The sequence below is a fragment of the Hordeum vulgare genome, chromosome 2H (genome assembly GCF_904849725.1).
Source record: "Hordeum vulgare subsp. vulgare chromosome 2H, MorexV3_pseudomolecules_assembly, whole genome shotgun sequence".
Classification (NCBI taxonomy): Eukaryota; Viridiplantae; Streptophyta; class Magnoliopsida; order Poales; family Poaceae; genus Hordeum; species Hordeum vulgare.
In genome coordinates, this window is record NC_058519.1 from 620,671,931 (window position 1) to 620,743,758 (window position 71,828).

The 71,828-nt window shown below is 48.0% G+C and overlaps 4 protein-coding genes across 5 annotated transcripts; 3 read left to right on the plus strand and 1 right to left on the minus strand.

Moving 5' to 3' along the window:
* The first annotated feature begins 18,744 nt into the window (after positions 1-18,744).
* Positions 18,745-22,289, plus strand: LOC123427930 (putative receptor-like protein kinase At3g47110). Its single transcript, XM_045112069.1, has 2 exons — positions 18,745-18,815; positions 19,037-22,289. The coding sequence occupies exon 2, from the start codon at positions 19,067-19,069 to the stop codon at positions 20,702-20,704; it is 1,638 nt and encodes a 545-aa protein (XP_044968004.1). The 5' UTR covers positions 18,745-18,815; positions 19,037-19,066; the 3' UTR covers positions 20,705-22,289.
* Positions 22,290-28,936: 6,647 nt separating this feature from the next.
* On the plus strand, positions 28,937-32,480 carry LOC123427931 (putative receptor-like protein kinase At3g47110). Of its 2 annotated transcripts, XM_045112071.1 has the most exons (3): positions 28,937-28,991; positions 29,213-31,814; positions 31,911-32,480. In XM_045112071.1, the coding sequence occupies exons 2-3, from the start codon at positions 29,228-29,230 to the stop codon at positions 32,336-32,338; spliced, it is 3,015 nt and encodes a 1,004-aa protein (XP_044968006.1). In that variant the 5' UTR covers positions 28,937-28,991; positions 29,213-29,227; the 3' UTR covers positions 32,339-32,480. The 2 variants fall into 2 exon arrangements, with proteins under 2 accessions (XP_044968006.1, XP_044968005.1); XM_045112070.1 differs by lacking the exon at positions 28,937-28,991 and having other exon boundaries at positions 29,002-31,814.
* A 6,713-nt stretch (positions 32,481-39,193) lies between these two features.
* On the plus strand, positions 39,194-41,727 carry LOC123430895 (U-box domain-containing protein 19-like). The gene has a single exon (XM_045114727.1). It carries the CDS (start codon positions 39,279-39,281, stop codon positions 41,526-41,528), a length of 2,250 nt encoding a protein of 749 aa, XP_044970662.1. The 5' UTR covers positions 39,194-39,278; the 3' UTR covers positions 41,529-41,727.
* Positions 41,728-63,955: 22,228 nt separating this feature from the next.
* On the minus strand, positions 63,956-64,721 carry LOC123430896 (RING-H2 finger protein ATL39-like). Its single transcript, XM_045114728.1, has one exon. It carries the CDS (start codon positions 64,484-64,486, stop codon positions 63,956-63,958), a length of 531 nt encoding a protein of 176 aa, XP_044970663.1. The 5' UTR covers positions 64,487-64,721.
* Between the last annotated feature and the right edge of the window lie 7,107 nt (positions 64,722-71,828).

Sequence of the window (71,828 nt, forward strand, 5' to 3'; positions counted from 1 at the left end):
CCCGGTTTATCCCAGCCCATTAGTGCTAACAGCTGGTTTGGGGCGTTGGGATTGCTGGCGTTGCTAGGATTAGAAGTTAACTGCACAAATTACGGACGGACTGTGGGCCTCTTCAGGTATTCAGGTACTGTAAGTTGCAGCGGTGGAAAAAACAAAGCTTAATAACCCCCACTACGAACCTGCTCCCTCCCCTGTTTCTTTACCTGAACGCCTCCCCTCGTAGCGCCAATGGTGATTGGCGGTGATTGATCGCAGAGGAAGCAAGACATCACGGCGGCCGGAAAAATCTTCGGTAATCCCCTTCCTTCTTGTATTCGTCTTCTTGTCCTTACTTTTTTCACCAAAGATTGTCTTTGGTTAGGGTTTCTAGGCATGGAAAAAATCTGGTTATTAGGGCGTTTACTTTATGCAGAAAAATAGATTATTTTGTACACCTAATTCGTAATAGTTGTATCAGTCGTTGGTTTGATCAAAAAATCTGTGGCAATGCAGTTTTGTGTTGTCATCATGGATCCTTGGGACAAACTGAATGTGCGGTTTCATTTCGGCAGACAGTTTGTTCGCATTGGGCCTATTTTAGACTATGTTGGTGGAGATGAGGCAATTTCAGAGATTGAAAGGGATAAATTGTCTTTGCCAGAGATAAAAGGCTTTCTTGGTGATCACATACCAGTGAAAGAAAACATGAAGATTCACTTCCTGATGCCTGGTAAAGAACTAGTGGATGGCTTATTATTTTTGTGTAATGATGTTGGTTGTATGAAGATGTCTCAATACATAACTGGTGGAGGAGTGGCTGAGGTCTATGTGGAGTATTTTGGGGAGCAAGATGATGAAAGTGCAAGTGACAGTGGTAGTGATTTTGAGAATGAGATGGGTAATGAGTCAGAAGGAGAGACTGATGTAGAACCAGATGCAATCATAACTGCAGAGGATGATGTGCACATAATTAGTGTGAATCCATCATCATTGACTGTAACAGAAAATGTGGTTGTACCAACCGAGAGTGGTCTTATTACCCAGGTGATTAGCAGCCCTACAGAGCACAATTTCTATAGGAAACAGAGGACTGGAAGTTCACAAGTTCGGGTACGGAGTTCTCAGTTTCAGACACAAAGTTCTCAGGTTCATATATATAGCTCTCAGGTCGTTAATCCAGGAACACATAGTGGTAATGCAGCAGTTCAACAAACACATGAACATGAGGGTGATGACAATGGCTCTGTAGTTTCAGACAGTGAGGAGGATGATAGTGATTATGTGGCAGGAAGTGATGACAGTGGACTAGAAGAGGAATATGTGGAACTAAGGGAACAAGCTAAGGCTTTTAAGAAGAGAATTAGAGATTCAAAGAGATGGGCTCAGAGAAATCCATCTGGTGTTGTTCCAATAGATCTAGTGGCAAATGTCGAAGAAGTGGTAGGAGAAGACCACTTTGACTCAGATGATGAATATTACTCATATGATGAGGACAGTGATCACGAAGGAGTGTTTGTTAGGAGAAAGACTAAGTTCCCAAGGTATAACCCTAAGGTAGATATTCCATTATTCTGCTTAGGAATGGTTTTCAGGAGTAAGGAGCATATGAGAAAGACACTAATAAAATATGGACTTCTGACATTTAGAAATATAAACTTCATGAAGTCAGAAGAAGGAAGGATCAGGGCTAAGTGTGGATGGCCTGGATGTCCCTGGACTATATATGGTGCTTATAGTAGTAGGTGTTCTCGATTTCAGGTGATCACATATGAAGATCAACATGAGTGTGCACCTAACAGAGACAATCACCTTGTCACGGCAAAAGTTATTGCTAGGAGATATGAGCACATCTTAAGAGCCAATCCCACATGGAAAATTGATAGCATTAAAGCCACTGTTCTGAAATATTTCTTTGCTGATGTTTCAACATCAAAGTGCAAGGCTGCTAAAAAGATAGTGTCAGAGAAGCTACTTGCTGGACTGAAAGATGAGTACACCAAGGTGTTTGATTACCAGCTTGAACTACTTAGGAGCAATCCTGGGAGCACAATCCTTGTTGGCTTGAACCCTGAGTACATGGATCAAAATATTTTCCAAAGCTTCTATGTATGCTTCAGTGCTATGAAAAAGGGTTTTAAAGCTTGCAGAAGAGTTATTGGGCTTGATGGATGCTTTTTCAAAGGAGCATGTCAAGGTGAGCTTCTATGTGCTATTGGTAGAGATGCTAATAATCAAATGTATCCGGTAGCTTGGGCAGTAGTGGAGAAAGAAACTAGTGAATCTTGGGCGTGGTTTGTTGGCCTTTTGATAAAGGACTTGGATATTAATGACCAAGGTGAAGGATGGGTGTTCATATCAGATCAACAAAAGGTATGTTGTTCATATGGGTGTTCATTTTGGCATTTTGTTAATTATTTACTTATTAGTGATACCTTGTTAATTACTGGGTTGGTTAGGTTCACCCGCCTTGCCGTCGCGTGTCCTATCTACATTTGTCTTATGTACCTATTGTAATTAATATTTTGCAACTTCTATGTAGGGCCTTATCAGTGCAATGCAAGACTATCTACCGAAGGCACAACATAGAATGTGTGCTAGACACATCTATGCTAAATGGAAAAAAAGTTTAGAGAGCATTCTCTACAAAAGAAATTTTGGACAATTGCCAAGGCTGCAAACAGAGAAGATTTCATGTATAGGAAGGCCAAGTTAGCTCAAGATACACCTGAAGGTGCAAGGGACATAATGAGGATAGAGCCTAAGTGATGGGGTCATAGTCCTAGGGTAGGGTCATAGGCCTGTCCTACAGGTCCTACCCAAGGACTACCCCACACAAGGGACAGGACCTTAAGTATGCCCGACTATATTGAGGTGCCCCCATCATCCAGTCGGTAACGGGCCGAGAATCATCCAGTCGGAGACTAAGACTCGGAGGACACCGGACCTACCGACTGGATACACCCGGTGCGTCGTAACCTCCCTGGAGGGAAACTACCGTACGTTTCCGGGTGCATTAACTAGCATTTATAGCATACGTTACCTGTAACGCATGCATTCAATCGCCACTACTCCACCCTTGAATCAGAACCGATGTGGAGGGCAACGCACTCTATATAAGCCGCCCTCCCCCACTGGTAAAAGGGTTAGAAAAACATTGTACTCCATATTACACTCGGTAACAAGCTCCAAGAGCACTGAGACGTAGGGCTATTACCTCCACCGTAGAGGGGCCTGAACTCATACAACCTCGCCGTAGCTAGGACTCTGCCCATCTCATTCGTACCCTACACATCTACTGTCAGGCTTATACCCACGACAGTTGGCGCCCACCGTGGGGCAGGCGTCTAAGCGACTTCCGGCGAGTTTGCGACTACTTCCTTTCGTCATGTCGTCCGGTGGAGTTTCGAGCATGGGTCACAAGATCCTCTTCGGTGCTCTCTCCTTCGTCGTCGACGATTCGGCGTGGCTTCGGGAGGCACCCCTTGACATCGAGGCGCTTCCCCGTCGCGGGGCCACGCACTTCCGTGCCGGCGCTCGCGGCGTTCTTCTTCTCCAACAATCGGCTCCATTTCCAGATTACACCCTCGTCACTCGCTGCAGTAAGCGGTCCCGCAGTCCGCGTCTCCAACGTTGGGTGCAGCATGCCCGAGCGCGCCAGATCGCATCCTCTCAGGTGGCAGTTCTGGAGTCTGTTGTAGTGGCCCCACGCTCCCAGTGCTCGGACTCGGTTCCGACTGAGCTTCATACCGAGTACGTGGGTCGTGGGCCTGCAGCAGAAGTACACATGGCCAACTCCCATGAAGATCCTCGTCAGGCCGACCGAGGTGAAGTTGGCGAAGCATCCGGTGTGCGTCGTCCCCCTCGTCGTTCCGCCAGCCGACACACTCGGCGGAGCAACGTGGAGGTGTTCCGCACACCTCTCCTCAACCTGGCCGCGGCTGCCCAGATTGCCGATTCCCTCCAGCCGACTGATTCAGAGGCAGGAAGGGGAATCGAACAAATCCGAGCCCTGTTGCGCACGGCGCAGCAGCAGAATTCGGCAGTCTCCCAGTCACACAATCGGATCCACAATAGTTCCGTCCATGCAAACACGCATAGATCGGTCCACAGCCCTGGATCTCATCAGTATCGCCGTCGCTCACGCACCCCTCCGCGGGGTGGGCCCTGCGGGTCCCGGCATCATGATGATCGGCATTCAGTCGGCGACACTTACGACCCAAGACCCGACGCAAGAGGCCGAATCGCTCAGCGAAGAGTCGACAGGGGTCGAGCCCACCGCGATGGCCGCGATATGGACCGTCCTAGTGGAAGCAGGGCCATCGTATCTGGCCCCGAGTGTTTTAGTCGAGCCATCCGCTCGGCTGATATCCCACCCAACTTCCGATTGGCTGCGGGAATCGGTAAATTCTCAGGAGAGTCCAAGCCCGAAACATGGCTAGACGACTACCGAGTGGCGGTCCAGATCGGAGGAGGAGACGACCATGTCGCTATGAAGCACCTCCCTCTGATGCTCGACGGCTCGGCCCGAGCTTGGCTGAACCAGTTGGCCCCCTCAAGCATTTACAGTTGGGCAGATCTAGCCCGAGTGTTCATCAGAACCTTCGAAGGAACGTGCAAGCGCCCTGCAGGTCTTGTGGAGCTTCAGCACTGTGTCCAGAAGCCGAATGAGCCCTTGCGCGACTTCATCCAGCGATGGACGACTCTTTACCACACGGTGGAGAACGTCACCGAGCATCAAGCAGTCTGCGCCTTCAAGGCAGGCGTGCGGTACAGGGAGCTATACTTGAAGTTTGGTCGAACCGGCGACATCTCCATGAGCAAGATGATGGAGATAGCAACTCGCTATGCAAATGGCGAAGAAGAGGACCGCATCCGGAGCGGCAAACACAAGACAGTCCGCGATGCCGACGGAGGTAATACTCGGAAGCAGAAACCGAAGGTTCCGCCCACACCGCAAGCAGAAGCTGCAGCTGTAACCAGCGCCAAATTCAAGGGCAAAGGGAAAGCGCAGTTCACCCCCAAGAAAAAGCCTTTCAACAATCCCATCATGGACCAGCCTTGTCCAATCCATACGAAGATGGATGAGGAAGGTAACCCCATATACGCAAAGCACACCACTCGGCAGTGCCGTCTCCTGATCCAGGGGTTCAGCGAAGGGCAGCCGAGTGAGAAGAATCCTGAACAGGATGAGGAGGACAAGGAGGATCCGTTCCCCCAAGTCCATGCAACCCTCATGATCTTTGCTGACGTCGAAAGCAAGAGTCGACTGAAGCTAGTGAAGAGAGAAGTCAACATCGCCGTTCCGACTGCCCCCAAGTTTCTCAAATGGTCTCAGACTGCGATTACCTTCGATCAGTCGGATCATCCAACACATGTCCCCACCCCAGGAAGGCAGGCTCTGGTCGTCGACCCGGTGGTGGAAGGAGTCCGACTGCGCAAAGTCCTAATGGACGGCGGCAGCGGGTTGAATATTATGTACGCCGACACTCTCAAGGGGATGGGCATTCCGATGTCCAGACTCAGCGAGAGCAATATGCAGTTCCACGGAGTCGTCCCAGGACGGAAGGCCAAATCACTCGGCCAGATCGCATTGGAGGTCATCTTCGGCTCCGACAAGAACTTTCGCAAGGAGAAGCTCACGTTTGAGGTGGTGGAAACCCTGCAATTCTGGGCCGCCCGGCATATGTGAGTTTCATGGCACGACCGTGTTATGTGTACTTGAAGTTGAAAATGCCCGGTCCAAAAGGCGTTATCACCATCACCGGCAACCGCCAGCGAGCCGGGGAGTGTCTGCAAGAGGGGTCGAGGATCGCCGACCAGCAGATGGCTGTACTCGAGCTCGAAGAGTACAAGAAGACAGTCGACCCCGCCGACTTAATGCGCTCAAAGAAGCCAGCTTCTGAGTCCGCGTTCCAGTCAGCGGGAGAGACTAAGAAGGTCAGCATCCACCCGACGGACGAGTCTGCCTCCCCGACGAACATCTCCACCACCCTGGATCCCAAATAGGAAGCCGAGCTCACCCAATTCCTCCGTGAGAACTGGGACATCTTCGCATGGAAGCCATCTGACATGCCGGGTGTACCTAGGGAGTTGGCTGAGCACCGACTGCATGTGGATCCCGCTGCTCGGCCCGTCCGAGAGCGCCTGCGCCGGTCCGCCGCGCACAAGAGGAAGGCAATCGGAGAAGAGGTGGCTAAGCTGCTAGCTGCCAGATTCATTTGCGAGGTTCACCACTCCGAGTGGCTCGCCAATGTAGTCATGGTGCCCAAGAAGGACAAGTCACTCCGAATGTGCATTGACTTCAAGCACCTCAATAAGGTCTGCCCGAAAGACCATTTTCCGCTCCCCCGCATAGATCAAATTGTCGATTCGACTGCGGGGTGCGAGCGTTTATCATTACTTGATGCCTACTCGGGTTATCATCAGATCCGTCTGTATGGTCTCGATGAGTTGAAAACAGCTTTCATCACCCCGTTTGGGTGCTTCTGCTACATCACCATGCCTTTCGGTCTGAAGAATACAGGAGCTACCTTTATGCGCATGATCCAAAAATGTCTCCTCGACCAGATCGGTCGCAATGTGGAGGCATACATGGATGATATCGTAGTCAAGTCCCGCAAAGGTTCCGACCTGCTGACTGACTTGGCAGAAACATTCGCCAACCTTCGTAGGTACGATATCAAGCTAAATCCTGCCAAGTGTTCATTCGGTGTTCCCAGCGGAAAGTTACTCGGTTTCTTCGTTTCCGAACGAGGGATCGATGTTAACCCCGAAAAGATCGGGACCATCGTCTGAATGGAGAGGCCGGTCAGAATACACGATGTTCAACGACTCATAGGTTGCTTAGCAGCTTTGAGCAGGTTCATCAGTCGACTCGGCGAAAAAGCACTTCCTCTGTACCGACTCATGAAGAAATCAGATACCTTCGAGTGGACAGACGAAGCCCAAGTCGCGTTCGATGACCTCAAAGTCCTACTTTCCACCCAGCCGGTTCTTACTGCTCCGCTCAGTAAAGAGCCCCTTCTTCTGTATATCGCGGCTACAAATCAAGTCGTCAGTACTGTTCTTACAGTCGAGCGAGAAGAAGAAGGCAAAGCATACAAAGTTCAGCGGCCAGTGTACTACGTTTCCGAAGTCCTGACACCTTCCAAGCAGAGGTATCCCCATTATCAAAAGCTTATTTATGGGATCTATATGACTGCAAAGAAGGTGGCTCATTATTTCCAAGACCACTCGGTATCTGTCGTTTGTGATGCTCCGTTGTCGGAAATTCTCCACAATCGGGACGCATCAGGCCGAGTGGCGAAGTGGGCGATGGAGATGCTGTACTGCGACATCAAGTTCGAGGCCAAGAAAGCTATTAAGTCTCAAGCCCTGGCTGACTTTATAGCAGAATGGGTAGAACAACAGCAACCGACTCACATCTACTCGGCTCATTGGACAATGTTCTTCGATGGGTCTAAGATGTTGAATGGATCCGGCGCTGGTGTTGTGATCGTATCACCAAAGGGTGACAAGTTCAAGTATGTGCTTCAGATACACTTTGATTCCTTTAACAATGAGGCAGAGTATGAAGCTCTCCTCTACGGACTGCGCATGGCCATCTCACTCGGCGTTCGTCGCCTGATGGTCTACGGCGATTCAGACTTGGTGGTCAACCAAGTGATGAAAGAGTGGGACGTAAGGAACCCCACTATGACAACCTACTACAATGCAGTCAGGAAGCTGGAGAAGAAGTTTGAAGGTCTAGAACTTCATCATGTTCCAAGACTGAAGAACCAAGCGGCGGACGAGTTGGCGAAGCTCGGATCCACTCGGAGACCCGTCCCGAGTGATGTCTGCCTCGAGCACCTCCATCTTCCTTCAGTCAAAGAAGATCCCTTCACGGAAGAGCCAGTACAACCCAAGAGCGCAACAGACCCGACTGAAGTCGATGTGCCTGCTATGGTTGATCTGGTCACAGAGATTCTGGTAATCATTCCCGATTGGACTGTGCCGATTATGGCATATATCCTAACGCAAGAACTTCCAGAAGATGAAGTTCAAGCCCGACAAATAGTTTGCAGGTCGAAGGCGTTCACTGTCATTGACGGTCAATTGTATAAGGAGAGTGTTTCAGGCGTTCTCCAATGTTGCATTTCCCCAGAGGAAGGGCAGTTGATCCTAGAGGATATCCACTCGGGAACCTGCAGCCATCATGCTTCTTCAAGAGCAATCGTCGCCAAGGCGTTCAGGGCTGGATTCTTCTGGCTGCAGGCTAACGAAATGGCCAAAGCTATGGTCGATCGATGCGAAGGCTGTCAGTTCTACTCCAACAAGTCCCACAAGCCAACATCTGCACTAAAGACAATCCCACTTGTGTGGCCGTTTGCAGTTTGGGGATTAGACACAGTCGGACCATTCAAGACAGGCCAAGGAGGCTACACACATCTGTTGGTGACAGTCGACAAGTTTACAAAGTGGATAGAAGCCAAGCCCATCAAGAAACTCGACGCCTCCACAGCCGTGAAGTTTGTCAGAGACATCATCTCCAGATTCTGAGTGCCTCACAGCATAATCACGGACAATGGGACAAACTTCGACTCGGACAGATTCAAAGGTTTCTGCGCGAGTCAAGGTATCCGTGTGGATTTTGCTTCCGTAGCACATCTGCAATCCAATGGACAAGCTGAGCGTGCAAATGGACTTATCCTTCAAGGTTTGAAGCCTCGACTCTTGCGAGAGATAGGACATGCTGCTGGTGCATGGGTAACAGAGTTACCTTCAGTACTTTGGGGCCTCCGCACCACTCCGAACAGATCAACAGGGCGATCACCGTTCTTCCTCGTCTATGGAGCAGAAGCGGTCCTTCCGAGTGACCTGCTTCACAATGCCCCGCGAGTCGAACTCTTCTCCGAAGCCGAAGCAGAACAAGCAAGGCAAGATGGAGTCGATCTTCTAGAGGAGGAGCGCGAGATGGCACTTACTCGCTCAACAATTTATCAGCAAGATCTGCGACGTTTTCATGCACGACATGTCAGAAGCCGCACGTTCCAGGCTGGCGATTTGGTGCTCCGAGTGGATCAGCAAAGACCACACAAGTTGGCTCCGGCCTGGGAAGGTCCTTTCATCATTTCAAAGGTGCTGAACAATGGGGCATACAGACTCTACAACATTCAGAAGGAGACCGATGAACCCCGCGCTTGGAATGGAGACCCCCTCAAGCGTTTTTATACGTGATCGCCGACTGAAGCAGTGTAACGAACAAGTTTTGGAGAAATAATATACAGCAGATTCAATTTCTTTTGCAGATTCAGAGTTCTTCCGTGGTTGCAGACTACGGTCACACAAAAAAAAAACTTAGTTGCGATCCCGAATCGCCTAAGTAACACCTTCCTTCGAGTGTGCACTTCACGTCGCACTCGGGGACTTAGCTGCATCCTGCATCGCCTAAGTATTAACTTCTCCGAGTGTGCACTTTACGTCGCACTCGGGGACTTAGCTGCGATCCTGCATCGCCTAAGTATTAACTTCTCCGAGCATGCACTTTACGTCGCACTCGGGGACTTAGCTACGATCACGCATCGCCTAAGTATTAACTTCCTCCGAGTGTGCACTTCACGTCGCACTCGGGGACTTAGCTTCGATCCTGCATCGCCTAAGTATTAACTTCTCCGAGTGTGCACTTTATGTCGCACTCGGTGACTTAGCTGCGATCCTGCATCGCCTAAGTATTAACTTCTCCGAGTGTGCGCTTTACGTCGCACTCGGGAACTTAGCTGCGATCCTGCATCGCCTAAGTATTAACTTCTCCGAGTGTGCACTTTACGTCGCACTCGGGGACTTAGCTGCGATCACGCATCGCCTAAGTATTAACTTCCTCCGAGTGTGCACTTCACGTCGCACTCGGGGACTTAGCTGCGATCCTGCATCGCCTAAGTATTAACTTCTCCGAGTGTGCACTTTACGTCGCACTCGGGGACTTAGCTGCGATCCTGCATCGCCTAAGTATTAACTTCTCCGAGTGTGCGCTTTACGTCGCACTCGGGGACTTAGCTGCGATCCTGCATCGCCTAAGTATTAACTTCTCCGAGTGTGCACTTTACGTCGCACTCGGGGACTTAGTTGCGATCACGCATCGCCTAAGTATTAACTTCCTCCGAGTGTGCACTTCACGTCGCACTCGAGGACTTAGCTGCGATCCTGCATTGCCTAAGTATTAACTTCTCCGAGTGTGCACTTTACGTCGCACTCGGGGACTTAGCTGCGATCCTGCATCGCCTAAGTATTAACTTCTCCGAGTGTGCGCTTTACGTCGCACTCGGGGACTTAGCTGCGATCATGCATCGCCTAAGTATTAACTTCTCCGAGTGTGCACTTTACGTCGCACTCGGGGACTTAGCTGCGATCACGCATCGCCTAAGTATTAACTTCCTCCGAGTGTGCACTTTACGTCGCACTCGGGGACTTAGCTGCGATCCTGCATTGCCTAAGTATTAACTTCTCCGAGTATGCACTTTACGTCGCACTCGGGGACTTAGCTGCGATCCTGCATCGCCTAAGTATTAACTTCTCCGAGTGTGCACTTTACGTCGCACTCGGGGACTTAGCTGCGATCCTGCATCGCCTAAGTATTAACTTCTCCGAGTGTGCACTTTACGTCGCACTCGGGGACTTAGCTGCGATCACGCATCGCCTAAGTATTAACTTTCTCCGAGTGTGCAATTTACGTCACACTCGGGGACTTAGCTGCGATCACGCATCGCCTAAGTACTAATCTTCCTTCGAGTGTGCACTTCACGTCACACTCGAGGACTTCGCTGCGATCCTGCATCGCCTAAGTATTAACTTCCTCCGAGTGTGCACTTTACGTCACACTCGGCGACTTAGCTGCGATCACGCATCGCCTAAGTATTAACTTCCTCCGAGTGTGCACTTTACGTCACACTCGGGGACTTAGCTGCGATCACGCATCGCCTAAGTATTAACTTCCTCCGAGTGTGCACTTTACGTCACACTCGGGGACTTAGCTGCGATCACGCATCGCCTAAGTATTAACTTCCTCCGAGTGTGCAATTTACGTCACACTCGGGGACTTAGCTGCGATCACGCATCGCCTAAGTACTAATCTTCCTTCGAGTGTGCACTTCACGTCACACTCGAGGACTTAGCTGCGATCCTGCATCGCCTAAGTACTAATCGCTCCTCCGAGTGTGCTCTATACGTTACACTCGGGAACTTAGCACTGATCATGAATCACCTAAGCCCTAATATTCTACGAGTACACATTAAGTGTTCAACTCCAAACAGCATTCAAGCAAAAGAATAAGTGTTTTCGTTGTGACTCCAACAGTCTAGAAACGATAACAGACTCGGTGCGGATCAAGCTTACCCGCACCGATCTAAAAGTATGACGGCCAACAGAAGTGGCCAGAATATCTTACAGGCAAACACTCGGCATACCGAGCATAACATCTGATTACGCGTCAGCTGGGCCGGCGTCAAGACTAGAGGACTCCACAAAAGTGTCCAAGTCAATTCCCTCAGCAATGCGGGTGGCAGTCTCGAGGAACGTCTCCATGAAGTCTTCGAATTGAAGTTTCTTCGTGTTGGCGACCTTCAACGCTTTCAGCTTATCTTCCCGCACCTCCTTGCAATGGACTCGGACCAAAGACAGCGCAACATCAGCACCGCACCGCGCTGCCAATTTCTTCCAAGATTGCACTTGGCTCGGCACCTCCTCCAGTCGGCTCGTTAGGGTCTCCATCTCCTCCCGCGACTCGTCTTCCGGCCAAAGTTCCTTGTTAATTCGGCCAACGACTTCTCTCAGTCGACCGACGAAAGGACCTACTTTGCTAGCGCGGATTTGTGCTCGAAGCAGATCCCGATTGGCGTCCTCACCGAGTGGAACTTTGTCCTTAACACACCGTTCCACAGCCGCCGTTTCAGCTTCAGGGTCTCCGCAAAACTCTGCCACCAACAAGCAAGCAGGCAATGAAAACCGAATGTATGGCACACGATAAAGCCACTCGACAAAGCATAAGACTTACCAGCCAGACAAGTCATCATTTGCTCAGCCCAGTCGGTGATATACTTCTCTTGAGCTATGCACCTTCTGTTCAGGACGCCCATCTGATTATGCAGATCGGTCCTATTTTCCTCATCATCTGCGTCTCCGCCGTCAATACCCTGTTTGCCTCCCGAGCTTCTTCCAAGGACTTTTCTCGCGCTTCCAGAGCGTCCTTCATACCAGCCATGGCAAGCATTGCAGCTTCCAGTTCACCAGCATATTGATTCCTCTCCGCTCTGAGGGCTTCATAAGAAGTTCCCGTATCACAAGTTTTCTACAACACGAAACAAAAGGTTATCAGCAACTTTCTCAATACACACTACGTTCTTCAGACCCCTGCCGACGCAAGCAGTCGACAGCGGTCTCGGGGACTACACCCAGTGGGTTCACTAAGAGTGACCCCACTGGCATGCACCTCAAGCAGGTCTACCCTATTGAGGTGCACGTTTTCACCTACGCCTCCGAGGCTAAAGCTACTCCACCTGTGTGCAGTTTACTCTAGAGACTCTTACCGCAAGAGTGCTCCGACTGCAGTAAATACTCGCACTCGGAAATCTTGTCTACGGACACGATAAACATAAAGGCCAAACGTATAAAGACAACTGTCGGTGCAAGCACTCGACAGAAGTCTCGGGGACTACACCCACTGGGTTCACTCGGAGTGAACCCATTGCAAACAACAGACAACACCCACTGGGTTACAGAAGAAAAGTAAGTACTTACTAGGTTACTTACTCGGATGTCATCGCGCAGCTCCAAGCTCTGCTGATATAAAGCTGCAGCGGAGTCATAAACCCTCTTGGCCTCTCCGGCCATCAGCTTCGCTTGAACCATGGTCCCCTTGACCGCTCCCACCTGCTCCTCCGGGACACACCGAATGTTGAATTCGGCGTTCGACGAACCGGGAATCAGGGGGAGATCCTAGTTCATCCCAAGGTTCGCCCCAGTAGGTTCCTCACCCGTCGGCGCCGGTGCAGTCGGCGGAGGCACTTCGTTTGGTATAGCGTCGGCGGCAGGGGCGGCGGCAGGAGGAGCAGCCTCAGGGACAGGCTCTTCGACGGGCTCCGCGGTCGGGTCAGCCTGAGGGACAGGCTCTCCCCCCTGACAAGCCGAATAACGCAGTGCTTCAGAAGAAGAAAGAGGTGGCGCAGTCTGCAGGAATAAAATACCCGACTCTCCCACAACGTACCTGGCTGTGATGAAACGACATTGTTCGCGTCCATGGGGTCGTCCCCTTGGCGAGCCGGCGAGGTCGCAGAAGTGGCAACCCTGTCGAGTGAAGACCATTCTACTTGTAAAACAAGAGTTCACTCGGTCAACAGAAAGGACCGAAAACTAGATTCGCTTACGTGGAGGTGACGGGGATGGCCACCCTCATCCGCGGCAGAGCCTTCCGAGGTTTGGACCCGCTCGATTTGGGCGCCTTGGAGGACTGGCCCGCAGGTTCAGCGGCTGCGTCCCTGGCTCTTTTGGTACCTCGAACACTCGGTGCAGCCGGGGAAGCAGGCGGGGCACTTGGCGACACGGGGGGAACTGAAGGGACGGCAAACTCTTGCCGACGCCTATTTCGATGCTCTGGCCGCGGAGGCGGCGAGTCTGCCTCTTCATCCTTTTCCTCTTCCTCGCTGTTTTCCTCCTCCGACTCTCCGCTGTCGAAGATGTATTCGTTGCTCTCCACGCTTCCCTCCTGGCTGCCTTCTTCATCTTCCTCCTCTAGTTTCCCGCTCGAGACGGGGGAGAACCAGTTAGTCCACGCCTGCATGAATTTCAGTCGGAAACGTTAAGCATCACGCGGAGATATAAATGAGTTGCTGAAATCAAGGCAGTTCAACGCACTCGGCTAATGCTACTCACCTGATTCGGTGGAGGGTTGTCCGCACCGTAAGGCGTCACTCGGCGGGCCCCCTTGGGATTCTCACAGGGACCCGTGATTTGGAGCACCCTTGAGGTCACCTTCTCCTCGAGAATGCCCTCCACGTTGGTCCGAGTGGAGTCCTCGGGTCCTGCATAGTGCCACATAGCGTGGTGGCAGGCTTGCACGGGCTGGATTCGCCGACCGATGAAGACTTCCAGCAAGTCCATCCCAGTGATCCCCCTCCTAACAACATCCGCAAGTGCCTCAACCAAAGGCTGGATGTCTTTCTTCTCCGCTTTCGAGAGAGCGAGTTGCTTGGGCGGAGCAGGGCGGTCTAGACTGAATGGAGGCAGCCCAGTCGACGCGTTCGGACAGGCTATGTCCTGGCAGTAGAACCACGTCGACTGCCAGTTCCTAACCGACTCACTCAACTGCAGAGCAAGGTAAATACTCCGATTCTTCTTTTGAAACCCTAAACCCCCACAGAGCTGGAGGAGATGCGTCTTGTCATCCGATTGACTAAGACGTTTTATGGTTTGGGAGCGGACGGAAAAGATGTGTTTGAATAAACCTCAATGGGGAGGACAACCAATAAAGCATTCGCACAAGACAATGAATGCTGAAAGGTGGGCGATGACGTTCAGAGGAAAATGATGGAGTTGTGCACCAAAATGATTCATGATACCCTTGAAGAAAGGGTGGGGGGCAGAGAGAAACCTCGGTGAACGTGGCTGAGGAGCAAGACGCGCTCCCCCTCCCGTGGCGCCGGCTCAACCTCGTCGTCCGCCGGCAACCTCCAAGACTTATGCACGAGCTGGCCGTGCTCTACCAGCTCCAGCAGGTCCCCCTCCGTCACTGTGGAAGGGAGAAAGTCTCCCTGGATCCATCCCGCTGGCAATGGCCGCTGCCGTCGCTGAGCAATCGTCACCTTGCCCTTCTTCTTCCTTGCCTCCATCTTGCTGGTTTGGCCCTTGGTCATGGCGGCGATGGCGAGCTTTCGAGAAGGATGGTAAGGGAAAGGTGTATGAGCGCAAGAGGTGGCGAGGAAGACGGAGCAAGCAAGAGCAGAGGATTCGGCGAGCGTAACCGAAGGGTCTCGTCGGCCAGAGTTAAATAGAACACCGACTGGGTCGCTGGCGAGCGGGCCCGAAATCTTATCCGCCCAACCAGCCGCGGCGATATCGGCGGAAGAGTTGAAGGCGCGAGGATCGAGGAGTCAGGCGCTACTCGAGCGCGCTGACGTCGCCCCCGCTAAGCGCGCGGAACCCGAAATTTGAGATCCCGGAAAATCCGCCGTTGTCAGTTGACCGGTCGTGTCAAAAGATGCCGCGAAGGCACTCGGTTCCCGACAGTCCGTTCCGCAAAACACATTCACTCGGATCATTGGCCAGGAGAGATAGAATGGATAGAGGCAAGCAACGCCCAAGCCGAACCTAGTCCAGTCGGATCTGAGCATCGAGCACTGCTTTGACGTTTCAACCCCAATCCATTCGGGGACTAATGATGGGGTCATAGTCCTAGGGTAGGGTCATAGGCCTGTCCTACAGGTCCTACCCAAGGACTACCCCACGCAAGGGACAGGACCTTAAGTATGCCCGACTATATTGAGGTGCCCCCATCATCCAGTCGGTAACGGGCCCAGAATCATCCAGTCGGAGACTAAGACTCGGAGGACACCGGACCTACCGACTGGATACACTCGGTGCGTCGTAACCTCCCTGGAGGGAAACTGCCGTACGTTTCCGGGTGCATTAACTAGCATTTATAGCATACGTTACCTGTAACGCATGCATTCAATCGCCACTACTCCACCCTTGAATCAGAACCGTTGTGGAGGGCAACGCACTCTATATAAGCCGCCCTCCCCCACTGGTAAAAGGGTTAGAAAAACATTGTACTCCATATTACACTCGGTAACAAGCTCCAAGAGCACTGAGACGTAGGGCTATTACCTCCACCGTAGAGGGGCCTGAACTCATACAACCTCGCCGTAGCTAGGACTCTGCCCATCTCATTCGTACCCTACACATCTACTGTCAGGCTTATACCCACGACACTAAGCATTGGGCAAGAGCATTTTTCCTATCGGGTCCCTTTGTGCCTCGGTGGATAACAATCTATGTGAGTCCTTCAACAATGCTATAGTTGAGGCTAGATTCTATCCTATCATCTCTATGCTAGAGAAGATTAGACACAAGATGACACTTAGAGTCCAAGAAAATAGGAGCAAAAGTGAAAAGTGGACATCTAGTGATATATGCCCAAACATTTTCAAGAAGCTTAAAGTGGCCATCAAAATGACTCAGTTTTGTGATGTGCTCTGGAATGGCAAGGAAGCTTTTGAGGTGAAACACGTTAGTGGCAGAGGGAGGAGCTATACAGTGAACTTGGACAAATGGACTTGCTCTTGTGGTTACTTTTAGCTCGCAGGGATGCCTTGTTGCCATGCCATCAGTGCCATATACAAGAGTGGAAGAAGCATAGCTGACTTCATTCACAAATGCTATTCGGTTGAGCAATTTAAGAACATATATGAACACTGCTTGGAGCCAGTAGAAGGACAAGAGAGATGGCCTATCTCTGAAAAACCTAGACCACAAGCACCTGGGTATGTGAGTATGCCAGGTAGGCCTCGAAAGAATGACAGGAAGAGGGAAGAGGGAGAAGTACCAAAAGGAAAGAAAATGTCAAAGCATGGCACTAAAATTACTTGTAGCATGTGTGGCCACAAGGGGCACAACAAGGCGGGTTGCAACAATAATCCTGAAAAGGGGAGGAAGAAGAATGCATTCCTGAAGAAAACAGAGAGGAAAATGAAGTCATTTGAGGTAAATACAAGTTCACTCTCTTGTTTCAAATGGTTTTGCCTTTTTTTAATTACTTGTGCATTCACATGCTTATGTACTGTCATATTTTTTAACAGCAAGCAAACATTGATGCTCAAATCAGAGCAAGCCAGCAAGCTAAGAGCATAGGAGAAGTTCAAGCACAAGCAGGAACAAATGGTCGGAAGAGAAAGGCTACAAAAAAACAGAACTGATATGATGGAGTAGTGATTTTCTGTTAGCATATTATTGAACTGCTATGTACTTTTGTTTTTGTCACTCTCGACTAGTGATTTTACAAGTTATGTCACTCTGGTTATGTTCTTTTGCAGGTTATGTCACTCTGTTAGCATATTAATCAATTGCTTGTTAATTTGGCTTATTCATACTGTGTTTTTGTAAGCTGAAATGTCATATATGCTGTTGAGAACATGTTCATATATTTTCACAAATTTACTAACTGTTTATGTGATATCTTATGAGTAACATATCACATAAATAGCACTTCATGTTGCTTTCTCAAGTTGGACACTGCTTTTCTCTCCAAACTATCACATCTTCCATAATTGCTTTAATCTCTACATTCTTCTCCAGAACTAGTTGTCTCAGTGCATCCTCTGTTCCAATTGTCTGCCCTGTTCCATCCATGGTTGCCAGCCATCATCACCTGCAACTTCAAACCTCCTGATTGCATCCTTGAGATAGAGCAGTAGTTGTACCATTAGAAATAGAAAGAAGGAGAAGGAGGAATTTGTACAAATGATTTGAAGCTTGCAATTTCATGGATGCTTCCACATCTCCAGCACCTTCACCTGACTACGACGCACGCGCGGAAGGGGGTGGGGGAGGAAGACATCGCGGCCGCCGTCGGCCGGCGATCAGTCCTAATATGGTTCCCCTACTGAAGCTCTCTTCTTTCCACCGTTGCAACTTACAGTACGTAAATACCCAAAAAGGCCCACAGTCCGCCACAATCCGTGCAATTAACTCCTAATCCTAGCAACGTCAGCAATCCCAACGCCCAAACCAGCTGTTAGCACTAATGGACTAGGATAAATCGGGATTAAGAAAGACAAGGTGACGATTTCAGGGATTCTCAATTCAGGGTTTGATTCAGACTTGGGGTACGAATTCAAGGTTTTTTTCAGACTTCTTTCTTTCTTTTTGGGCGTGGATGTGTTGTTTTGACCCAGCAGTGGTTTTATGTTGTATCATGTGGTTGCTATTTATATATATAACGGGGCGAAAGCCTATTTCGAGAACCATAACTCTTTAGGAGTATGTCAAGTTTTTCCAAGGTAGTGTTCTCACGATTATTAGACCAGGTGAAAGTACCCCAGACATAACAATCTTGCTTAAATCATAAGCATTGACGATTGAGTTGAAAGTGTCCTAGTTTCTACTATTACGAAAAGTCATATTTTTTTCATCAGCAAATTGGAGCAAATTAAACTCACATACCTGTAATTAACATTGACTAATTGTCTACATACCTGTAACTTTTCGTGAAAAAAAAACATTCTTGTGGGCAAAAAACACAAAATCAATGCCAGGTAGATAATTCATCCATCCAAGAAAAGCAAGGTTCCCAAAGCATGCATGTGGCGCACAAGAGATCTAGATCGATTAGATAGATACTCCCTCCGTACATAAATATAAGTCTTTTAACATATTTCACTAGATGTCTACATGCGAAGCAAAAAGAGTAAATCTATATTTTAAAGCATGTCTATATACATCCGTATATAGTTTATTAGTGAAATCTTTAGAAAGACTTATATTTAACAACGGGGGGATTAGATCCGTGAGGATTCGATTCGATGGCAGCTGGACATACAGAATGCAAGAATACTGTCCAGCTCAAGCACGAGCGACAGAAAAGAAAGGTAGCAGTGGAAAGTTCCGTTGATCCGGACGTCCAGGTCAAACTCAGATAAGGCCGGACTGCTGACAGTACGGTGTGTGTGGCGCAAACCTGCTGTACAAACTGCATTTAAACCGATGGGGCCTGAGCCAGCCCAGCATTCAGATGCAAGTACAAACTACCTACCGGCAAAGCCAAGCTGCGGGGAGCTGCCGTTTTGTGCGCTCCTGTCGACCAGCAGAGGTACGCCACTGTCTCTCTTATTGATTGCTTTTTTGCTGTGAAAAGTTACATAATAATATACTCCGTACGTACGTATTCACAGAGCTTGTACTAGAGCATTAAGTAACTGTAGTTGTGAGCACACGTAGCACTTAAGTTCTGTAAGTGGTTTGTGTCACGGACGCCCTTGTAATTAGATCCGCCGGCCGCCGGTGAACATTGCTCTGTATGTATTTATGCAGGTAACTCAGCAATCCTTGAGGACAGACAACATGGTTATTCTGCTGGCGTTTCTGCTGCTGATGTTCTATGGAGCTGCCAACATCCATTGCGCAGCGGTCAGTCACGGAAACAGAACAGACATGCTCGCGTTGCTCGATTTCAAAGCGGCTACCAACGACCCAACAGGTGCCCTAAGATCTTGGGACAGACGCGTCCACTACTGCAACTGGACGGGCGTCGCATGTAGCCAAGAGAATCCAGGGCGCGTCGGTGGGCTGCACCTCGGGGGCGAAAGCTTGTCAGGCGAGATCACCCCCTCACTTGGGAACTTAACGTACCTTCAGGACCTCAACTTGTCCTCCAATGGCTTCTCCGGCCAGTTACCATCTCTGAACCAGCTCCATGAGCTCCTCATCCTCGACCTCAGCTCCAATTCATTCCACGGGATAATTCCCGACTCAATCACAAATTGTTCAAACCTAAAGGCGATGGATCTTTCAAGAAACATGCTAGAAGGCCCAATCCCCACAAAAATTGGTTCGCTCTACAATCTAATTGGTATAGATCTTTCTATGAATAATCTCACCGGTGTCATCCCGCCAAGCATCAGCAACGCCACCCACCTTCAAATGATCATTCTTCAAGAAAATGAACTACAGGGGGGCATTCCTGATGTGTTTGGGCAATGGTCCAACATGATCGGCTTTGTCGTAGGTAAAAATAGGCTCTCAGGTCGAATACCACCATCAATATTTAATTTGACTTCTCTCCAATATCTAGGCCTGTATGTTAATAAGCTGCAAGGGGAATTGCCGCATGACATTGGCAATACCCTCCCTGAAATTATACTTTTTTCGCTGGGCGAGAACATGCTTCATGGTCACATCCCAGCTTCGCTAGGCAACGCTTCACGGCTACAACTCATGGATTTATCAGATAACAGCTTCGTTGGAGAAATTCCTATTTTCGGAAAGCTACCAAACCTTGAGAACTTAAACCTTGGATATAATATGCTTGAATCAAGTGAAAGCCAAAGATGGGAATCCTTGTATGGACTAACAAACTGTAGTAATCTATATGCGCTCACATTAGATAATAATCAGCTGCAAGGAGCCATACCGGATTTGGTCGGTAAGTTGTCCACTAAACTCACACGTCTACACATGAATGGAAACAATCTATCAGGAATAGTTCCTTTAAGCCTAGCAAACCGTAGTAGCATAATCGATTTGGATCTTAGCAACAACAGCTTAACTGGTAAAATTGAAGGATGGTTAGGGAGTCTAATAAACTTACAATATTTAGATCTTCATGGAAACAATTTCGCCGGGTCCATTCCACCATCTTTTGGCAACCTTTCAGAACTGACAATACTTTCTCTAGCACAAAATGAATTTGAAGGTCCCATACCTCCCACATTGGGAAAACTTTCACAACTCTCAAGGCTGGACCTTAGCTATAATAATCTGCAAGGTGAGATACCTCCAGAAATTAGTGAGCTTAAACAACTCATTTCACTATATCTATCTTCTAGCAGACTTTCGGGAAAAATTCCCGATGATCTGGGCAAGTGTCAGGGCCTCATAACCATCCAAATGGACCACAATAATCTCACCGGTGTCATTCCAACCTCTTTAGGCAACCTTTTGAGCTTGGACATGCTCAACCTGTCCTATAATGATTTGTGAGGTGTCATCCCAACAGTACTGAGTGATCTTCAACTTCTTAGTAAGTTAGACCTATCTTATAATCGTCTCCGAGGAGCAATCCCAAGAAATGGAGTGTTTGAGCACCCCGCAAACGTTTCCCTTGATGGCAACTCGGGACTTTGCGGACAAGCAACCGGTTTCCATGTCCCCTCATGCCCAGATGCCTCGCCGAGAACAGGAAGACACTATCGTTTGATTACGGTGTTGATCACAATAATTGGTTTCCTGTCATTGGCACTGTTGACTTGCTTTATAATCCATGAGAAGATACCACAGGCAACATTTTCGTTGCTGCCTTCTGTCGGGGAGAAATTCCCTAGAGTTTCTTACTGGGATCTAGCTCGAGCGACAAGCAACTTCTCTGAGATTAACTTGATTGGCGAAGGAAGTTACAGCTCAGTGTACAAAGGAAAGTTGAAACAAGTTAAAACAGAAATAGCAATCAAGATACTTGACCTTGAGATTCCGGGTGCCGAAGGAAGTTTTGCATTAGAATGCAAAGCATTGAGAGGCATTCGTCATAGAAACATTGTTCCCCTCATAACTGAATGCTCCGCAATCGACAACAAAGGCAATGCTTTCAGAGCTATCATCTATGCTTTCATGCCCAATGGAAACTTGGACACTTGGTTGCATCATCAAGGGAATCAGGCAACTGGAAGGCATTTAGGCTTGGCTCAAAGAATAAGCATCGTTACTAACATAGCCGACGCATTGGACTATTTGCACCATTATAGTGGGAGGCCCATCATCCATTGTGATTTGAAGCCGAGTAACATACTCCTAGACATTCATATGAATGCTTGTCTAGGAGATTTTGGCATCGCGAGGTTCTACATTGATTCTAAACTGAGAACAGTCGGTGATTCAAGTTCAATTACTGTGAACGGAACTCTCGGATACATGGCTCCAGGTATAGTTGTTTGACAAATGATTAGTTTTTCTAAGTGTTTTGCATATAATTATTTACCGCTTCCATGATTACTGATTTGGTCTCTGTTTTTAGAGTATGCTGAAAACGGTCACGCATCTACTTGTGGGGACGTATATAGTTTTGGAATAGTACTTTTGGAGATGCTGACAGGAAAAAGACCAACGGATGATATGTTCAGGAATGAACTCACCATTGTCAGATTTGTGGAAATGAATTTTCCTGATCACACATTAAATTTTCTGGATTGTCGTCTGGTAAATGATTGCAATGGTACCATCGACCAAATAGCAGCAGGAACGGAAAACCTGCCAATTTTTCAGTCCTTGTTATCTTTGCTACGAGTAGCACTTCTTTGTACACGCCAATCCCCAACTGAACGGCTTAACATGAGAGAAGTAGCTACCCAAATGCGCAAAATCAATATGGTGAACACGGGAGGGAGAGTTGAGAGCTCAACTTCTTTTAGGAGACTTGTCAGCTGGGCTTCTCAAAGGAGCTAAAGAAGAAATGGAGGTGCAATTTAGAGTCTGTTGATAAAATGATCCCTGCTAAGAATGTAATGTAATACACTTTATACTCCAGCTTGCATGTCCTTTTTGGATTAATATCATATTCTGGTTCCAGCAATCATCTTCTATTTTTCCTTCTTCTACCATTGGCAATTTTATGGAAGTACCCAAGATTGTTGTCTACTTTATGGAGTCAATTATCACTGGATCTTCTATGTCATTATTCCTCCTATTCCAGTCGTTCACATATATTACTCTAAATGAAACTTCTTTTTTTGGCGATGATTAAATGAAACTTCATCTAGCCATCTGTTCATTTGCCGGTTGTTGTATCTCTTCCAAGTCCTCTGGATCCTTCAATTCATCCATTAGTTCAGCTATGTTTTTAACACTCGCCTTCTTATGTTTCTACCACAGCCTTTCAAGTATCTACTAGCCTTCAAGCTTTTCTTTTTGCATAACTGTCCTTGGCAACCTTCTCAAAGAAATACTCCCTGAGTAGCCAAAATAGCTCTCTAAAGGATTTGTGATTTGGCTCCTTCTGTGCCATGATATCAAGGATCAAAGGATCATGACCATATATTAGTCTAGAGACCTTGCGTACAACAACTAAATAAAAAGGTTCTGCCAACCATTACTCATTAGGAGTCTTTCAACTTTTTTTCCAAGGAAGGGTTCTCGTGATTATTAGACTAGGTGAAAGTACCCCGAGACATAACGGCCTATGGAGACGAAAGAGTGGAAGAGTGCAGGAGTGGCCTCCTGACTGCTAATGATCTGTTTGTATCAATAGTTGAGTTTATTCTCAAGCTTTTAATCATTGTTGAGGAGAGCTAAACTACACACCAAAGTTGAAGCTGAAGATGAAGTGTGTTTCGCCTTTCATTGGATGGGGTGGGTCGTTCATCAAGGAATTTAAACAGCGTCTCCGTGTGAAAAACTAGATGCAAGCGTGTGCTCCTCGGCAGGGACGTGTTCGTGTTATATAGGGCACAAGCCAGGATTTACATGCGGTTACAAGTTAGGTTTATCTTAGGATTGATCTCCAAGTAAACTATAATCTATCTCTAAGATAAACCACATCAATAGGAGTTAGGTACGGTTTATATCAATACCGCACCTAACTATATACATCGTTTAACACTCCCCCTCAATCACAACTTATTACAGCTATCTAAGTTGAGATTGCGACGAAATCCTTCTAACTGCCTGAGAGTAAGCGGTTTAGTGAAGCCATCAGCAACTTGATCACTTGTAGGCACAAATCTAATATTCAACAGTTTATCCGCCACTCGTTCACGAACGAAGTGATAATCAATCTCTATATGTTTTGTCCTGGCATGGAATATTGGGTTAGCAGACAAGTATGTGGCACCCAAATTATCACACCAAAGAGATGCAGCTCTGGGATGGCGTATTCCCAACTCAGTCAACATGTTCTGAACCCAGATAATCTCAGCAGTAGCATTAGCTAAAGCTTTGTATTCTGCTTCCGTGCTTGACCTAGACACAGTAGGTTGCTTTCGAGCACTCCAGGAGACTAAGTTTCCTCCTAAAAACACTGCAAAACCTCCTGTAGACCTCCTGTCATCAGGGCATCCAGCCCAATCTGCATCAGAAAAGGCACTAACAAGCATAGAGTCTGACTTATTAATCCTGAGACCATGACTTCTTGATCCCTGTAGATACCTGAGTATTCTCTTGACAGCTGTCCAATGTGTACTAGTAGGAGCATGCAAAAACTGACATACCTTATTTACTGAATAAGAAATATCTGGTCGAGTCAGTGTTAAATACTGTAGTGCTCCTACAACACTTCTATACCTGGTGGAGTCTTCTGCTCCAAGTACCTCGCCATCATGGAGAGACAGCTTCTCAGATGTAGATATGGGTGTAGGGGAGGGTTTGCATCCTTTCATACCTACTCTCTGAAGTATTTCGTGAACATATTTTTCTTGTGATAGCATGATCCCAGTGGGTATCTTTTTAACTTCAATGCCAAGGAAAAAATGTAAATCACCTAAATCCTTGAGAGCAAAATCTTTGCTTAAGTCTTTGAGGAGTGCCTCAACTGCCTTAGTTGAAGAGCTAGTAACCACTATATCATCAACATAAATAAGCATGAACATAGTGATCCCATTTTTATGATAAAAGAAGAGCGATGTATCCCCCTTGGATGGAACAAACCCTAGAGACTGTAGCTGAGAAGATAAGCGAGAGTACCAGGCTCGGGGGGCTTGTTTGAGTCCATATAGAGCTTTGTCCAATTTGCATACATGACGTGGTAAGTGAGCATTCTCATACCCGGGAGGTTGACGCATAAAGACTTCCTCTTCCAGAATGCCATGTAAGAACGCATTCTTCACGTCTAGCTGTCGCATGCACCAGTTACAAGAGACTGCAACTGAGAGAATTAATCGAATAGTAGCAGCTTTAACAACAGGGCTAAAAGTGTCCTCATAATCCAACCCATATCGTTGCTTAAATCCCTTAGCAACAAGACGTGCTTTATACCTATCAATGGAACCATCGGATTTCCGTTTGACTTTGTAGACCCACTTACAGTCAATAATATTTCTGCCAGGAGCAGGGGGAACAAGACGCCACGTCTGATTTTTCATGAGTGCAGAAAACTCCTCATCCATGGCTGATTTCCATCTACGATCACCAAGTGCTTTGCCAAGGTTTTGTGGTTCACCTGTAGAGCAAAAAGAGCCCCAGCGCACACAACCGTCAGTAAAAACCTTAGGTTTGATAATACCGCCCTGGGAACGGGTGTGCGCCCGAGCAGGTGGAGGTAAAGGCGGTTGAGCAAGTTGCTGCTGGAGCCGATTTGTCGTGGGAGATGTCGAGACCGATTCGCTGAGTGGGGCCAGGCCGAGAATCGAGGGCGATCCGGAGGGCGCCCAAACATCGTCTGCAGGCGACGACGGGAGCGCGCCAGACGACGAAGGAACTGGCTCACATCCCGGGGCGGTTGGTGAAGAAGGAGCAGCGCCCGCATCGAGACCCGACAGCGGCGTGGCCCGCGGATGGTGCAGACGGTCACGGGGCGTGGCGGGACTGGCCAGCGGACCCGCAGGGGATGAAGGAGCAGCGCCCGCATCGAGGCCCGACAGCGGCGTGGCCCGCGGATGGTGCAGACGGTCACGTGGCGTGGCGGGACTGGCCAGCGGACCCGCAGGGGATCTCCTATCGCCATCAGCCCCCGCAGGAACAGCATCTGCCGCGGTTCCCGATCCCGAGAGATTCTGGGCAGAATCTGCGCCAGACTCCGAGGCGGGATTTTCTGTGGCCATCCCCGGTGCACCAGGAGACATGAAATCATGACTGTTTGCACTGGTTTCTTCATCTGTTGCCTGCACATTATTAGTAGAAAGATCATCGAGCAAGGTATTATTGGACATAGTCATGCGATCATCAGCAGTATCAAGCCCCCTAGAGAGAAAAAGTGGCGATGGAAGTAGGTGTGAGGGAAGGAGGACAAGTTCTTTTCTAAGCTGGGCACCGGCATTGGGGTGAAGGGTGGAGAAAGGAAAAACTTGTTCATCAAACACAACATCGCGGGAAATATATACCCGGCCAGAAGTAACATCAAGACATTTATAGCCTTTGTGCATAGTGCTATAGCCGAGGAAGACACACTGTTTGGATCGGAATTCAAGCTTGTGTTTGTTAAAAGGGCGTAGATTGGGCCACACCGCACACCCAAAAATACGGAGGAAAGTATAGTTGGGTTTTGTTTTGAAGAGACGCTCAAGAGGGGTTTGGTTGTGGATGACTTTGCTAGGAACACGATTAATGAGATATACAGCAGTAAGGAACGCCTCATCCCAGAATTTGAGTGGCATACACGCATGTGCAAGGAGAGAGAGACCAACTTCGACAATGTGTCGATGTTTCCTTTCAGCTGATCCATTTTGCTGGTGAGCATGGGGGCAGGAGACATGGTGGGTGATGCCTATGCGTTCAAAGAACACATTAAGCTTGTGATATTCACCGCCCCTGTCAGTTTGCATGGTTAAAATTTTGCGGTCAAACAGACGCTCAACATGTTGTTGAAAAATGTGAAACTTGGCAAACACATCAGATTTATGCTGAAGCAAATAGATCCAACTAAACTTGCTGAAATCATCAATAAAGCTAACATAGTATTTTTGTTTGCCTACAGAGAGAGGCCCAGGCCCCCACACATCGGAAAAAATAAGCTCTAAAGGAGCCTTTGACACACTAGTGGAACGAGAATAAGGGAGTTGATGGCTTTTAGCCATTTGACATGAATCACACACTAGTAGGTGATCCTTCTTATTTGATACTGGAAGGGAGAAATCACGAAGAATTTTCTGAACCACCGGTAGTGCTGGATGACCTAGGCGCTTGTGCCATCTGGAGGAAGATGGTTTAATGACACCAAGGACTTGACGTTGGGGAGCATCATGGCGACCAGAAACTGGGAATAGGCGACCCTTACTCTTGCTTTGAAGAATGGTTCTCCGAGTGTCCCGATCCTTAACAAAAACAATTTCAGGGTAAACCTCAAGGAAAGCATGATTATCTTGAATAAGTTGCCAACCAGAAAGGAGACTTTTATCAGCTTTAGGTGCATGAAGGATGTTGTTTAGTTTCAATGAGCCATAGGGGGTAGATAAAACAGAGTGACCAACATGAGCAATATCCATACCTTGACCACTCGCAGTGTGGATTTGTTCCGGGCCGGTGTAGCGGTCATGAACAGCCAGCTTCTCTAGCTCACCAGTCACATGATCTGTTGCACCGGTGTCAAGATACCAGTTGGTATCAACTCCATAGGAGTGGGCAGCATTGGCGGTTCTGTTCCCACCGCCACTACCCGCAGGGTTGCGGACATTGTTGTTGTAGTTGCGATCAAAACGCCTGGTGCAACGCCAGGCGCCATGCCCACTTTCCTTGCAGATCTGGCAGTTTTCTCTGTTGGTGTTGCGGTCACCGCGAGCACCGCGATCACCACGACCACCTCCAGAGCCACCAGCACCATTGGTGTTGTCGTTGAAGCGAGGGCCCCCCGTGTTGTTGTTGGGGAAGCCACGGGAGCCGTTGTTGCCGTTCCCAGAACAGCCGAAGGTACCCCGACCGCCTCCTTTGGCGGCGAGGTTGGCGGAGTAGGCAGGAGCCTGAGCGGTGATGCGTCCTTCTGCGGCAAGAAGGAGGGAGTACAACTCCCCAAGGCCGATCGGCTGATCGGTGATAGTGCGAGTGGAGATTGCAGAGACGAACCCGTTGTACTCGGATTCGTGCATCAGCCCCTGAAGGATGTGTGACACAACATCATCCTCATCCAGGGGTTTTCCGGCGGCTGCAAGCTCGTCGGCGAGTCCCTTCATCTTGGTGAAGTAGGCGGCGGCGGACAGATCGCCCTTGCGGGTGGAGGAGATCTGGGAGCGGAGTTGGATGATGCGTGCCCGGGACTGCGAGGAGAAGCTTTGGAGAAGCTCCTTCCATGCCTGAGCCGCCGTCTCGCAGTTGCTGACCTGCATGAGAACATCGCGCGAGAGGGAGGCCAATAGGAAAGTAAGCACCTGTTGGTCCTGCGTGACCCAAGCCGCATGCTCGGGGTTGGGGATGGCAGAGATTTCTTTCTTGCCAGCGACTTCTTTTTCCAGGAGGATCTCAGCAACGGGTTCTTTGTGAGACCCATCGAGAAACCCTAGCAGTCCGGCGGCACGGACGTGCGGCAGCACCTGCGCCCGCCAGACGAGGAAGTTATCCCTCGTGAGCTTCTCAGCGATTGTGTGACCCAGGGAAGCAATGGAGGGAACGGCCATGGTGACAGCGGAGGATGAGGATGACATGGCAAGGGGTGCGATGCGATGAGGGACAGCGAGGGCAAGGTGCGGTGGTGCGAGCTAGACGCGGTGGAAGGGCCTAGCTATCTGATACCATGTTAAAAACTAGATGCAAGCGTGTGCTCCTCGGCAGGGACGCGTTCGTGTTATATAGGACACAAGCCAGGATTTACATGCGGTTACAAGTTAGGTTTATCTTAGGATTGATCTCCAAGTAAACTATAATCTATCTCTAAGATAAACCACATCAATAGGAGTTAGGTACGGTTTATATCAATACCGCACCTAACTATATACATCGTTTAACACTCCGTGGGTACATGTAGCCGTGGAAGACACAAAAGTGTGTTTCTGGTCGCGAGTTCAAACGCATCTGCAATAAAGTTTCTCAAAACAAATTAACAAAAACGAGAAAACTAATTTGTTTTTTTCAATAAACATTGACCTTTTTTTTTGCAATAAACTGGTTTTCATTTTTTATTTTTCATTTTTCTATTCATTAGGTAGCGTAGCGGCATTTGACATTAAGTGTTATCGATATTTACCTCAAAGACGCGTCATCCATATCGATCGAGTGGATACAAGTTCACTTGGCCGGATAGATAATTCATCCATCCAAGAAAAGGAAGGTTCCCAAAGTATGCATGTGGCGCAGAAAAGATCTACTCCTAGATTAGAACAGATAGATCCGGGAGGATTCGATTTGATGGATGCTGGACGTGCTGCAACAATACTGTCCAGCTCAAGCAGGAGCGACAGATCAGCTGCAGTAGGGGGCAACACTCCGAAGAGAAAAGTAGCAGCGGAAAGTTCCGATGACCCAGTAAAGAAAAGTAGCAGCGGAAAGCTCCGCTGAGAGAACGGTGTGTGGCCCAAAAACTGCTGTAGAAACTGGGTTTAAACCGCTGGCCAGCTGAGCATTTTAAACGGAAGTACAGACTACAGACCACCTACCGGCAAACCCAAGCTGCTGTTTTGTGCGCTCCTGTCGACGAGCAGAGGTACGCTAAGCTACTGTCTCTCTTCTTGATTGCTTCTTGCTGTGAGAAGTTACATAATCTTAGTATTTCAGAGCTTGTATTAGAGCCTTACTAAGTAACTCTGGTTGTCTGGTGAGCACACGTAGCACTACTTAAGTTTTGTAAGTGGTTTGTGTCACGGACGCCCTTGTAATTAGCTCTGCTGGGCGCCAGTGAACGTTGCTCTGTATGTATTTATGCAGGTAACGGAGCAATCCATGAGGACACTCAGCATGGTTATTCTACTGGCGTTTCTGCTAACGCTGTGTTATGAAGCTGGCAACATCCATTGCTCAGCAGTCAGTCACGGAAACAGAACAGACATGCTCGCGTTGCTCGAGTTCAAAGGGGCTACCAACGACCCAACAGGTGCCCTAAGATCTTGGGACAGACGCGTCCACTACTGCAACTGGACGGGCGTCGCATGTAGCCAAGAGAATCCATGGCGCGTCGGTGGGCTGTTCCTCGGGGGCGAAAGCTTGTCAGGCGAGATCACCCCCTCACTTGGGAACTTAACGTACCTTCAGGTCCTCAACTTGTCCTCTAATGGCTTCTCCGGCCAGTTACCATCTCTGAACCAGCTCCATGAGCTCCTCATCCTCGACCTCAGCTCCAATTCATTCCACGGGATAATTCCCGACTCAATCACAAATTGTTCAAACCTAAAGGCGATGGATCTTTCTAGAAACATGCTAGAAGGCCCGATCCCCACAAAAATTGGTTCGCTCTACAATTTACTTGATATAGATCTTTCTAGGAATAATCTCACTGGGGTCATCCCACCAACCATCAGCAACGCCACCCAGCTACTAGTAATTAACCTTCGAGATAATCAACTAGGAGGAATCATACCTGCTGAACTTGGGCGACTGTCCAACATTCGCTACTTGATCTTTGGTGGCAACAGGCTGTCAGGCCCTATACCGCCGTCAATCTTTAATCTGACATCCCTTACGGTGTTAGACGGGTACCTTAATATGCTAGAAATGGCGTTGCCACTTGACATTGGTGATACCCTCCCTAATCTCAAAAGTCTTACCTTGGGCGGTAGCATGCTTAATGGCCATATCCCGGCTTCACTAGGCAATGCTACAAAGCTACGAGTTATGGATTTGTCACAGAACAGCCTTGTTGGAGAAATCCCTACTTTTGGAAAGCTACAAAGCCTAAACAAACTAAACCTTGAGTATAATAAGCTTGAATCAGGGGACGCCCAAAGCTGGGAATCCCTGTATGGACTAACAAACTGTAGTTCTCTGTCCTTGCTCTCATTAGATAATAATCAGCTACAAGGAGACATACCGGTTTCTGTCGGTAAGTTGTCCGCTGAACTTACTAGTCTACAACTGAATGGAAACAATCTATCAGGAACAGTTCCGTTGAGCCTACGAAACCTGAGTAGCTTAATTAATTTGAATCTTAGTGAAAACAGTTTAACTGGTACAATTGAAGGATGGTTAGGAAGTCTAACAAAACTACAATCTTTAGATCTTCATGGAAATAATTTCGTCGGGTCCATTCCACCCTCTTTTGGCAACCTTACGGGACTAACGTTCCTTTTTTTGGCAAAAAATGAATTTGAAGGTCCCATCCCTCCCATATTAGGAAAACTTTCACAACTCTCAAGGCTGGACCTTAGCTATAACAATCTTCAAGGTGACATACCTCCAGAAATTAGTGAGCTTAAACAACTCATTGAACTATATCTTTCATCTAGCAGACTTTCTGGAACGATTCCGGATAATCTGGGCCAGTGTCAGGGCCTCATAACCATCCAAATGGACCACAACAATCTCACGGGTGGCATTCCAACCTCATTCGGCAACCTTCTGAGCTTGAACACGCTCAACCTCTCCAATAATAATTTATCAGGTACCATCCCAGTAGTTCTAAGCGACCTTCAACTTCTGAGCAAGTTAGACCTATCTTCTAATCGTCTCCAAGGAGCAATCCCAAGAAATGGAGTGTTTGAACATACCGCCGCCGTTTCACTTGATGGCAACTGGGAGCTTTGTGGAGGAGCAACCGATTTTCATGTTCCCTCATGCCCAGATGCTTCTCTGAGAACAGGAAGACACTATACTTTTATTCGGGTGTTGATCCCAATAATTGGTTTCCTGTCACTGGCATTGTTGACTTGGTTTATAATCCATGAGAAGATACCACAAGCACCATTTCCATTGTTGCCTTCTCTTGGGGAGAAATTCCCTAGAGTTTCTTACTGGGATCTAGCTAGAGCGACCGGCAACTTCTCTGAGATTAACTTGATTGGCGAAGGAAGTTACAGTTCAGTGTACAAAGGAAAGTTGAAACAAGTTAAAAGGGAAGTGGCAGTCAAGGTACTTGACCTTGAGATTCCAGGCGCCGAGGGAAGTTTTGCATTGGAATGCAAAGCGTTGAGAGGCCTTCGCCACAGAAACATTGTTCCTCTCATAACTGAATGCTCTGCAATCGACAACAAAGGCAATGCTTTCAGAGCTCTAATCTATGCTTTTATGCCCAATGGGAACTTGGACACTTGGTTGCATCATCCAGGGAATCAGGCAGCTGGAAGGCATTTAGGCTTAGCTCAAAGAATAAGCATCGCTACTAACATAGCCAATGCATTGGACTATTTGCACAATGATAGTGGGAAGCCCATCGCCCATTGTGATTTGAAGCCGAGTAACATACTCCTAGACATTCATATGAATGCTTGTCTGGGAGACTTTGGCATCGCAAGGTTCTATGTTGATTCTAAACTTAGAACGGTTGGAGATTCAAATTCAATAACTGCAAATGGAACTCTGGGATATATGGCTCCAGGTATAGTTGTTTGGCATATAATTGTTTTTTCAAAGTGCTTTGCATATAATTATTTACCGCTTCCATGATTATTGATTATTTGCTCTCTGTTTTTAGAGTATGCTGAAAGTGGTCATGCATCTACTTGTGGGGACGTATATAGTTTCGGAATAGTACTTTTGGAGATGCTGACAGGAAAAAGACCAACGGATGATATGTTCAGGAATGAACTCACCATTGTCAGATTTGTGGAAACGAATTTTCCTGATCACACATTAAATTTTCTGGATTCTCGTCTGATAAATGAATGCAATGGTGCCGTCGACCAAGTAGCAGCAGGAACGGAAAATCAGCTGATCTTTCAGTCCTTGTTCTCTTTGCTACGAGTAGCACTTCTTTGTACATGCCGATCCCCAACTGAACGGCTTAACATGAGAGAAGTAGCTACCCAAATGCGCAAAATCAACAAGGTGAACACGGGAGGGAGAGTTCCGAGCTCAACTTCTTTTAAGAGACTTGTCAGCTGGGCTTCTCAAAGGAGCTAAAGAAGAAAAGGAGATGCAATTAGAGTCTGCTGATAAAATGATCCCTTCTAAGAATGTAATGTAATGAACTTTATACCCCAGCTTGCATTGCCTTTCTGTATCAATATCTTATTCTGGTTATAACAATTGCTGTCTTTTATTATGCACAAGCCGAATTCTGTGAAAAAAACAAACTGCCCTGGCGTCGGTGTGGTGACCGTGGCCTGGATGCTATAATCATGCAATACTAGGGATGCCGGCTGCAAGGTTGAGCGGCATCTAAGATTGTAATGTAATACTCTTTATACCCCAGCTTGCATTGCCTTTCTGGATCAATATCCTATTCTGTCTTTTATTATGCACAAGCCAAAATCTGTGTGAAAAAACCAAACGGCCCTGGCGTCGGTGTGGCGACCATAGCCTGGATGCTATAATCATGCATTCATGCAATACTAGGGATGCCGGCTGCACGATTGAGCGGCATCGGAACCTACTAGAAGGCAAGCAGTGTGCGTGCACTGCAGCAGTCCTGCGCCCCACGATGGGCAGACCACATCCGGTGTGACCTCTCTAAACATGGGCAATGAAAGCCATGCACTGTTTACATAATTTTTTGACACATTTGAACTTGGATTTGAAATTTTATATGAAATCAAGAGAGCATATGCTCATCAGGAAACAAACTCCACTCATCTATTTTTCCATATATATAATGAAAAAGAATATAGGTCGAGGTGACACTCATCGAAGGCGACATTTGACGTCTGTGATATCATTGTGCCAATAGAATATGCCTTTGGTGCATGTACATCCCTTTATTTATATGATCTTCAAACTCTCTCGGACATATATACACTTCTAAAACAAAAGGTAAATATTTAATACCAAGCTGACAAAAGGTTACACATTATCGATTAGAAACAGAGAAGAAGCGCCAGTTTGGGACTTGTACGGTTCATCTCTAAAACGACACATCAGTGGATGAATCTAAAGACTAGGTCTCTTGCCAACCAGTCATACTGAATGCTGATGATGGTTAGTCATCAATGTTTCAACTAACATACATAAAACTTAGCACATACCGACATCGCAGAATCTGAAAACTAAAGTACCAAGGCATTTCAACAAAAGCTCACTTACCTGTTTGGTCGCTACCCTGAGCGTTGTGCCTGACAAACAGTATCGCCTGAATGTAGAGTGATACTCATACGAATTTTGCCCGAGAAAACAAAAGGTTTTAAGACCTGCGATGGCATCGGCAGCCATCTTGCTAACTCAAACTGCCTGAACCAAGATAACAACATGGTGTGTTAGCTCAAGCCAAGCACTCAGGACACTAACCAAACCCCACACAAGCACTCGTCAGGCCAGGCAAGTTCCATCAAGTCTCCAACAGAACATGCCCTTACTCCTGCTAAGCTTATTCAGCTAGCGAAGAAGGCTCTCCATAACTTCCCTTGCACATTTGCCACCAGCTCTCTGCTCCTGTCTTTTGTCTGTAGAATTCAGATTCCGCACCTGCTCTCGAGACACGATCTCTCACGATTATTAAGAACAGTCAACATTTTCAACTCTGTTCCTTTTTCTCTGTGCTCTCAAGACATGATCCTTGGTCTGGCCAATCTTAAATTTTGGGTAATACCTCTCTCAAAAGCGGTAGCAGATCTATTCAAGAGAACTGAAAGGCATCTCTGTTGAGCACTAAAATGTACGTACTCGCTGAGAGATGCGCCGCTCGTGGACTCGCATTGCCAACAGATAAACCCATCCACCACCGTGCGGGTTGCGATGAGAAGACGGCGACGCGTGCCCACGGCTGGGAGTAGTCATGACGGACACAGACCACATGGAGTGGCCTCTGATTCTCCCCGGTGGAGTGTGTGTGGAACTAATAAGGGAGGTGCCGTCGGGCATGTCATGGTGCTCCTTGGGGTAGAGAATCAGAGCCGCCGTTTGGTGCTCAGGTTCTCGAAGCAATTGAAGCCTGTCATCGGAATTATAGGAGCAGAATGCTCGCCACTCGGAATCGGAAGCAGCGTCGTCGTCTCGGAGGGGCTCGAATTCGGCGGAGGGGCGCCGTGTGGCGGGGAAGGTGGGTACCGTGCGGATGCAGGGTCTGAGGAAGAGAGCGAGGAGCGGGGGTGCGTGGAGCGCTCAGAAGCGGCAGCGGAAGGCGCGGGACGAGCGGACGGCGCCGAGGAAGGCGCGGCAGGTGAAGGCGGCAGCGGCGAGGCTGGGGAGGTCCGGAGGGGGAGGAAGATCTCTCGGAGCTGGTCGTCGCCGAAGGCGCTTATGGTGTCAGCAGCGGGTGGACTAGGGTATTCCGGCGGCGCCGCCGGCGACGCAATGGCTGCTTGGCTGCCGAGCTCGAGCTGAAATGGAGACCTAGCCGCTGGGCGCAGCTATGGATCGCTCCTAGCGACCAATACGTGTACGCGCGCCCACATGGGCGTCCTCCGAAATCTTTCCTTTGTTTTTTATTTCGATCCGTTTTGTTTTATTTATTTTTAAGTTCACAAATATGAAAAAAAACATGCATTAAGAATATATTTCTTAATATGGACACGGTTAACTTGTTTAAAAGACATTCACAAATTTAGAAAGTGCTCGTGAATATGAAAAAATGATCGCAAACTCAAAACATGTTTGAAATTTTGAAAAACTGTTCATGAAATTTGAAAATATTGATGAGTCCAAAAATATCTCATGAATTGGAAAAACGTGTCAATAAATTAAAAAAATCATGAGTTTAAAAAATATTTGAGAAATCAAAAAATATTCACAAATTTTTCAAAAAATGAATTTGAAAATTTTCATGAGTTTGAAAAAATCACAACTTTGAAAAATGTCAAAAATATAAAAGGTGCTAGTTAATTTGATAAATAAATAAAATTCAAAATATATTCTAGATTCTGGGGAAATGTTTGTGTATTTGAAAAAAATCACATTCAATATTTGTTTATGAATTTGACAAATCTTCACTAACTAAAAATGAAAAACAACCAAATAAGGGGAAAATAGAAGAAAAAAGGGTGATAAACCTTTTGGAATCATCCCAAAATTAGGCAGAATGTTACATAACTTTCCTAAAATTGGTCAAAATATCACCATTGCCTCCCCCAAATAGTTGGCCCAAAAAATAGCGCTGGTGGGTCAGCTCTCTGATGCGTATTGCTATAAGTGATACAATGGTACAAATGCGTGTGCGTTGCAACGGGATATATAATTGATGTGTATTTACATTTAGATAGAATTATATGGTCAAAACAAAATGATAGTTCATGTAAAACTTAATGCTCACCAAAATCTATAGACCCAAACAATAACAAGTTATATATTGATTTCAAATGGACTTCAAATTTGCTGGAGCTATAATTCAACATCATATTCTAAGTTAAAATAGAAGTGGTTATCTTCAATGCTGACGACGCTTGGAGAGGTGGTATTGGCGTGTGTGTTGGGTTGCTAATGAGCATGAGTTGTCATCTGTCACACAATATTAAACAATTCCACAAAACAAAAATCGTAGGTAGCAAACTCTAGAGGCCCTAAAAACATGTGTTTCAATTGTGAAAGGATGATACATTTGTCATCAACTTTTAAGGATAAGACATAGAGACTTTAGTTCACTTACTAGCATGAGATTAATATTAATCTGAACCATAAATAATGAGATCATAAGGTTGATTGACATATTAATATTACCGCGTTTTGGAAGAAGAGAGTGGATATACCTGGGGCTCATTGACTTTTGACTAAGTAACATGAGATTTGCTTTTATTATTGAGCTTGTTGAGAATGACATGACAATTTGTTTTTAGCGTCCCTCCAAAAGAATGTTTTCATAATGTTGTGTGCATCCACTCATCCCTGTGAACACACACACCACGTAATCCTTCCTTGCCCTACTAAGAATCCCATCCATTCAAATATTCCACCTAGCCAACCACAATCTGTCCATACTTTATTAAATTCATTCAAATATTTTGTCCATCCCACACAACCTTTTTTTTGAATTAGCCACAGTCCTATCTTTAATTAGCCCATCCATCTAATTAGCTCTCATGCTTGTTAAGTATTACGGCGGCCGCTATATTAATCGGTCGGAGTGTGCTTAAAATCGCGAGGTGGGACTATTCATCACGTAACATGTTTAACTTAGTTGGTTGTCTTTTTGTAGGGAACTCAGTTGGTTTTCGTTGCTGAAATAATTAAAGGTGATCCCAAGTTCGATTCTCCACTATAACAGATTTGTTTTCTTGCTCAAAGATCTAAAATAAGAGAGCCCACTCACATGCACGCAGCCCACAAGGGAAGGTCCATGTTTTTTGCGTCCAGTAATAGTTTTTATGAAAGGTTCAGACTATCCATAAATTTAAATGGATAGGAACCCTATACAATCGGCATTTTCAAAATACCCATAAAAAGTATCAATTGAGGGTTCCTCCTAAATATAATTTTAGAAATGATTAACATGCAAAAGAATAACATATTTAAAATCTACATGTTTTTCTGAGCGGTTTTCATATGTAACATGTTAGATGTAGTGTCAAAAACTGAAAATGTTAAACAGAGAGTAGCTGGGCCGAAGTTACAGGCTAAGCCATGCTTGGGCGAGGCGGTTCTATCGTACGCCACCATAAAATCAGAGAGAAAAATGCAAAAATGATGGAGAAGTGGGGATCGAACACGGGTCTTCACAATGAAAAAGTTGATGTCTAGGCAGTAGGACAGCAAGACCATGATGAATGATTAGGGGACATTCTTATATGAACCATCATCGGACAGAAGTTTTGTTTGATCTCACGAGCGCGTGAAAAAAGAGGCCCAACTATTTTGCTTTTCACACATATTGAACTGCGGGTTTATACATAAAAATAGCAAGGGCTTTTTTATAAAATTTACATGACGGACTAAGAATATTTATTTCTTTTATTAATAGGTATATATATCACTAATGCTAGCCGCTTGCAAGAGGGGGGTATGGAATGGAATTGGTTGTTTGCAATTCAAGGCCCGGGAGGAGGTGTCAACCACTATAAGGATTAGAAGAAATGGTCGACCCACAAAGCATCATCACCTCAACCATGGGTGAAGAAACCAACAAGTCGAATAGAAGAGACAAGAAGAATCATGTGACTAGAGATAATTGTGAACAACAAAGTTATGACTAAGGATAATATGGCTAAGAAAAGATGAGTAGAAGATGTACTTGCTTTTCTTGTAACGAGTCTGAATCCGTCAACCATCTCTTATTTAACTGCATCGTGGCTTCGCATGTGTGGAGCTTTGTTTTAGAAGTTTCTTAGATTGACATCCCTACTTCTTTCAATGATACTATTGCTATTTGGCGGATGTATAAGAGCGACTGTGTGTTAAATATGGTTAATGTTGCCTCCTTCTGGATCATGTGGACATTAAGGAATGTCTTTGTTTTCAAGGAAGAACGGTTGCATGCTTGCAAAGCTCAATGGGTTTCTGCATTAATGGGGTGTATTATGCACCGACACTCAATTCATGCTCCTCCAACGATGTCTTCTTCTTATGCTTCATTTCGGAGTCGTCGTACGACTCGGACATGGAGATGCTCGACATCATCCACGACGAGACGAGAGAAGATAAGGGGGGCATTGATGTGGTCATGGACAACCAATGATGCCTTCACTATGTCCTCATTGACACGGCTGTTTCCGATGCAGCAAAGTAAGGTGAACGATCGTGGACGGAGGACGGAGCGAGGACAGGCGACGAATGAAAATGGGTTGTGCCACCGACGGACAAAGCAAGGTGGACGACATGGGACGGCGTCAACGATGACGAGGGGCGGAGGGTGGAGCGAGACAACGGAGGAAGAAAAGAGATGTACCACCGTTCGCGTGTGTCCGTTTGAAGCGGTCCAAACTTGAGCCGGAAATTGATTGAAAACGGGTCAAAAACAAACATTCATTTGTTTACTGCCACACGGTTTGTGTCTTTTTTATTTTGAAAACCGCCCGGAGACAATTTGAGGTCGTACGTCGGAGTATCAATGTGTTCCGGTTAAAAAAAGGGTCGTGGGTCGTGGACGAGGGCCCGGCCGCTCGGGAGCCAACACCTGGAGCGGCACGGTGTCGGCCAGGTGGGCCCGGGACTCCCTCCCTCGCGATGCCGCCGCGCGCAGGTCAAGGCGCCCGTCCACGTGCCCTGGGCGGCCGGCCGACAGTTCCAAACTCCCTACTCCTACCGTGCCGACATCGCCGGGATTATGATGATAGTACTGTACGATCATCCCACGCGCCCACCGCCTAGGAAGAGGCAATGTCACGTGGGCCCGTGCCGTCGGGGCGGCGGCAGTCGTTTCCATCGTGTTTGGCCACGCTTGCACAGACGGCGACAGCTCGCAGGTCCCAAGAATAAATTACCGGCTAACCTTTGCGCGCGCGGTGATCCCCTCTGCCTCTCTCTCGAGCGTCAGGCCGTCAGCAGCTGTAGCTCTGCTTAAAAACAGCAACGCAAAGCTGTCAAACTTAACTGGCGCATGCAAATGCAAAGCACACGCGTTCTATACCTTTGTACCTTGTCTTTTCCAGAAAATTGCTTAACGATCAGCTGCACCCTTCTACAGTACTCACTTGCAACTTCTGGGCTGGTGTGTGCTCCTACGTGGAGCCGGCCCGATTTCCATATCGCAATATCTTCTGCCCCCCACCCCCCTAACAATCTTGCGTATCTGCTCGGTTCCCAGCTGATAATCGAGACAGCAAATCTTGTTATCTGAAGCAATAAGCACATAAACAAACTCCATGATTTTAAAAATCTGCCGCCCGCGCATAGTGCCGCACTGTGCAATCATGATATCGGCGCGTTGCCATGCCATGCCTCGCCCCGTCCGTCCGGAAGCTGCCGCCCGCCATCGCCAGATTCGTTCGTTCGCGCCACCATCGGCGAAGCGCCGCGCGCCCCCACTGGGCCCTATCCATCCATGGCCGGCCCGTCCACCTTTGAACTGGCACGTGTGCCGTCGTCACTATATATAGTTCCTCCTCCAATTCTTGACCCAGCTTCCCAATCCTCCACTACGCAACAGATCTTGTTCCCGCGCGTCGCGTTCCCTCCAAATCCAATTGCTATCGGCTGTTGCCGTTCCGATCGCGACATGCCGCCGCACGAACGTAAGGCGCCGCCGGGCCGCCGGATGCTGGCGCTGCCCACGGTGTGCCCGTGCGAGGCCATCGCTCCGGGGACGCTGCTGGCGTCGCTCGTCGCCCTCGTGGCCGAGGTCGCCCGCCACAACGCCGCCGCGCTCCCCGTGCTCCGCCGAGGGGCCGGCGAGGCCCTGCGCATCGCGCGCGTCCTCCTCGCGTTCCTCGAGGAGGTCCGCGAGGCGTCGGCGTCGGCGCCCCTGCCGGACGCGTCGGTGCTCGGCCTGTCCGAGCTGCATGTGGCTATGCAGAAGCTCCGGTTCCTGCTCGCGGACTGCTCCAGGAGAGGCGCGAGGCTGTGGGTGCTGATGAACGCCGACCTCGTCGCCTCCGAGCTCCGGGTCGTCCTCTGCTCCGTGGCCACGGCGATGGACGTGCTGCCGGCGGACGTGGCCGGAGCGTCCGTCGAGGCCGGAGAGCTCGCGAGGCTTCTGTCCCAGCAGGCCTGGCGCGCGCCGGTGTGGCCCGACGCGGACGACGGGCGCGCGACCCGGAGCGTGCGCTCCATGCTCGCGCTGTTCACGAGCAGCGCGACGCCGCACGCCGAGGACGCGAGGATGGTGCTCGGCCGCGTCGGCATCACCAGCTGGTGCGACTGCGCCGAGGAGGTCGCTTTCCTTGAGGCCGAGCTGCTGGACCGGCTGGAGGACGGCCGCGAGAACGACAACGACCTCGTGCTCATCAGCGGCCTCATGGCGTTCCTCGTGTACTGTCGCGTCGTCTTGTTTGACTGCGTTGATGCCGAGAAAGCTGACGCGGCAGCGCCCGGGCCGAGGCCGGCAGCGAGCTGCGCGGCGTGGACCAGCCAGGAGGCGCTGCAATGCCCGATCAGCCTGGAGCTGATGACTGACCCGGTGACCGTGGCCACCGGCCAAACCTACGACCGGACGTCCATCAAGCGGTGGATCAAGAGCGGGTGCCGGACGTGCCCTGTTACCGGCGAGAGGCTCCGGAGCGCCCAGTTCGTGCCCAACGTAGCCGTGCGCGGCATTGTCGAGCAGCTGCTCCTCGCCAACGGGACCTTGCTCCACGAACAGCAAAGCAGCAAGCACCGGTGCGCGGTCGACAAGACCGCCTCGGCGTTCGGCCCGGCCGCTGCCGGCGGCGTGCGTCTCGCCGTGGCCTTCCTTATTGCCGGGCTCGCGAGGGGCACGCTGGAGGAGCAGAAGAAGGCGACGCACGAGGTCAGGAAGCTGGCGAAGCGCAACGTGTACCACCGCGCGTGCCTCGTGGAGGCCGACGCCGTGCCGTGGCTCCTCCACCTCCTCTCCTCGACGGACGCGTCCGTCCAGGACAACGCCATCGCCAGCCTCCTCAACCTCTCGAAGCACGCGGCCGGGCGGAGAGCGCTCGTGGAGGCGGGCGGGCTCGGGCTCATCGTCGACGCCGTCAACGTCGCGGCCAAGGTGGAGGCGCGGCAGAACGCGGCGGCCATCCTGTTCTACCTCTCGCCGAACAGCGAGTACTGCCAGGAGATCGGCCGCATCCCGGAGGCCATCCCGACGCTGGTGCACCTCATGAGGGAGGGCACCTACCGCGGCCGCAAGAACGCGCTGGTGAGCCTTCACGGGGTGCTCCACGGCGCGAGCAGCATCGGGAAGGCGGTGACCGCCGGCGCCGTGGGCGTGCTCGCCAACCTCCTGTCGGGCGACCGCGAGGACCTGGCGAACGACTCCGTCGCTCTGCTCGCGAGGATCGCCGAGCAGCCGGCCGGCGCGACGGCCATCCTGGCCAGCTCGGAGCTCGTCACGAGCCTCGTCGACTTCCTCGGCGCGTCGGCGTCTCGGTCGGGGAAGGACCACTGCGTGGCGCTGCTGGCCTCGCTGTGCCGGCACGGAGGGGACAAGGTCGTCACCGTGATGGGCAAGATGACTGGGCTGATGCCCGCGCTGTACGCGCTGGTCGCCGACGGCAGCCCTGTGGCAAACAAGAAGGCGAGGTGGCTCATTAACGAGATCCACCGGGTCTACGAGCAGCGCCAGCCGCTGCCGGTCGCGCCGCCGGCTGGTGACCGCGTCATTCGAGTGTAGCTGTAGCACACGAACTTGGGTGTGATGAGTGATGAGGTGTCCAGATGATTCCTGTAATTTGTTTTGTTTTTCGGAGGCGAGTTTCCTTTCGTCTGTCCCTGCTCGCGTTTTTGAAGAGCATGGATGGGCAATTGGGGACCACACAATGTAAAATTGTACATAAGAGAGTGTTTATGTAAAAGAGAGTACCAAACTACTACTTCCTTTGTCTCAAAATAACATCTCAACTTTGTACTAACTTTAATACAAAGTTACACTAAACTTAAGACATTTTTTTTCAAACGAAAGGAGTATGCTGCATTGTTCGTCTCATTTTTTAAATAAAACGCACACGCTGAATCGATACATAACGATGAGAAAATCCTACCGCAAACAAATGTGATATCCAAGTAAAAAGTGAAAACGCCGCAAACTTAAAGCGTGACAAGAATATAGGAAAAAGCCATCCCGGCAAGAATCACCTGATATAACCAACCAGGAAAGAATAAAGTTTCTCCTTGAGAAACCGTCGGATGCCAATGCATAAGATACATAAAGTTGTTGTCAAGGAGGACCGTGTGCCCTCTCGGTCCGGGCCGTAGAGTGTCGATCCTGTCAGTGGACAACGAAAGACCAAGAATGATGACCACAAGGTCACGTGAAAATGTTGGAGACAAGCAAGACCATTCCATGCTCGGGACGAGGACACTTCCTGATAGGGATAGAGCCAGCCAACCAGAAGGTATATGAGATCCACGGCGGCGCCCCAAGAGGGTAACAACACAATGCACCACGATTGGAGAGCCCGAAAGAACGCACTAGGGTTTCCACCTGGAACACTGACAAGGGAGGAGACCCACAACAACACCCCCCTCAAGAAGGAAGCAACATAAACGAACCTCATCGGCAGTGGCGGCAGAGCGCAAAGCTTTCGCTTGAAACCTCGACCGCGTCACCTGAGGTGCCAAGGTCACTAGTCCAAACGAAAGGGAGGACCGGGCTCGAGAACTTCGGATCAAGACTAAGGAGCCACCACCACTGAAGCCATGACAACACGATAACCACCCATAGCTCCGCTCCTCGCCATCCACATAGCCAATGAGGAAGACATCCTTGTTCCATCTTTACTTGTCGAGAAGTCATTCGCAAAAGTTGAAGTGGACGTGTGGAAAGTGGTTCGCTCATGGGGTCTAATTGTTTCCCTTTGTGCATAAGAAAGTGCCAAGTTACTAGGTTGCAATGCAGACAACCATTTTTTATAGAACCATTAGCAACACTAGTGTATGCTTGAACCACTAATAGTATGTGCTTCAACTGTAGCCAGTGTTGCTTCTATTGGTGAAAGTGTATTGTATATGCATTTCACATCTTTTAGTGTATTTTAAACTATTAAACTATGTGTTTACGATTAAAAACAACTATGTGCTTCCTTGTTTCTCGCATAATGGTTCCTTTGTATATACACCTGCATCAAATTTAGGATGTGCTTCTTTGTTGCCAAGAAGATGTTAATGAGGTTGCGATGACGTAAGTGCACTATAACCGAGACAAGCCAGGGATTGCTCTAAGTTGTGGGTTGTAGTGGAACGGCGATGGAGAGCTCGAGGCACACGCGGATCTTGTCCATGACCATCCTCTAAAAAGTTGTGTTGAAATATGATTTTATTTAGTTGCAAAAAAGAGTTTTTAATATTTTTTCCATACCTTGTTAAATTTGTTTCAACCCTTGATCATTCTGTTTGTGCTTCCCCATGATTTCTTTGCTAAAAAAGTACCTTGTTATACAAGAAAAAGGTTTCCTTGACACAAAAAGAAGTTTTCAAATCTTCTACAAACATAAGATAGATCAAATCCTTCCGTTGAACAATTTTTTTCTGCTCCACCACAAAGTGTATTCTACCATAAGTTAGAGGGAATGTTTTCATGACACAAAAGCTACGCATTGTCGCATAAAAATACGTCTCAAAAAAATTTCTTGTTGTATTGGATTTCGCCTTATTTGAAATGTATGCTTCCATCGGTTCAAAGTAATGTTATCGTGGCAAAAAGATGCACATTATCTTCTGTAAATAGTGGAAAACAGACCCGCAAAAAAAAACCACAGGGTCTATGCATGCGTAGATGTTAGCATGCACCAGTCAATTAATGCTTCAATCCTGAAATCATGCATGGTACTTTTCTAGTTAATGTGACGAGTACTCCCTTCTTTTCGGTTTCAGAGCAAGTATAATAAAACTAAGTGAACTGGCTATAAGTGAGCAATGCTACACATAGGTAGACTTACGAAATAGATTTACATAAACTCCAGTTGGCAAATTCTGATTGAGAGTCGAGGGGGTGAGGGACCCATCCACCTAGAAATGAGGAGGGGAGAGAATGTGGTGAAGGAAAGTTGCGTAAGGGGTAAATGCGACAATGGCCGCTAACTGCGCTCCGCCGCTCTCCCAGGCGAGAACCTGGCGACCGGCCACCGGAGTGATCCCTCCGCACAAATCCTCCGTTCTCCCCCCTCCTCCACCGCAGAGTGAGAGTGATGCAAAGCCCTCGAGGCACCGCGGTCTCGCGGAGGAAGATCCGTTGGGTCTCCTGGAGATCCGGAAGAAAATGGGGGTCGCTGCCCGCTCCCTATTGGCTAGGAGGAAGGTTCGGGAGGGAGTTTCGTCGAAATCAGGGGGATCCGGAATGGATCATGCTGGCAAGATCATGGAGCGACTGCGAGCAGGTATGGACCGTATTCGTTTATCATTCGAGGGGAAGATTTCAGATCCACAACCCAGTTATGGCGTCCTGGATTGGAGCCTGGCGTCTGGGCAAGATCAGGCAAGGGAGCCCCCAGTTAGGATGCCAAATCTCAAGTTGATGGACAACCCAGCGCCTATGGAACACGAATCCCTTCCTGTATGGAGGGATCAGGGAGTTAAGGAGGGGAATCAGATCGTGGAGATAGAGATCGATTCAGCAGTGGGTCTGTTGCCTGATCAGGAGATTCAGGATACGATACAATCAAGGGCAGTTCCAAGACAAGACCATGCAGGCAAAAAAGTAAAAGTTCAGCATACAGAGGAAGGCCCGGACCTGCTGGGCGGAGAACGGGACAAAATGATATGGGAAATCTTTTTTACCCAAACGGGCGATCCCCCGGAGAAAACCAGTGATTGGGAGAAAGGAAATACTGATTTTATTCCTTTGGATAGCCAAGGTGAGGGGGCTATAAGAACATGGAGGAGCAGGGGAGCCAACAGTTCGCAGCAAACAAACACACCATCCACCCACAAAATGGAGAACAAGGGCGATCGCAAGCTGAAGAAGATGGCTGCGGCGAGCACGCTCGAGGCCCTCCCGCTAGGGGGTGACGAGCGTGGTAGCCGGAGGGTGGAAAGAGGCTCCCCATCCCATAGGGGGGGCAAGAACACCGCCATGGCAGCTTGCCAGGTGGCTCGGAGCGCGGTTCAAGGGGAGAACCGAGGCACGGCAACGGTGGAGCTAGATCTATCAAGGGCCAGGGCAGCGATGGCAACCCGATGGCTCGCCGTGGGGTACTTCTTCTCGGTGCTCCCGTTCAGCACGGTGGGCCTGTTCGGCGAGCTGAAGAGCAAGTGGGGGCTACGCGGCCGGCTCAGCTACACACCCCTCCGCAACAACCGCTTCATGCTGGAGTTCGAGCGCGAGGGTGACCGCCGGCATGTCCTGGAGAACGGCCCCTGGACTCACTGTAAGGATGCCTTCCTCATTGTTCCCTTTGACGGACAGGGTAAAGCATCAAACGTAGTGGTGAACACCATGCCTATGTGGGCACGCATCTATGATGCACCTCCACTCATGCTCTCGGAGGAGATCGACTGAAAACTCGGGGGCCTGTTGGGGGAAGTTCTGAGGGTAGATGCTGATAAGTTTGGTAATATATTCTCTGAGTTTCTCCGTGTACGTGTAAAACATGATGTAAACACCCCTCTCGTGCGTGAGATCAGATCTAGGGGTTTAGGAGAGGATGAGTGGATGGACTTAGAGGTCAAATATGAGAGAGCTCCCAGGTTTTGTATGTACTGTGGGCATATAGGGCATGAGGAGAGAGACTGTAGACTCCCGGTGGATGACCAAACGGTGAGGTTCACTGGCTCTATGAGAGCCTCACCGTTCAAGATGAGCAAGAACAAAGGTGGGTTTTAGCGCCGGATGCCTGCAGTGCAAGGCGTTTCCTGCACTTTGGCTCGGAGGTGCATGCGGAGGCATGGACTGCGCCGGCTAAGATGGCCTGGGAAAGTCTTGGGAAGGACAAAGAAAATAAGGACACAAACTGCTCTCAGGAGATGGTGAGATACAGGAGAGTCCCTGATGAGGTCCTCCTTGATCCTATTGTACAGGCGGCGATTGCTGCAGTGAGCAAGCTGAAGGTCAGCGATGGGCCAGAACATGGAGATGAAAGAAAGCTGAGCGTCGGGGAAAATTCTATGAAGCCCATGGAAAACATCCCAGAGACCGTGGCTTCTGCTCCAGCTGTAGCCACGGCCACCACTGGCACTATCTCAACTCCACCTGCGGAGACTGTAATCGGAAACGACATCGACACTACCCCTGATGCACACACAGTCCTGGAGGCTGCGACCCCTCCTTTCCCACCAGGGTTCGGCCCGGATGTTGTGTTCAAGGCCTCACCAATTGCTACTGTTTACACGGTGGTTGGGGAAGATACAGGAAAGGAGACGCGGCACGGGATCAGAGTAGAGGCGGTAAATCTGACAGTTCAGGGTATGGTCGCTAGTGGGCACACTTGTGCTCCTGTGATGACCCGGGCAGGCACAAACAAGGACAAGCTCAAGACAAAGTTCATGTACCAGTTTAAAGGAAGAAAAGGTGTTGGCAAAGGGGACTCTATCTTGGGTAAGAGAAATGGTGTTGATACTCCTATAATAGAGGCGGAATTAGGGAGTGAGCGTGTTGCTAGGAGTGATGTGTGTAAGAAAAAGAGAGCTGATGAGAAGGAGGAGGGAGAGAGCAACAAGGAAGAGCTGGGTGGAAAGGAAGCAACCGGTGTTGGGGCTGCCGGGGAACTGACGGGTGCGATAGATAGTGCCCGTCAGGAGGAATGACGATGTTGTGCTGGAACTGTCGGGGTCTGGGCCACCCCGGGACAGTTAGGGAACTAGTGTGCCTAGTGCGCACTTACCGCCCCGCTGTCGTGTTCATCTCAGAGACTCAGCAGTGCGAAGAGAACGTGAAGCGAATAAGAGGAAGAATATGCCTTAAAAATTGTATCACCCATGATGGGATAGGCAAAGGTGCCGGCATCGCCCTCTTATGGGCCGCGTTATATTGATGTCCACATCCGGAACGTTCAGAATGGTCCTTTGTGGCGGGGCACCTTTGTGTATGGAGAGCCCAAAGCTCATGAACGTCACAACATGTGGAGCCTATTAAAAAGAATCAAGCACAGATCAGGAGAACCGTGGATGATGATAGGCGATTTCAATGAGACTTTGTGGCAAGGGGAACATTTCTCGGCTGCAAAATGATCTGAAAGCAATATGAGTAACTTTAGAGAATGTCTGGGGTGGTGTGACCTCTATGATATGGGTTTTAAAGGGCCGGAATGGACTTTTGATAATAAACAAAGCGGGAGGAACAATGTAAGAGCCCGATTGGACAGAGGAGTAGCTTCACCTGCCTGGAGTGATATGTTTCCCCACGCTCAAATACTACATGTGGTGACATCGAGATCAGACCATTTCCCCTTGGTGTTGACACTGGCCAATGAGCAAAACGGTTCCAGTAAAAAATATTTTAGGTACGAAATGATGTGGGAGAGAGTACAGTCTTTAGAGGCCACTATTAGAGAAGCTTGGAGTAGCAAGGGAGCAATACACAGCCTGGAAGATGTAGGACACCAACTCAAGAGGGTTCAGGATTCCCTTGTGTCGTGGTCCAGGAAGGATTTTGGGTGTGTAAATTCAAACATCAAAAAGCTGAGACAACGGCTAAAGTTACTGACAGAGCACCCAAACCACAGGAATTATGAAGGACAAATTAAGGAAACTGCGGCTGATCTGGACGAACTACTCGTTAAGGAGGAAGTCATGTGGCGCCAGCGCTTGCGTGCCACCTGGATTAGAGAGGGAGACCAAAACACGCGCTATTTCCATCGGAAAGCTACCTGGAGACAGAGAAAAAACACAATAAAGAAGTTACAGAACGGAGAGGGTGTCTGCGTAGAGGAAAAGCAGGACTTGAGAAATCTGGCCACAGAGTTTTTTAAGGAGTTGTATACAAAAGAGAATGGAGTGAACCCACATGATCTCATTGATCTCCTGCCTAGTAAGGTCGATGAGGGGATGAATGCGAGCCTGATTAAGGAATTCTCACAGAAGGAGATTAGCGGTGCTCTTTTCCAGATAGGCCCTCTGAAAGCCCCGGGTTCGAATGGTTTTCCAGCCCGTTTCTTTCAGCGGAACTGGGATATAATGAAGAAGGATGTGATTGAGGCGATCCAAGGCTTTTTTGAGAACGGAAACTTGCCTAAGGGTATAAATGACACGTCCATTGTACTTATTCCGAAAGGAAAGAACCCCAAGAGTCTGAAGGATTTCCGCCCAATAAGCCTTTGCAACGTAATCTATAAGGTGATCTCCAAGTGTTTGGTTAACATGTTGAGACCCCTGCTTGGTGAGCTGATTTCAGAAACTCAAAGTGCTTTCATCCCCGGTAGGATCATCACAGATAATGCCATCATAGCATTTGAGTGTTTTCATAAGATCCAACATAGTAAGAATCCTCGGGACACGCATTGTGCTTACAAATTGGACCTTGCCAAAGCATATGATAGGGTGGAGTGGGTTTTCCTTGAAGAAGCTATGCAGAAAATGGGGTTTCATGCTAGGTGGATTAGCTGGATCATGAAGTGTGTAACGTTTGTTCGGTTCTCGGTAATGTTGAACGGAGAATTATTGGAACAATTCCTACCGACCAGAGGCCTCAGACAAGGGGACCCCCTTAGTCCATACCAGTTCCTCCTTGTCGCTGATGGACTAGCTACAATTTTCAACAGGGAAGTACAGAGTGGAAGCATATCTCCGATCAAAGTAGCTCGAAACAGTCCTGGTATCTCAAACCTCTTATTCGCAGATGACAGTTTAGTGTTTTTCAAGGCTTCTTGCGAGCAAGCGAGGTCGGTGAAGAGGGCTCTCAAATGTTCCAAAGGTGTACTGGACAACTACTAAGCAGTAGCAAATGCTCGATATTATTTAGTGAGTGGTGTCCCATGAATGTGTAGGAGGAAATTAAAGATATCCTTGCATGTGAGTCTTCGACTTTTGAAAGCAAATATCTGGGGCTTCCAACTCCCGAGGGTAGGATGAAGGATGCAAATTTTCAACCTATAATGGATAGATTCTTAAAGAAATGCAATGACTGGACTGGCCGTCATATGTCTTTTGCTGCCAAGGAGGTTCATGTCAAATCCATAGTTCAAGCATTGCCCACTTTCGCCGTGGGAGTATTCAAATTCTCAGTGGGTTTTTGCGACAAGTATGAACGCCTAATTAGGGAGTTCTGGTGGGGAGAGGAAGAAGGTATTCGGAAAGTTCACTGGATGTCTTGGGAACGTATGGTTAAGCCCAAGAGAGCGGGAGGCATTGGTTTCCGAGATATGCAAATCTTTAACCAAGCCCTCCTCGCAAGACAGTGTTGGCGTTTACTGAAATACCCTGACAGTCTATGTGCAGGAGTCCTAAAATCAAAATATTACCCGAAAGGGGATCTCCTTGATACTGTTTTTGCCTCAGATGCTTCCCAGGGGTGGAGGGGCATTGAACATGGCCTGGAGCTGCTTAAGAAGGGCCTCATTTGGAGAGTGGGAAATGGGAAGAAAATCCAGATTTGCACAGATCAGTGGATTCCAAGAAAGAGTGGACTCAAACCCACGGGTTTCAAGAGACGATCAAGACTGAGGTGGGTCAATCAGCTGTTGAAAGGAGATACGAAGGAGTGGGATGCGGAACTTGTTGGAAATATGCCCTAGAGGCAATAATAAATTAGTTATTATTATATTTCTTAGTTCATGATAATCGTTTATTATCCATGCTATAATTGTACTGATTGGAAACACAGTGCATGTGTGGATACATAGACAAAACACTGTCCCTAGTAAGCCTCTAGTTGAGTAGCTCGTTGATCAAAGATGGTCAAGGTTTCCTGACCATAGGCAAGTGTTGTCACTTGATAACGGGATCACATCATTAGGAGAATCATGTGATGGACTAGACCCAAACTAATAGACGTAGCATGTTGATCGTGTCACTTTGTTGCTGCTGTTTTCTGCGTGTCAAGTATTTGTTCCTATGACCATGAGATCATATAACTCACTGACACCGGAGGAATGCTTTGTGTGTATCAAACTTCGCAACGTAACTGGGTGACTATAAAGATGCTCTACAGGTATCTCCGAAGGTGTTCGTTGAGTTAGTATGGATCAAGACCGGGATTTGTCACTCCGTATGACGGAGAGGTATCTCGGGGCCCGCTCGGTAATACAACATCACACACAAGCCTTGCAAGCAATGTGACTTAGTGTAAGTTGCGGGATCTTGTATTACGGAACGAGTAAAGAGACTTGCCGGTAAACGAGATTGAAATAGGTATGCGGATACTGACGATCGAATCTCGGGCAAGTAACATACCGAAGGACAAAGGGAATGACATACGGGATTATATGAATCCTTGGCACTTAGGTTCAAACGATAAGATCTTTGTAGAATATGTAGGATCCAATATGGGCATCCAGGTCCCGCTATTGGATATTGACCGAGGAGTCTCTTGGGTCATGTCTACATAGTTCTTGAACCCGCAGGGTGTGCACACTTAAGGTTCGACGTTGTTTTATGCGTATTTGAGTTATATGGTTGGTTACCGAATGTTGTTCGGAGTCCCGGATGAGATCACGGACGTCACGAGGGTTTCCGGAATGGTCCAGAAACGAAGATTGATATATAGGATGACCTCATTTGATTACCGGAAGGTTTTTAGAGTTACCAGGAATGTACCGGGAATGACGAATGGGTTCCGGGTGTTCACCGGGGGGGCAACCCACCCCGGGGAAGCCCATAGGACTTGGGGGTGGTGCACCAGCCCTTAGTGGGCTGGTGGGACAGCCCAAGAAGGCCCTATGCGCCATAGGAAGAAAATCGAAGAGAAAAAAAAGAGGAGGTGGGAAAAGGGGGAAGGACTCCTCCTTCCAAACCTAGTTGAACTCGGTTTGGAAGGGGAGGGTTGCCCCCCTTGGCTCGGCCGACCCCCTTGGGAGTCCTTGGACCCCAAGGCAAGGCTCCCCCTCCTCCCCCTATATATACGGAGGTTTTAGGGCTGATTTGAGATAACTTTGCCACGACAGCCCGACCACATATCTCCACGGTTTTACATCTAGATCGCGTTTCTGCGGAGCTCGGGCGGAGCCCTGCTGAGATAAGATCACCACCAACCTACGGAGCACCGTCACGCTGCTGGAGAACTCATCTACCTCTCCGTCTCTCTTGCTGGATCAAGAAGGCCGAGATCATCGTCGAGCTGTACGTGTGCTGAACGCGGAGGTGCCGTCCGTTCGGCACTAGATCGTGGGACTGATCGCGGGACGGTTCGCGGGGCGGATCGAGGGACGTGAGGACGTTCCACTACATCAACCGCGTTCACTAACGCTTCTGCTGTGCGGTCTACAAGGGTACGTAGATCGAATATCCCCTCTTGTAGATGGACATCACCATGATAGGTCTTCGTGCGCGTAGGAAAATTTTTGTTTCCCATGCGACGTTTCCCAACAGTGGCATCATGAGCTAGGTTCATGCGTAGATGTCTTCTCGAGTAGAACACAAAAGTTTTTGTGGGCGGTGATGTGCGTTTTTCTGCCCTCCTTAGTCTTTTCTTGATTCCGCGGTATTGTTGGATTGAAGCGGCTTGGACCGACATTACTCGTACGCTTACGAGAGACTGGTTTCATCGCTACGAGTAACCCCGTTGCTCAAAGATGACTGGCAAGTGTCAGTTTCTCCAACTTTAGTTGAATCGGATTTGATCGAGGAGGTCCTTGGATGAGGTTAAATAGCAATTCATATATCTCCGTTGTGGTGTTTGCGTAAGTAAGATGCGATCCTACTAGATACCCATGGTCACCACGTAAAACATGCAACAACAATTAGAGGACGTCTAACTTGTTTTTGCAGGGTATGCTTGTGATGTGATATGGCCAACGATGTGATGTGATATATTGGATGTATGAGATGATCATGTTGTAATAGTTAAATATCGACTTGCACGTCGATGGTACGGCAACCGGCAGGAGCCATAGGGTTGTCTTTAAACTAACGTTTGTGCTTGCAGATGCGTTTACTATATTGCTAGGACGTAGCTTTAGTAGTAATAGCATGAGTAGCACGACAACCCCGATGGCGACACGTTGATGGAGATCATGATGATGGAGATCATGGTGTGACGCCGGTGACAAGAAGATCGTGCCGGTGCTTTGGTGATGGAGATCAAGAAGCACATGATGATGGCCATATCATGTCACTTATGAATTGCATGTGATGTTAATCCTTTATGCACCTTATCTTGCTTAGAACGACGGTAGCATTATGAGGTGATCTCTCACTAAAATTTCAAGACGAAATTGTGTTCTCCCCGACTGTGCACCGTTGCGACAGTTCTTCGTTTCAAGACACCACGTGATGATCGGGTGTGATAGACTCAACGTTCACATACAACGGGTGCAAAACAGTTGCACACGCGGAACACTCGGGTTAAGCTTGACGAGCCTAGCATGTGCAGACATGGCCTCGGAACACATGAGACCGAAAGGTCGAGCATGAATCGTATAGTTGATATGATTAGCATAGAGATGCTTACCAATGAAACTATTCTCGACTCACGTGATGATCGGACCGAGATAGTGGATTTGGATCATGTACCACTCAAATGACTAGAGAGATGTACTTTTTGAGTGGGAGTTCTTAAGTAATATGATTAATTGAACTAATTGTCATGAACATAGTCTAATGGTCTTTGCGAATTACGATGTAGCTTGCGCTATAGCTCTACTGTTTTTATATGTTCCTAGAGAAAATTTAGTTGAAAGTTGATAGTAGCAAACTTTGCAGACTAAGTCTGTAAAACCGAGGATTGTCCTCGTTGCTGCGCAGAAGGCTTATGTCCTTAATGCACCACTCGGTGTGCTGCACCTCGAGCGTCGTCTGTGGATGATGTGAACATCCGACATACACGTTTCTGATGACTACACGATAGTTCAGTGCAAAATTACTTAATGGCTTAGAAGCAAGGCGCCGAAAACGTTTTTGAAACGTCACGGAACATAAGTGATGTTCTAAAGAGATGAAATTGTGATTTCATGTTTGTGCCCTTGTTAATAGGTACGAGACCTCCGACAAGATTCTTTGTCCACAAAATAGAGGAGAAAAGCTCAATCGTTGAGCGTATGCTCAGATTGTCTGAGTACGACAATCGCTTGAATCAAGTGGGAGTTAATCTTCGAGATGAGATAGTGATAGTTCTCCAAAGTCACTGCCACCAAGCTGTGAGAGCTTCGTGATGAACTATAACATATCAAGGATAGATACAATGATCTTTGAGTGATTCGCGATGTTTGACACTTCGAGAGTAGAAATCAAGAAGGAGCATCAATAGTTGATGGTTAGTAAAACCACTAAGTTTCGAGAAAGGCAAGGGCTAGAAGGGATACTTCGTGAAACGGCAAAACAGTTGCTGCACTAATGAAGAGACCCAAGATCAAACCTAAACCTGAGACTAAGTGCTTCTGTAATGAGGGGAACAGTCACTGAGGCGGAGCAACTCTAGATACTTGGTAGATAAGAAGGCTGGCAAAAGTCGAAAGAAGTATATTTGATATACATGATGTTGATGTGTACTTTACTAGTACTCCTAGTAGCATGTGGGTATTGGATACCGGTTCGGTTGCTAAGTGATTAGTAACACGAAATGATAGCTACGACGTAAACGGAGACTAGCTAAAGGCGAGGTGACGATACGTGTTGGAAGTGCTTCCAAGATTGATATGATCAAAACGTCGCACGCTCCCTCTACCATCGGGATTGGTGTTAAACCGAAATAATTGTTATTTGGTGCTTGCGTTAAGCATGAACATGATTGGATCGTGTTTATTGCAATGCGATTATTCATTTAAAGAGAATAATGGTTACTCTATTTGCTTGAATAATCACCTTCGATGGTTTATTGAATCTCGATCGTAGTGTTACACATGTTCATGATATTGGTGCCAAAAGGATACGAGGTAATAATGATAGTACCACTTACTTGTGGCACTGCCGCTTGAGTCATGTTGGTGTAAATTGCATGAAGAGGCTCCATGCTGATGGATCTTTATACTCACTTGATTTTGAATCACTAGTGACATGCAAATCATACTACATGAGCAAGGCCTTGTTTTCATTGAGATGAAACAAGATAGTAACTTATTGGAAGTGATACATTTTGATGTATGCAGTCCAATGGGTGCTGAGGCACGCAGTGGATATCATTATGTTCTTACTTCAATGACGATTTGAGCTGATACAAGAGTATTTACTTAATGAATCACAAGTCTGAAATATTGAAAAGTTCAATTCTGTTTCGGAGTGAAGTTCGTCGTAACAAGAGGATAAACTGTCTACGGTATGATCATAGAAATGAATATCTGAGTTACGAGTTTTGGTACGCAGTTAAGACAATGTGGAAATTGTTTCGCAGTTCATGCCACCTGGAACATCATAGTGTGATGATGTGTCTGAACGTCATAGCCACACACTATTTGGTATGGTGCATGCTATGATGTCTCTTACCGAATTACCACTATCGTTTATGGGTTATGCATTAGAGACAACCGTATTCACTTTAAATAGGGCACCGCGTATTTCCGTTGATATGACACAGTATAGACTGAGGTTTAGAGAAATCTAAATTGTCGTTTCTTGAAAGTTTGGGGCTTCGACACTTATGTGAAAAAGTTTTAGTCTGATAAGCTCGAACCCAAAGCGGATAAATGCATCTTCATAGGATATCCAAAACAGTTGGGTACATCTCCTATCTCAGATCCGGAAGCAAAGTGTTTGTTTCTAGAAACGGGTTCTTTCTTGAGGAAAGGTTTCTATCGAAAGAATTGAGTGGGAGGGTGATAGAACTTGATGAGGTTATTGAACCATCACTTCGACTAGTGTGTAGTAGGGCACAGGAAGTTGTTCTTGTGGCGCCTACACCAATTGAAGTGGAAGCTGATGATGGTGATCATTGAGCTTCGGATCAAGTTACTACAAACCTCGTAGGTCGACAAGGTCGCGTACTACTACAGAGTGGTATGGTAACCCTGTCTTGGAGGTCATGTTGTTGAACAATAATGAACCTACGAGCTGTGGAGAAGCGATGGTGGGCCCGGATTCCGACAAATGGCTGGAGGCCATGAAATCCGAGAGAGGATCCATGTATGAAAACAAAGTGTAGACTTTGGAAGAACTACTTGATGGTCATAGGACTATTGAGTAAAGATGGATCTTTAAAAGGAAGACAGACGATGATGGTGATAAGTCACTATTAAGAAAAGCTCGACTTGTCGCAAAGATGTTTCCGACAAGATCAAACAGTTGACTATGATGAGACTTTCTCACTTGTAGCGATGCTAAAAGTCTGTTAGAATTATGTTAGTAGTTGCTGCATTATTTATGAAATATTGCACATAGGATGTCAAAACATTGTTTCCTCGACGGTTTCCTTGAGCAAACATCATATGTGATACAACCTAGAGGTTTTGTCGATCCTAAAGATACTAGCAAGTATGCAAGCTCCAGCGATCCTTCAATGGACTGGTGCAAGCATCTGGAGTTGGAATATACACTTTGATGAGATGATCAAAGATTTTGGGTTTGTACAAGGTTTATGAGAAACTTGTATTTCCAAAAAAGTGAGTGGGAGCACTATAGAATTTCTGATAAGTATATGTGGTTGACATATTGTGGATCAGAAGTAATGTAGAATTTCTGTAAAGCATACAAGGTTGTTTGAAAGGAGTTTTCAAAGGAATACCTGGATTGAGCTACTTGAACGTTGAGCATCAAAGATCTATGGAGATAGATCGAAAGCGCTTAATGGAAGTTTCAACAAGATGCATGCCTTGACAAGTTTTTGAAAGAGTTCAAAATAGATCAGGAAAGAAGGAGTTCTTGGTTGCGTTGTAAGGTGTGAATTTGAGTAAGACTCAAAACCCGACCACGGCAGAATAAAGAGAATAGACGAAGGTCGTCTTCTATGCCTTAGCCGTAGACTCTAAAGTATGCCATGCTGAGTACCGCACCTGATGCGTGCCTTGCAGCAAGTTTGTTAAGAGGTACACAGAGTGATCCAGGATTGAATCACTGATCAGCGGTCAAAGTTATCCTTAGTAACTAAATAGACTAAGGAATTCTTCTCGATTATGGAGGTGGTTAAAGAGTTCGTCGTAAAAGGTTACGTCGATGCAAGCTTTTACACTAATCCGAATAACTATGAGTAGTGAAACGGATTCGTATAGTAGAGTAGATATTTGGAGCATTTCCGAATAGCACGTAGTAGCAGCATCTATAAGATGACATAAAGATTTGTAAAGAATGCACGGATCTGAAAGTTTCAGAACCGTTGACTAAAACCTCTCTCACGAGCAAGACGTGATCAGACCCCAGAACTATATGGGTGTTGGATTCGTTGAAATCACATGGTGATGTGAACTAGATTATTGACTCTAGTGCAAGTGGGAGACTGTTGGAAATATGCCCTAGAGGCAATAATAAATTAGTTATTATTATATTTCTTAGTTCATGATAATCGTTTATTATCCATGCTATAATTGTATTGATTGGAAACACAGTGCATGTGTGGATACATAGACAAAACACTGTCCCTAGTAAGCCTCTAGTTGACTAGCTCGTTGATCAAAGATGGTCAAGGTTTCCTTACCATAGGCAAGTGTTGTCACTTGATAACGGGATCACATCATTAGGAGAATCATGTGATGGACTAGACCCAAACTAATAGACGTAGCATGTTGATCGTGTCATTTTGTTGCTACTGTTTTCTGCGTGTCAAGTATTTGTTCCTATGACCATGAGATCATATAACTCACTGACACCGGAGGAATGCTTTTTGTGTATCAAACGTCGCAACGTAACTGGGTGACTATAAAGATGCTATACAGGTATCTCCGAAGGTGTTCGTTGAGTTAGTATGGATCAAGACTGGGATTTGTCACTCCGTATGACGGAGAGGTATCCCAGGGCCCACTCGGTAATACAACATCACACGCAAGCCTTGCAAGCAATGTGACTTAGTGTAAGTTGCGGGATCTTGTATTACGGAACGAGTAAAGAGACTTGCCGGTAAACGAGATTGAAATAGGTATGCGGATACTGACGATCGAATCTCGGGCAAGTAACATACCGAAGGACAAAGGGAATGACATACGGGATTATATGAATCCTTGGCACTTAGGTTCAAACGATAAGATCTTCGTAGAATATGTAGGATCCAATATGGGCATCCAGGTCCCGCTATTGGATATTGACCGAGGAGTCTCTCGGGTCATGTCTACATAGTTCTCGAACCCGCAGGGTCTGCACACTTAAGGTTCGACGTTGTTTTATGCGTATTTGAGTTATATGGTTGGTTACCAAATGTTGTTCGGAGTCCCGGATGAGATCACGGACGTCACGAGGGTTTCCGGAATGGTCCGGAAACGAAGATTGATATATAGGATGACCTCATTTGATTACCGGAAGGTTTTCAGAGTTACCGGGAATGTACCGGGAATGACGAATGGGTTTCGGGTGTTCACCGGGGGGGCAACCCACCCCGGGGAAGCCCATAGGCCTTGGGGGTGGCGCACCAGCCCTTAGTGGGCTGGTGGGACAGTCCAAGAAGGCCCTATGCGCCATAGGAAGAAAATCAAAGAGAAAAAAAAAGAGGTGGGAAAAGGGGGAAGGACTCCTCCTTCCAAACCTAGTTGAACTCGGTTTGGAAGGGGAGGGTTGCCCCCCTTGGCTCGGCCAACCCCCTTGGGAGTCCTTGGACCCCAAGGCAAGGCTCCCCCTCCTCCCCCTATATATACGGAGGTTTTAGGGCTGATTTGAGATAACTTTGCCACGACAGCTCGACCACATATCTCCACGGTTTTACCTCTAGATCGCATTTCTGCGGAGCTCGGGCGGAGCCCTGCTGAGATAAGATCACCACCAACCTCCGGAGCGCCATCACGCTGCCGGAGAACTCATCTACCTCTCCGTCTCTCTTGCTGGATCAAGAAGGCCGAGATCATCGTCGAGCTGTACGTGTGCTGAACGCGGAGGTGCCGTCCGTTCGGCACTAGATCGTGGGACTGATCGCGGGACGGTTCACGGGGCGGATCGAGGGACATGAGGACGTTCCACTACATCAACCGCGTTCACTAACGCTTCTGCTGTGAGGTCTACAAGGGTACGTAGATCGAATATCCCCTCTCGTAGATGGACATCACCATGATAGGTCTTCGTGCGCGTAGGAAAATTTTTGTTTCCCATGCGACGTTTCCCAACAGAACTTATACAACAACTGTTTCACCCACATGATGCAGAAGAGATTTGCAAGCTAAAAATACCTCAATGTGAAGCAGAGGACTGTGCTGCATGGCATGAAGAAAAGTCTGGAGTATTCTTTGTCCGGAGTGCTTACAGATTAGGTGCTAAAATTAAACAACAGAGCAATGAGCTGGCATCGAGTTCGACAAATGAAGCGGAAAATAGGAGCGTCTGGGATCTCATATGGAAGACAAAAGTCCCACAAAAAGTGAAGATCTTCGCGTGGCGCGTGGCGACCAAAACCCTCCCAACAAAGGAAAATAAATGGAAAAGAACTCTCGAGTTGGACAAAACCTGTAGTATTTGTGGACGAGAGGCAGAAGATGAATTCCATGCTACTATAAGCTGCACAAAAGCCCGATCACTTCGGGAAGGAATAAGAGTTCATTGCGCTCTGCCGGATGAAGACCAGTTTCAGTTTACTGGAGTAGACTGGTTACAAAACCTATTAGGAAAATGTGATAATGGAACTAGAAGGAGAATATTGCTCCTGATGTGGCGTGCTTGGTGGCTGCGAGATGATTGCATTCATGCATATGGAAAGGCGTTGATTGGACAATCAGTTTGTTTCCTAGTAAAATACGCTGAGGAAACACGCTTGGGAGGCGACGAGTGCGTGGAGCACTCGGAGGGTGGACGCTGGGCTAACCATCAAGAGAATGATCCTGTGAATCAGAGGCGAATGGAAATAAGGGAAGGAAAGAAACCCCAAGGGCAGCGCTTTGGGGAAGTTCAGATGATCAAGGGCCGTGGTGAGCTACACACAGGTCAAAGCAATCCACTGATCTTGGGACAAAAGCAAGATGTGAGGAGCAAGTGGGAACCACCTGACAAAGACTGGTGGAAACTGAACACAAATGCCTCTTTCATAGCCAATACGGGTGACACTACGGCAGGAATAATTGTTAGAACGCATGAAGGTATGGTGGCGATGGCATGTGGACAGCGGATGCACGCATGCATGGATCCAGAACAAGCTGAGTTGGCTGTTGTATTGTACTGGCTCTTAGTCCTTAGCAAATACTACAGGGGTCCGGTGAATGTGGAATCGAATTGTGCATCTATTGTTTTGCTGCTGAACAGTAAGGGGACAAACCAGTCTTGCCACTTTCCATTAATCGCAGATGTCGAGCACATCAAAAAGGAGTTCAAGGAGGTTACTTTCAGATTCATTAACAGAACCAGTAACAAGCTGGCACATGAGCTTGCTGCTCTGGCCAGGATACACGGTGACTATTTCAAGTTAGGAGATGTTCCTCCCTCTTTAAGGAGTATCCTCAGAGAGGATTGTAACTGCTCCCTTCTTAATTTATAAAGTTGTGGCTGGTCTGTTTTCTCAAAAAAAAAGTTGCGTAAGGGCATCTTCAATGTAGTCTTGTTGGTAAAATTGTCCATGTCATCAATCAACAAAGGATCATACAACTACCCCATTGGTTGTATCTAAATTATCCAATACGAGAAGAGGGAATATATGCAATTGCTTTCTATGTAAACTTGGAGCTTGTGCAAGAGTTGTTGGTTAATCTACATACAACTTTCCTCTCTCTCCTCATTTATTTTTTCCTCAATCATCATATATCCTAGGTGGCAAAGTTTACCAACAACTATCTTACAACCATTGAAGATGTCCTAAGGGTTTGTATGAAAATTACGTAGGTGCAGTATTATTGACTATAAAAAATAAAATAGTATATTTTGTATAATTGAAGGAAAAATAAGAAAATATAAAATATAAGCGGGCTCTTAGTTAAGAGCCACCTCTAGCACGAGAAAATCGGATATTTGCCATTTTTAATATGGGACTTCGCAAGATTGCCACTCTTAATATCGACTTTGTAAAAATGCCATCCAGCTTGTGTGTACTTTGATTAACATGCCACTTTTCCTCTTTTCATTGCTTTTTTTCTTTTCTTTTTCTGACACCTGAAAGGACCAAAGTACCCCTAATGCTATCCACTGCTATCTTGGGCATTAGACCAGAGAGGTTGAAGCGGTCGAGTGCGTGCTGCCTGCCGAGAATATCATGCTTGCATCCCTCATCGTGGACGTCTTGCTTCAATCATTGGACGCCGACCCCATCTCATGGACGTCGCAGCAATGTCGATTTCCGGGACACGTGCATGTCGGCGATCTCCTCATCAGTACCGTAGTGGCGACTTGGAACCCAATTCTTCTAGACGGTATTATGCTTTATTTTTCCCTTGATGTTCGATTGATTCTAGTTGAACAAAGTTCCTCATGTGAGAGATGGAATCCTCAGCCCTGACGTGCTCCATGTTATTCAGTGCATCAGTATAGTACATGGTTCAGTGCATCAGTGTAGTACATACAAACCCATTTCTTGTCTTTGAATAAGCTAGAGTTGCTCGTCTTTCGTGGTTATTCAGTACATGGTTATTCAGTGCCCTGTAATCCGTGGCATAGATGATTATTCATATCTCGTATTGTCGTTCAGTTGAATCTGACAGTGAAACTAGCATCCTATTGTTGATGTAACTGTCAGATTGCAATCCAAGATCGAGAAGCAGCACGGCAAGGGCGGGCAGCGCTGGTGGATCATATAATAAAAAATATATACTTTTAGACGCTTTATCAAAGTGAAAGGTGGATCATATAATTAAAAAAATACACTTTTTAATCAACTATTGTACATATTGATTATAAGATGGACTATAGATGACATGACAATGGCTTAAAGCCAACAGCGGGCTATACTATTAACCATGCTCTTATATGTCTCAACTCAAAAATTTCATCAACCAAGACAGATGATGAGTGATGAAATAATGTTGGTAGTTTGCAAAAGTACTCAATTAATGAACTCATTTTCCTCAAACAATTGTGTTTATAATTGCACAAATTGTAACGGATGCATGACCAATAAATAACTAAGAACTGGTCGTGCATATCTATGTATATTTTTTATTGCATACCAATGTATATTTTTTTTCTGGGGTAGGCTTGGACCGTGCATGGAGATGGCCAGCTGGGCCGCTGCACGCTGCCGCCTGACGCCCCCGCTCGTGAATCCCTCGAGCACCCATACCGCTGCTCCAACGCTCGATGCCTCGATGCCCGCCGCCAGCCGCCAGGTTCAGATTCAGCAACCGCTCAAAAAAAAAAAAGACGTCGGGTTCAGTTGATCTGCTCGATCTCCCCTTATCAAAAATCAAAAATCAAAAAACAAAAGCCGGTAGATCTGCTCGATCAGAAACCAATCGGAGGTTCAGTTCTGCTCAATCGATTGCATTCAAACTCCATAGGCGGGCGGTGCGGGTATCCTCCTGGCTCCCGTGGTCCGGCCATCGGGACTTTCAGATCCGGCGACACCGCGACGTATGAGAAGACGTCGTACGACAATTTTGACATTGCAAATATAATAAAGTCCTCATTGGTTCGCAACTTCGCACCCATCGGTTATTCCTCTCGAGATCTTGGTTCCGAGAGAGGTATACCTATGGCTTGTACTCCTATCTCCTATTTCCTATTTTTTAACTAACATTTAGAAGGGATCATTAGGGAGATGGGTTCTTGCATGATTGCCTCCTCGGCTTGTTTATTAACAATCACAGTATAACATCAACCTGACAAGGCACGAGAATAGGTGAGTTAGACGATTCGTTTAATTGTTAAACATTGACGCATAATCTTCAATTGATATCTGTTGTCCTATCACTTTATTTTTATTTTATTCATCTTTTGTATCTTGAGATAGGCCCCATTATTCAGTTTCGCACAGGGCCCTGGATTTTGCCGGCCCGGCCCTTGCTAGTATAGACGGAGTGGTTCGCCTTCTTCCACATCACCGTCGAGGCACGTCGAAGCTGCACATGGAGGTGCCGGAATATCTCTCTGTCATCTGCAACATTGTCAAGGGGCTCAAAGAACTGCGCGTGAACCAGATCCGCATGTTTAAGATGACACATTCAGTTGATCTTTGCACGTCTTCGCCCTTTGTAAGTCCTCCTAAGTGCTTCATCAACGTGGGGGGATTTTTTGAAGCCTAAACACAGAGAAGATGATGAGTTGGCCAACATTGAAGCTGTATACAGATGCGATAGAGGTTCAATCAATCGCCAACGCATTCACACTTCCATCCTTACGGGACATAAGTACACACAAGAAGTTTTGGAGGGTCATGAATTGAGATGTAAAAGAGATTTTCGGATGGAGAAATATATATTCCATAATTTGGTTAAGTGCTTTCGAGAAAGACGACTTCTACAGGATTCTAGGGTTGTTTCCGTGAAAGAACAAGTAGCAATGTTTTTATATACCCTTTCAGTGAATGCAAGCAACCGTACTCTTCAAAGGCGATTTCAACATAGGGTCATACTTCTGAAGCCTAGAGCCACTAGTGTCAAATTCAAGAAAAACTTAGCTAGGACTACAGTTTTGGCAAAGTTGTGTCGTGTTCCTTGACAATCACAATCTAGTGAGAACTTGTAGCAAGCTAGTATGTGAGATTGAGAACTTGAAGCAAGCTAGTACGTGAGATTTGCTTTGAATGAAACATCTCACATATACATAAAACCGGAAGTATCCATGTGAGAGTGACCTCGGTGGTGCACAGAACAACACTAGAAATTCAGAAAGAAAAAGGCATGGCAACAACGGAGTGATCGGCCGACCAAAGTTCAAGAAATCGACAATGTCGACCATCCGCGACCTTCGGCGAGTGCTTTTGATTCCCCCAGGCGTCGGTCGTCGCCAGCGGCCCAAACGCGGAGCTGCTCCTAACATCCTCGCCTTCTCCTCAGCAACGGCTGGACGACATTGAGGGTTCGGGTTGTGTGTCACGGCGCCTTCCGCGGGTAGCAGCGGCTAGCTATCTATTCCATCACAGACGGAGTTGAGCGACATGCACACTCGGAACGGCATGGCCGTGCGGAGGAAGAGGTTGGCGGTCGACGTGGAGAGGCGGGAGGAGCAAATGGAGGGAGGGTGAAGGACAGTCTACTAACCTTTGGTCTTTCCGTCGGTGTCTTTCCTTCCCCATGGTCGTCCAGGGGAAGAAGATGGCGGCGATGGCGACGGTCTGGGAGCGATGTTTCTGATTAGATTGAGAGAGTACACGGGAAGAAGACAACGACGTCCCAGCCCTTCTTTCCGCCTTTTGTGTTTTTTAAAAAGAGGTCTAGGGTTCTTTCTTTTTATGCAAAGAAGAAAAACATAGTTTTTTCAATACTGTAGTTTTAAAATCACAATTCTTATAGGCAACCAAAAATACTTCGAAATTTTTTTGTTATCAAACAGGACCTTAATCTCTTAATCTCTGCATCGGTTCATGTATATGCGATGATACATGGATCATGATCGACCGGGGTATAAACAGTGACGCTAGACTCGGGTGCTTGACGCGTCAGAGATATTTACTCTCGTGGTTAAAGAAATGTTTTCCGCGCACTTGGTCGCTTAAACATCAGGTGTCGTTGTGGTAGTGGCAGTGTATAAAGCCTTAATCTTATCCTTATCTGGCCACTCTTGAACATGGGACTGAAAAATGTATTGTCCACCACAAAAGGAATTTTCATGTACTTTTCAGCGGTGCATACGTGTCATCCACCCCACAACTTCCTCATCTGACTGGCCACAATTGCAATACATCATGTAAGAACTTAATTACAGATCAATTAAGTACAGAGTGATCTGGAGAACTTCTTCATTCATCATCGCCAATATGCACTACTTAATCAAGTAGGATTACAGTTTACAAGCCATGATACAAAACTATCGACCCCGATAAAAGCAAAGCTAACACAAACATTCTGTACTCAACCACACTCATGAGAGAAGTACCTCGAGCTATACCGGGCTCTCCAGGTCCGGCGCCCGTCCGGCGGCCTCCGCCGTCATGGAGCCGTGCTTGGCTGCCGGAGCCGGGAGGGCAGGGCGCGCGCGGCAGACGGGGCAGGTGGCGTGCGCGCCCAGCCAGACGTCGACGCACCCGGCATGGAACGCGTGGCTGCACCCGGGCAGGGCGCGCACCGCGTCGCCGTCCTGCATGGCGCCCAGGCACACCGCGCACTCCTCGCCGGCCCCGCGCGGCTCCGCCTCGAACATGAACACCGGCATGGCCGCCAGCGCCGCCTCGTCGAGCCCTCCTCCGGCGCCCCTCTTCCTCGCCGCCGGCCCGGCCTCGGGGCCGGATGCCGCCCGGCGCACGCCGTCCCGCCCGCTCCACCGCACGTACAGGTAGTTGAGGTAGAGCACCGCCCCGTACAGCGCGAGGCACACCGCCGTGAACGCCGCCACGAGCTCCGCCGTCCCGCCGAGGCTCCACAGCCCCCTGTGCTGCGGCTGCTGCTGCTGCTGATCCGACGACGCCGTCGACATGCCGGTCGATGGATGTCACTCCACTGGCAGAGTGCCGTTCTTGCTTTGCTCTCTCTGTTGGCTTGGTGCGAGCAATGATGGATTTGTATTTTTGTCTTGTTGGTGCGAGTAATGTGATGGCCGATGGTGATTGAGAAAGAGTTAAGTTATGTTACTTTTTTTTTCCGGGTCAGTTGAATTAGGAGTATGTTACAATGTTCTATCAGTGAATATATTATACTTGCCAAGTTCGTTACCAGAGCATTTACTACTCGGGAATCTATCCAGTGGCCAACTCCACACTCCGGTCTTCTTCCAGGTGCCAGCACTTGCCTCTCAAAAAAAATTGGCAGGACTTGGGATGAAGCCGAATAATAACATGTTTATTTACTCTCTTTGTTTTAAAATAAATGCCTCAATTTTATACTAGCTCTAATATAAAATTGTACTAAACTCAAAACACTTATTTTAAGACGAAGGAAGTATAATTTAATGATGAGAGTGGAATCTTCAAAATTATATCCACATCATAGGTGCTAGTTCGGGTAATGTTGCACAAGCCTAAAGAAATTCCTCTAAAAAGGGCACTTGACACAAACCTAATAAATACCTGATTTGACACCATAGGGCTTAGATGCGTGGGGAAAATGTATTTTAATGGAGATAAATTCCAAGATTCCATATAAAAGAATTCTTTTTGAACACCATATAAAAGAATAGAAGGATTACTTGTTCCAGCTAAGAGATACTAGAATCGTAGATAATAATTCAGAACTTTACATCTTTGCAACGCATAGTTTTTAAAAATTTGAGTTGCATGTGGTGTACGCCCTGGGAGTAACACTACACCTACACGTATAAAAAAAATCCCTACTGATTGAACCTTTGGGTTTGAGAATATCTTCCGCATGTGTCTATCGACGGAAATAAGTCAAGATGACCCCCTCAGATTTCATGAATCCATCATATGACACTAGACAAATAACCCCAGGATCTTTGGATAATGGGTTTCAGGATAGTCTGGGAAAGGTGTGGCAAATTATCAGTGATAAAAAAAACAGGCACTACTAGAAAAACGTACTACGCCTACGGCTTATTCTATGCCGACAGCTGTTTGTCGGGGCCGTCGGCATAGTTGGCATTATGCCTACGGCTTTCTAAAAGCCCTCGGCACAGAAAAGCTGTAGGCATATCTACATCTACGCCGACAGCCTCCGTCGGCATAGCAAAGGCCGTCGGCCTACAGAATAGTAGGCCTACGGCCATCGTCGGCGTACATAGACCGTCGGTATAGATGTGGGGCCGGCGACGGGCCTCGGTGAGGGGTTCTGACGCCGTCGAATCTATGCCAACGGTTGGACGTCTGGCCGTCGGCATAGATACACAAAGCCACGTCATCGATCCGGGGCGCACCGACCAGCATCTATGCCGATGGCTGCCGCCGGCATATCTGTCACGTCATCGATCCGCAGCGCGTCGACCGCCGGCCCTGGCCGTATCTATGCCGACGGCTTTGCCGTAGGCATAGTTGTTTTTTCTTTTCTTTGCACCATGTGTGTGTGTATATATATATATATAATTTGATTAACTTACATGTACCATGTGTAAATATAAATGTATTATTATTTTTATGAATATATATGTACTTTGTACTTCTTTCGAATACGTTAATGATGTGTCGTCATTTTCTTTGAATATAGGTCCTTATATTTTATTAAAATCAAAAATAGCTCTGCCTACAAAAATATTGTGGTGGTTGCAAACGCCCTACACGCGTCTCCGGGATGTGACCCCCCTCACGTCCGGGGTGTGCCCCCCTCACCGGAAGTCAAAGGCTAGATCTCGTGTTCAATCGTTACACGGTTAGGTGGGACGGGGGCCCTGGGGTAGCAGTGGGACCAGAGCGTCGCACCGGGCCCTCATACATGTCGTACGGGGCTAAGGTTAGTCCGATCGGGTGGCTGTCGCGGGTAGCTATGCCATGGAAACATCGCGTCGGGTCCTCGTGCATGTGTGAAAGTGATCTGACATGCGTAGACGCCCGTCGCGACGCTCCCGTGTGTGTCCCCCTTCATGTACGACAATGTCGTCGTCACTTTAAGGGGAGAAATAGTCGTGTCGGGTCGACATGGAGGGAACCTAGTGATGGGTTGGACTCAGAAAATGTTCTTACATGTTTCTATGGGATGACCTATCGAAACGAGGTGGAAGATTCCACTGGTCAAAGCCCGTCCGACGCGAGTCAAAGGCCTAGATCTACGGGTCAACGGGGCTAGGGTTAGTCAGATCGGGTGGCTGTCGGGGGGTAGCTATGCCACCAAAACATCGCGTCGGGTCCTCATGCATGTGTGAAAGTGATGTGACATGCGTAGACGCCCGTCGCGGCGCTCCCGTGTGTGTCCCCCCTTCATGTACGACAATGTTGTCGTCACTTTGAGGGGGAAATAGCCGCGTCGGGTCGACATGGAGGGAACCTAGTGATGGGTTGGACTCGGACCATGTTCTTACATGTTCCTATGGGCAGACCTATCGAAACGAGGTGGAAGAGTCCACTGGTCAAAGCCCGTCTGACGTAAGTCAAAAGCCTAGATCTACGGGTCAACGGGGCTAGGGTTAGTCCGATCGGGTGGCTGTCGGGGGTAGCTATGCCACCGAAACATCGCGTCGAATCCTCATGCATGTGTGAAAGTGATGTGACATGCGTAGACACCCGTCACGGCTCTCCGGTATGTGCCCCCCTTCATGTACGGCAATGCCGCCGTCACTTTGAGGGGGGAAATATCCGCGTCGGGTCGACATGGAGGGAACCTAGTGATGGGTTGGACTGACACCATGTTCTTACAAGTTCATATGGGCTGACCTATCGAAACGAGGTGGAAGAGTCCAGTGGTCAAAGCCCGTCCAACGCAAGTCAAAGGACTAGATCTACGGGTCAACGGGGCTAGGGTTAGTGCAATCAGATGGCTGTCGGGGATAGCTATGCCATTGAAACATTGCTCGGGTCCTCATGCATGTGTGAAAGTGATGTGACATGCGTAGGCGCCCGTCGCGGCGCTCCCGTGTGTATCCCCCTTCATGTACGACAATGTCGTCGTCACTTTGAGGGGGGAAATAGCTGTGTCGGGTCGACATGGAGGGAATCTAGTGATGAGTTGGACTGAGACAATGTTCTTACATGTTTCTATGGGCTGACCTATCGAAACGAGGTGGAAGCGTCCATTGGTCAAAGCTCGTTCGACGCAAGTCAAAGGCCTAGATCTACTGGTCAACGGGGCTAGGGTTAGTCCGGTCGGGTGGCTGTCGGGGTTAGCTATGCAACCGAAACATCGCGTCGGGTCCTCATGCATGTCTGAAAGTGATGTGACATGCGTAGACGCCCGTCGCTGCTCTCCAGGGTGTGCCCCCCTTCATGTACGACAATGTCGCCGTTACTTTGAGGGGGGAAATAGTCACGTCGGGTCGACATGTAGGGAACCTAGTGATGGGTTGGACTGAGACCATGTTCTTACATGTTCCTATGGGCTGACCTATCGAAACGAGGTGGAAGAGTGCACTGGTCAAAGCCCGTCCGACGCAAGTCAAAGGCCTAGATCTACGGGTCAACGGGGCTAGGGTTAGTCCGATCGGGTGGGTGTCGGGGGTAGCTATGCCACCGAAACATCGCGTGGGTCCTCATGCATGTGTGAAAGTGATCTGACATGCGTAGACGCCCGTCGCGATGGTCTCGGATGTGTGTCCCCTTCATGTACGACACTGCTGCCATCACTTTGAGGGGGGAAACGTGTGCATCGGGTCAAGCCGGAGGAAATCTAGTGGTGGGTTGGGCCCAGGCCGTGTTCACGCATGATCCTATGGGCTGAGCTATCGTAACCAGGTGGACGAGTTCGTTGTTTAAACCCCATCCGGCGAAAGTCAAAGGCCTAGATCTCTGTGTCAACGGGGCTAGGGTTAATTAGTCCGGTCGGGTGGCTTCCGGGGGTAGCTATGCCACCGAAACATCACGATTGATCCTCATGCATGTGGGAAAGTGATGTGACATGCGTAGACACCTGTCGCGGCTCTCCGGTGTGTGCCCCCTTCATGTACGACAATGCCGCCGTCACTTTGAGGGGGGAAATAGCCGCGTCGGGTCGACATGGAGGTAACCTAGTGATGGGTTGGACTGAGACCATGTTCTTACATGTTCCTATGGACTGACTTATCGAAACGAGGTGGAAGAGTACACTGGTCAAAGCCCGTCCGACGCAAGTCAAAGGCCTAGATCTACGGGTCAACGGGGCTAGGGTTAGTGCGATCGGATGGCTGTTGGGGGTAGCTATGCCACCGAAACATCACTCGGATTCTCATGCATGTGTGAAAGCGATGTGACATGCGTAGACGCCCGTCACGGCTCTCCAGGGTGTGCCCCTTCATGTACGGCAATACCGCCGTCTCTTTGAGGGGGGAAACAGCCGTGTCGGGTCGACATGGAGGTAACCTAGTGATGGGTTGGACCCAGACCATGTTCTTACATGTTCCTATGGGCTGGCCTATTGAAACGAGGTGGAAGAGTCAACTAGTCCAAGCCCGTCCGACGCAAGTCAAAGGCCTAGATCTACAGGTCAACGGGGCTAGGGTTATTGCGATCGGGTGGCTGTCGGGGGTAGATATGCCATCGAAACATCGCTCGGGTCCTCATGCATGTGTGAAAGTGATGTGACATGCATAGACGCCCGTCGCGGCGCTTCCGTGTGTGTCCCCCCTTCATGTACGACAATGTCGTCGTCACTTTGAGGGGGGAAATAGCCGTGTCGGGTCGACATGGAGGGAACCTAGTGATGGGTTGGACTGAGACAATGTTCTAACATGTTTCTATGTGCTGACCTATCGAAACGAGGTGGAAGAGTCCATTGGTCAAAGTCCGTCCGACGGAAGTCAAAGGCCTAGATCTACGGGTCAACTGGGCTAGGGTTAGTCCGATCGGGGTGGCTGTCGGGGGTAGCTTGTTGGAAAACGTCGCATGGGAAACAAAAAATTTCCTACGCGCACGAAGACCTATCATGGTGATGTCCATCTACGAGAGGGGATGAGTGATCTACGTACCCTTGTAGATCGTACAACAGAAGCGTTAGTGAACGCGGTTGATGTAGTGGAACGTCCTCACGTCCCTCGATCCGCCCCGCGAACAATCCCGCGATCAGTCCCACGATCTAGTACCGAACGGACGGCACCTCCGCGTTCAGCACACGTACAGCTCGACGATGATCTCGGCCTTCTTGATCCAGCAAGAGAGACGGAGAGGTAGAAGAGTTCTCCCGCAGCGTGACGGCGCTCCGGAGGTTGGTGATGATCTCGTCTCAGCAGGGCTCCGCCCGAGCTCCGCAGAAACACGATCTAGAGGAAAAACTATGGAGGTATGTGGTCGGGCAGCCGTGAGAAAGTCGTCTCAAATCTGCCCTAAAAGCCCCATATATATAGGAGGAGGGAGGGGGACCTTGCCTTGGGGTCCAAGGGATCCCCAAGGGGTCGGCCGAGCCAGGGGGGAGGACTCTCCCCCCCCCAAACCGAGTCCTACTTGGTTTGGTGGGAGGGAGTCCTTCCCCTTTCCCACTTCTTCCTTTTTTTTTTCTTTCCTTTGATTTTTTCTTCCTTGGCGCATAGGGGATTGGTGGGCTGTCCCACCAGCCCACTAAGGGCTGGTGTGACCCCCCCAAATGCCTATGGGCTTCCCCGGAGTGGGTTGCCCCCCTCCGGTGAACTCCCGGAACCCATTCGTCATTCCCGGTACATTCCCGGTAACTCCGAAAACCTTCCGGTAATCAAATGAGGTCATCCTATATATCAATCTTCGTTTCCGGACTATTCCGGAAACCCTCGTGACGTCCGTGATCTCATCCGGTACTCCGAACAACATTCGGTAACCAACCATATAACTCAAATACGCATAAAACAACGTCGAACCTTAAGTGTGCAGACCCTGCGGGTTCGAGAACTATGTAGACATGACCCGAGAGACTCCTCGGTCAATATCCAATAGCGGGACCTGGATGCCCATATTGGATCCTACATATTCTACGAAGATCTTATCGTTTGAACCTCAGTGCCAAGGATTCGTATAATCCCGTATGTCTTTCCCTTTGTCCTTCGGTATGTTACTTGCCCGAGATTCGATCGTCAGTATCCGTATACCTATTTCAACCTCGTTTACCGGCAAGTCTCTTTACTCGTTCCGTAATACAAGATCCCGCAACTTACACTAAGTTACATTGCTTGCAAGGCTTGTATGTGATGTTGTATTACCGAGTGGGCCCCGAGATACCTCTCCGTCACACGGAGTGACAAATCCCAGTCTTGATCCATACTAACTCAACTAACACCTTCGGAGATACCTGTAGAGCATCTTTATAGTCACCCAGTTACGTTGCGACGTTTGATACACACAATGCATTCCTCCGGTGTCAGTGAGTTATATGATCTCATGGTCATAGGAATAAATACTTGACACGCAGAAAACGGTAGCAACAAAATGACACGATCAACATGCTACGTCTATTAGTTTGGGTCTAGTCCATCACGTGATTCTCCCAATGACGTGATCCAGTTATCAAGCAACAACACCTTGTTCATAATCAGAAGACACTGACTATCATCGATCAACTGGCTAGCCAACTAGAGGCATGCTAGGGACGGTGTTTTGTCTATGTATCCACACATGTAAATGAGTCTTCATTCAATACAATTATAGCATGGATAATAAACTATTATCTTGATACAGGAATTATAATAATAACTATACATTTATTATTGCCTCTAGGGCACAATTCCAACATAGCTATGCCACCAAAACATCGCGTTGGGTCCTCATGCATGTGTGAAAGTGATGTGACATCGACAGACGCACGTCGCGACACTCCGGTGTGTGTCCCTCCTTCATGGATGCCCCTGCCGCAGTCACTTTGAGGGGGGAAACGTGCGCTTCGGGTCAAGCCGGAGGAAATCTAGTGGTGGGTTGGGCCGAGGCCGTGTTCATGGATGATCCTATGTGCTGAGCTATCATAACGAGGCTGACGAGTCCACTGTTCAAAGCCCGTTCGGCGAAAGTCAAAGGCCTAGATCTCCGTGTCAACGGGGCTAGGGTTAGTCCGGTCGGGTGGCTGTCGGGGGTACCTATGGCACCGAAACATCTCGTCGGGTCCTCATGCATGTGTGAAAATGATGTGACATGCGTAGACGCCCGTCGCGACGCTCCGGGTTGTGCCCCCCTTCATGTACGACACTGTCGCCGTCACTTTGAGGGGATAATAGCCGCGTCGGGTCGACATGGAGGGAACCTAGTGATGGGTTGGACTCAGACCATGTTCTTACATGTTCCTATGGGCTGACC

Coding starts and splice junctions, on each gene's coding strand:
- LOC123427930 (XM_045112069.1), top strand. CDS start 19,067: ATGGTTATTCTGCTGGCGTTTCTGCTGCTGATGTTCTATGGAGCTGCC.
- LOC123427931 (XM_045112070.1), top strand. CDS start 29,207: ATGCAGGTAACGGAGCAATCCATGAGGACACTCAGCATGGTTATTCTA. Junction 31,815..31,910: donor TCTGGGATATATGGCTCCAG/GTATAGTTGTTT, acceptor CTCTGTTTTTAG/AGTATGCTGAAAGTGGTCAT.
- LOC123430895 (XM_045114727.1), top strand. CDS start 39,279: ATGGCCGGCCCGTCCACCTTTGAACTGGCACGTGTGCCGTCGTCACTA.
- LOC123430896 (XM_045114728.1), bottom strand. CDS start 64,486: ATGTCGACGGCGTCGTCGGATCAGCAGCAGCAGCAGCCGCAGCACAGG.